Source organism: Poromitra crassiceps (assembly GCF_964638095.1).
Source record: "Poromitra crassiceps genome assembly, chromosome: 7".
Classification (NCBI taxonomy): Eukaryota; Metazoa; Chordata; class Actinopteri; order Beryciformes; family Melamphaidae; genus Poromitra; species Poromitra crassiceps.
The window spans coordinates 9781904-9853992 of NC_139628.1; the positions used below are offsets into that span (position 1 = coordinate 9781904).

The 72089-nt window shown below is 45.6% G+C and overlaps 1 protein-coding gene across 1 annotated transcript; it reads left to right on the forward strand.

The window, feature by feature from the left end:
- Positions 1-859: 859 nt before the first annotated feature.
- Positions 860-36815, forward strand: LOC310779400 (uncharacterized protein; the record flags this gene model as incomplete). The annotated part of the gene is made up of 7 exons (XM_083639935.1): positions 860-906; positions 1456-1466; positions 8436-8566; positions 29164-29252; positions 34777-34876; positions 36516-36559; positions 36734-36815. The coding sequence occupies 7 exons, from the start codon at positions 860-862 to the stop codon at positions 36813-36815; spliced, it is 504 nt and encodes a 167-aa protein (XP_083496061.1).
- Positions 36816-72089: the final 35274 nt, after the last annotated feature.

A 72089-nucleotide genomic window follows, 5' to 3' on the forward strand; every position in this document is an offset into this window, starting at 1 on the left:
TCGACTGGAAACTCAAGCCACCAGAACCAGAGGCTCCTCACTACCGCAGTAGCTGGGTAGACCCCCGGCTCCTGAGCGGCTCCCGCGCTGACCTCACGCCGCTGAGATTCCTCAACTGGAAACTCAAGCCCCCTGAGGCCACTACAGCTCACTACTGCAGTAGGATCCCACACACATCCTGGCCAACGAGGACAGCCACCAAATCTTGGCTCCTGTAATGTACGGGACTGGACAACGGCGTGCGGACCCGTGCCTACACCCGGCCGGTGGCCAGGCGGACCACAGCCCCCCTCGCTCCCAGAATAATCAACCAAGCCCTGCCTATACCAGGTGGGACTAGAGGGCCATTCCGGCCATTTCAGGAAGAATACAGATTCCCCACAGGAATCTGGGAGCGGCTGTAGAAAAGGGCCCATAATGGCCCACCGTCAGGCCTGTTCTTGGGGCAGTCGATGCCCACCAGCCGGCGCGCCACGACGCAATGATGATGACATCATCAATGATGTCATAGCATAGAGTTCACCTGTGAGGTCATCGGCGATGTCAGACATAACACAGATGATGTCATAGTTCCCTCGAACGTTGTGACATCACCAATGACGTGATGTCATACACCGGAACGCGACCATATAAACAAGTGTTCCGTGACGCTAGGCCTCATCCGAGAGATTCCTGCCTGGTTCCTTCGAGATTCCAGAGATTCCATACCTCTACACCCTAATAATGTCAACCATTAGCACAACCAATTGCGGACCCGAATTGAACCCCTGCTGTCTTACAACCAGCCAGGCCCTGCTGACCAACTGCCTTACACACAGACAGGTCAACAGTGCTAATTAAATCGCGTCCCAGGACCAACATGTCGGTCCCTATCTCCATCTCCGTGATTCTGATCGACCACAGCGCGTGAGCCTTCATACACGATCCAGCACACTTCACGGGGCAAGCCCCAGGGCTTTGCCCCCAGCAAGCCAACAAGCTTCGCTACAGCCCTAGTGTCGACCAACCAAGCAGAACCATTCAGCCCTAGTGAAAAACGTTTAATGCTCTCTTCTAGCCCTGTTCAAAACTGGTGCATATTACAGAAATAGTGGACTATAGTGTGTTTGCCATTTTTCTTTTACTCGTGTCCGAATTCTCAACTGTTAATTTGATTCACTATGTAGTCCACTATAAACTACCCACAATGCACTGCCATTTCTAGTGAACAGTGAATGTACCCTACGTTTTCTCCCATAAACCACAATGCAATGCTGTCGTATTTACCAAAGGAGAAGAAGAGTGAGGTAGTGTCCCACCCAAACTTTGTTTCATCGTTTCCCAAATAGTTCACTATATGATAAACAGCACATGGGGAATAGTGAGTGTGTGAATGAGTGAGTGAGTAAACCATTCCGAACAAGGCTTCGGTCTCTGGGGCGCAGCTTCAGCATCTGCTCTACTTCCTCGTACCAGTGACATCACTGGTACGAGGAAGACATCACTGGTACGAGGAAGTAGAGCAGATCGCATGGCTATTATTCGAGCTGCAGATTGTATTTACACATTTTTGTATCTGCACCACCAGTCAGTTGCATGGGGAGCTTTAAAGTCGAACTGAAGCCGTTCGTCAACTGAACCCGTTCGTCGTTCGCAGTCCGTTTCAGACTGAAAACATAATTTGTCTGAGATGACAAGTTGAGAGGCGGGTCATAGTATCATGTCGATGATTTGATTTGACAATTCTGTCGACTGGCTTTGGCATTGGTCAATCATGGCGTGTTCCACCCCCAAATCGAGTGGGATTCAGCGTGTTGTCGTGCTACGCGAGTGGGATCCGCGGAGTACCAGGCAGCCAGCTGCTTCGTGCGGAGCGAGCGGACAATCCGATGCATGGGTGCTGCCCGCCCGCCTGGAATCTCCGAGGGGAGACCCCTGACAACCAAGCCTTTTACGTTATTTCTGTAAATACGATATTCCTGGAATGCACGTTTTAACGAGCCAGTTACATTTCTTTGCATTCTTAGAGATTATTATTTTTGTTTTTTGTTCATGTTTCATACAATTGGCCAAGTTAGTGGTTAGTTTATGGGATAGGAATTCTGCCAGATGACAGGCACTAGGTGCCATGTTCTACTTCATTTGGAAGAGAAAATTATCCTGAAATGAAGATTTGATTGACAGCTGCCATGTCGTGATATGATTGGTTGAAATGGGGTAGAAATTTGATAGTACTAGGTGACGTCAGAAAACTGTAGATTTCTGTTATCAATGAAATCTTGAAAAATGAACTTTTGATGTGAAAAAGTGTGAAAAACTAAAGAAATTAGATTTTTGTGATTTTGTTTGCATACATTATTAAATAGGTGCACTGCATACCCAGGTATTTGAACTAAAATAAAAGAAAAGTCATTTTTGGGTTCAGCTTGACTTTAACGAGCCATACCAGCTGGCAGGCGGAGTTTGGGCTGGCAGATGAACAGGGAGCTCTGGGTGCTGAGGCAAAATAGAGGGACAGTATAGATTGTTCATCTGCATATATGTGGTACCACCCACATTATAATGATACAAAGCTGAGGGGGCGGGGCGGGGGGAGGAGCACCTCCAGGTGTAAAGTAGAGAGGGGGCGGAGCGGGGGGAGGAGCACCTCCGGGTGTAAAGTAGAGAGGGGGCGGGGCGGGGGGAGGAGCACCTCCGGGTGTAAAGTAGAGAGGGGGCGGGGCGGGGGGAGGAGCAGCTCCGGGTGTAAAGTAGAGAGGGGGCGGGGCGGGGGGAGGAGCAGCTCCGGGTGTAAAGTAGAGAGGGGGCGGGGGTGGGGGGAGGAGCACCTCCGGGTGTAAAGTAGAGACAGGGCGGGGGGAATTGTGGCATGACGACTGACCACACAGCTGCACTTCATGCATGAAGACAGCAGTCTAGGCTGCAGCCTTAATAGTCCATGGGCCAAGGCAAAAATCGGTACCACCTGAGGTGACCGCACGATTTTGTTATTTTTGTCTTCCTACATGTCTCTAGTTTATATTTTGGTATGATAACCCTGCCGATTTGGTAGCTTAAGGTCAGTTATCACTCTGTAAACAAACCTACCCCCATATAAATGACAAAACCCTGATTTCTGTGTATTAGTCCAGATGATATGTGAAAATGATGTTCCCTTTTTCGTAAAAGCATGAAACTTGGTACGCTTATAGTTTGGGGCCCTGTACAGTTTCAGAAATTGAGCCATCGCAAAAATGCCTTGTGGCGGCCATTTTAACTCTGCCATAAGCAAATTATGTAGTTTGCATCATATCTCCTGAACCACACATGCTAACACTGAAAAGGAGATGTCTATCCCAATGTTTTCATGGTCAAGGATTACAATGATACCATATAGAACATCATAAACTGTTAAGGTGACTAATCAATGGTGAATTTGATGACGTTGTGAGAAGGAAATGACAGTATCTGATAACCGATGCTATAACTTCAAAGCCATGACCATTCTCTGGCTAAGATGTTTTGATGTGTGATTTGACTTATATAGACCTTTTGTTAAAATAGCGCCCAGGTCCCTTCTAAAGATCCTGGGATTTTCCTTGCCAGATTGCCAAATCCAAGATGGCCACTGGCGCCATGTCAAAAAATTTACTTTTGACCCAGAGCACATAGAATAATTTATGAAGACACTTTTCGGTGTAAGTCAACCACGAGGAATCCGATTCTGACATCAGTTTGACATTATGGCATAGTTTTGACCCATAATTCCAAGATGGCTGCCATCCAGTATTGTGGAAATGTAACTTTTGAATGGGAAGGTATATTGTGCGTTTGGGGTTTACCACAAGGAAGGAGATTAACAATGGTGGTTGTTTTGGGAGTCATTTCAGAATTACGTTCACTGAAAAGATGTTAATGTCAACACCCATTTTACCTTGGTACTGCTGTACCAACTACCCCCATGATTTCTTGCATTAAAATATTTAATGAATGTATGACAAGATAACTAAAATAAGCTCTTTTTATTAGCTGTAGCTATAGATTCTGAATCATCAGATTCCGCTCATCATCTTTAGCCAAGTATGCTGTGTCATACCGGTCGATCACACAGATGATATGTCAACATCACCATGGCGGGCAAGGATGATGGATGACACCTTGTGAGTCCGACCACTTGTATGGGGTACCATCTTGTGTCTGCCGATCCAATTGCTGATGGAGTTGCCATCCTCTAGATCATGCCCATGTCAACGAGAGTGATGTAGGGTTCTTGCAGCCCTACAGATTGGAGATATAGAGCTTCTAGATGCGCTTGCTCTTCTGCGTCTTCCTGTATGTGATGTTGGAGTTGAATAAGGCCACACATTCATCAAAAACACAATGTTCCAGCAACTCGTGGAGGTTTACAAGTTGACCACAACCAGGTCAATCACTGCCTTGGAGCGCTCCACTCCATCTCAGCAGCTCCTACCTTGAGTTCCTCCCCGGGTAGTCTCGCTTGCCAGACTCCCTCCCTACAACGGCAGAGTCTGGCTGCTAATACCTCCACCCTGGTACAGGGGAAAAAGGCTCCGTTCTTTACAACTATCCACCAAAAGTATCAAGCAGGCCTGCTTTATTGCACAATCCATATCCAAGTTCCAACTTTACCGAACTCCAGATCCAACCGTTTTCAGCATGTAGCAATGAGCTAGCATTGTTGATGTTGTTGTTTCACAGTGGCACAGGCATTTGAGATAGACAGATTCGACACGGAGTGAGTGGAAACGAAATCCATAAATGGTCGCCACCAGTCAGTCAGAGCGGGTTGGAGCATGCATGCAGGGAGGAGGGTGGAAGATGATTGTGATGCTGCAGACGCAAAGTGCCGCTGTGTGTAAATTCAGCTCGAGCAGGACCCTGGCCATTCACACCAGACGCACTGCTTTGCTCCGCGCCAGTGACAATTGTACTGACTTCCTATCTGGCTTCACACAATCACTCGCGGGTCTCACACAAAAATAGATCAGACGCCGAAACAATCTGCATGGGGCGAGCCGGCCGCATCACGGCTGGTCTGACTGAACGGTCTAATGTGCTAACAAGTGCGCCAAAATGAAACTGGCTGAATTCTTGCAATCCTGGGGGCCCTATCTTCGCAAAAGCGGTACGCCGCACGCAATGCAAATTGGGGGCGTGCACAAGCGCATGCCTGTTATAATTTTACTGGACATAGGCGTGCCACAATCAGGCGTTTCTGCACAGAATACGGGGCAGCACCTCTTACGCGCAAAACAAAAAGCACCTCTTACGCGCTAAATACTCCGCTGCGCTTGAGCGCACCATAATCTCTATGCTGTGCAGCGCAGCGCAGAGTAAAATTCCTTTTGGATATGTCATTACACACGGACGTGCCATGCCAGGACATCAAATTCTGCTGCTAAAATTGGATATTAGCAGATAATTCAGCGAGGCAATCAACTATAACTCACTGAGAAACTTTTATCACATCGTAAAGAGGGAAATTAATTGAGAAAACTTGTTGGACAATGGACATAGGCTATTCACCTTCACCTATCCCATAGTCTCGCTGGCCAGCCTCCCCTCCCACGCAGGTCTCCATAGTGGGATTGCGATGGGCGGCGCTTAGCGGCAGTGCCCTTGGAAAATAGTTTCCAACAATCCAACTTGCCCTTTTCAGCGTGTAGCAACGAGCTAGCGTGTAGGTTTCTGCCGTTAGCTTGCTAGCTAGTTAGCGTTGTTGTTTTCAATGAGGCGGCAGGGCACTATTTACAGCGACACACAGGGAGGAGGGAGCGGAAGCCGCTCTGATTGACATGGTCAGAGCCAATGACAGAGTTTGTAATAAGCCGGGAGCAGACATCCAGCAGCCACTGAAACAGTCGCTCCAATGGGGAGCAGCTGTAGAGCAGGGGAGGGCTTATCCCAGTTGCCTGTTTCCGTGGCGCCAGACTCCTCTCCCGGTAGGGAGGGGAGGCTGGCCAGCGAGACTAACATAATTATGAAATTACCCTCAAAACACAATAATTGTCATTACTAAACCATGTTTGGTAGGCATGGATTTGCAATTAAAATAGCTATAATTCATCATTGTTAATCTCCGTCCTTACCCACATACGTATATGTTGCCATTCAAAAGTTAAGTTTTCACGCTACTGGATGGCAGCCATCTTGGAATTCTGGGTCAAAATTATGTCAGAATGTTAAACTGATGTCAGAATCAGATTATTTGTGGTTGACTTACACCGAAAAGTGTCTTCATACATTAGTCTAGGTGCTCTGGTTCAAAAGTAAATTTTTCAAGATTGTACCAGTGGCCATCTTGGATTTGGCCGTCTGGCAGAAAGTCGCAGGATGTTTGGGAGGGGCCTGGGGGCTATTTTAACAAAAGGCCCATAGAAGTCAAATTACTCATCAAAGAATGTTAGCCAGAGAGTGGTCATGGAATTGAAGTTATAGCATCAGTTATCAGAAATGTGATTTCCTTCTCACGTCATTAAATTCACCATTGATTAGTTACTTTAACAGTTTATGATGTTCTATATGGTATCATTGTAATCCTTGACCATGAAAACATTGGGATAGACATCACCTTTTCTGTGTTATCATGTGCAGTTCAGGAGATATGATGCAAACTACATAATTCACTTATGGCGGAATTAAAATGGCCACCACGAAGCATTTTTGTGATGGCTTAATTTCTGAAGATTTATGGGGCCCCAAACTATATGCGTACCAAGTTTCATGCTTTTATGAAAAAGTGAACATGATTTTCACATACCATCTGGACTAATACACAGAAATCAGGGTTTTGTCATTAATATGGGAGAAGGATTTTTATAGTGATAACTATCAATAAGCTACCAGATTGGCAGGGTTATCATACCAAAATATAAACTAGAGACATGTAGGAAGACAAAAATACAAAAATTGCGCGGTCCCCTTAGGTGGTACCGATTTCACCATTGGTCCATGGACTAATTGCATTGTATCCTTCTCAAAACACCACTGAATTCACCAAAACACCACTGAATTCACCATTAACTATTCATGTGAACAGTTTATGATGTTGTATAGGGTGTCATTGTAATCCCTGACCATGAAAACATAGGGGTAAACATCACATTTTCTGCGTTATCATGTGTGGTTCAGGAGATATGATGAAATCAGGGTTTTGTCATTTTTTGGGGGTAGGTTTGTTTACAGAGTGATAACTATCCTTAAGCTACCAAATCGGAAGGGTTATCATACCAAAATATAAACTAGAGACATGTAGGAAGACAAAAATAACAAAATCGTGCGGTCACCTCAGGTGGTACCGATATGTCAAAATTTCAGCCTTGGCCCATGGACTATAATGGCACAAAGTGAATCACATTCAACAAACTAGCACGACATGCAGAGTCTGATAACAAGTTGTTAAAAATAGCCTACATAATGGGCGATAATTGCCAACTAACGTTCGCGCATATAATCGTTTGCGCATAACGCTAATGAATTAAACAAACCTACAACTCACGCCCAGATGCATCGATTTCCTCAAGTCTGATGTGGCGAGAGTTCAGTCCTAAAATGCATCAATACTGCTAGAAATATACAGAATACAGGAAGCTAGACGTTTTTACCTTCAAAAATAAAAGCAATTATTTGTCGATGTCCAATACTGGGAAGCAGGATGACCCTCGCGTCCAAAAATGCTATATTTCGAAGGTGGCGTGCTGCGTGAAGCTTTGCAGAAATAGATCAAACCCAGCGTTTCAATCAAGCAACACGTAGCCTGTTGGCTGACACGTGGAGCAGCTCCAGCTTCATTTGGAAAAACTGAAACTGCATGATGTTTGCGCACTTGCTCATTCACATCGACTATTTATTTAATAATAATCTGTCACGCTGTCTTGTCTCTGTCTCCGCTGCCTCCCTCGCCTCCTCCCACTCGCTTAGCTCAGGGACTTTACAGCGTTCTGGAGGGGGAGGGGGAACAATCCGCCCGTGTGACTAGGTACGAGCCTAGTGTCACAGCCGCAGAGTAGGAGGGTCGCGGGGGTGCGCATAGCTCACAACAATGTGTTCATACATACACCGCCATCCGGATGCCCTCTGGCCTCTAGATAACTCCCGAGTTCCATGGCATGTCTGAAAGCGGCTATTGACGGGTATCTGTTGCTTCAACAAGCTCAAATGTTGAATAATGTTATATTACCTTATTTTCACGTATCTAATTATATACATATTATCTTTTATATATAGTACATAGTATGTATTATATCTATATATGTATATATCTAAACTGCTGCTCGTGTAATGAACTGCTGCCACATTCTTTGCACCTTGCCGCCATTTATCCAAATATCGGCAATCAGCCGAAATATCGGCAATCAGCCGATCGCATATTTGAGGTCAAAATCGGCCGATACAGATTGCTTGCCAATCGATCGGTGCACCCCTAATCTAAACGCACTCTCTGTCTCTTCTTCCAGGTATCCGTGTGGTCAGTAACGCGGACGGCGTGAACCCTCTGGCCTGTGCCGCGGCCATACAGGAAGTCATCAAGAAGGCGGGCCTCGACCTCAAGGTTGCCGTGGTGACAGGCGATGACCTCATGCCCCACGTAAGGCCCCCGCCATCTAAATCACTGTTGTCGTCCGCTGCTTTTGCATGGCTAGTGCAGGGCCCGTTCTCTCTATACTTACAATCTGAGCCTGTACTTTGCAAAAACAAGCTCATTTAGTGAACCCACATGCATGCACGGTGCACGTATGCCCCCTGTTGCAATCTTGCTCAACACTGGATCAAAAACAAACAGAAAACCATACAGAAATTTCAGATTAGTCATTTAGACACAAAAAGTTATGAAAATAAGTAGGGATGTTCGATATTGGCTTTTTTACCGATATCCGATATCCGATAATGTCCAACTCTTAATTTCCGATACCGATATCAACCGATATCAACCGATACCGATATAAGCGGGCTTTTTTTCCACCAAAATTTCACGTAGCAAGTTACATAATGTAGCTTAATGTAGCTGAAGAGTTTAATATATAATATGCATGTTGTGTTAAAGTTGTAAGTGTTAGAGAAGCGAGCTTGTGACCAGAAGGTCGTCGGTTCAATCCCCGGGACAGGCAGGATAAATCTGGGTGGGGAAAGTGAAAAGGCAGCGCTTGCCCCTCCCTCATTACCACCACTGAGGTGCCCTTGAGCAAGGCCCTTAACCCCAACCGCTCCAGTGGAGCTGCTCAGTGGCCAACAGATCAGACTGTGGTTGTACTGGTCAGCTTCCAGGTATGAATGTGTGTGTGAATGTGAACAGGGCACTCCTGAAAAAGAGAGCATTGCTCTCAGTGAGACTCCCCCTGTAAAAAAAATATATATCGGCATGAAAACCGATACCGATATTTTCCGATATCGATTTTTTTATGCTAATATCGGCCGATAATATTGGTAGGCCGATAATATCGGACATCCCTAAAAATAAGGTCCAGGTTGAAAAACACTGAAATGCTCCTTTAATATTGCACGTCCATATTGCACCAAATCCGACACTGCACTTCCTTGGGTCCCCGGCAACAAACCTGGCAAGTGTGAAGTCAATCGGAGGAATGCTTCTCAAGATAGGTGAAGGACACACACAGACAGACGCACGCACGCACGCACACACACACACACACACACACACATACACACACACACACACACACACACACACACACACACACACACACACACACACACACACACACACACAGACACACACACACACACACACACACACACACACACACACACACAGATTCCTGGAATTAGTAGATCGATAGTCTCTCCCCACACTCAAATATGACGTTGAATCGCTGCGCTCCTGCTTCATACTACATGAATGAGTCTGTGCCACTTCACAGCCACTGCTGGGGTTTGAGGGCACATCTAGGGGGGTGAAATTGAATGAGTGACAGGTCGTAGCACCAATGAGAGAGCGGTTGGAAAAATGGGCTGGGGAGGCCCTGTTGTCTCATCGCAAAGTCGTTACTCATTGGGGAAGACTGAATCCACCACTGGCCAATCACTGGCTAACTGAACGGTTCACTTCTGACCCCAGCTGGCTGAGGGAAAGTGTTCCAGACCCAGAGAGAGCTCTGCAGCATGCAGTAAATGGTAAATGGTAAATGGCCTGCATTTATATAGCGCTTTTATCCAAAGCGCTTTACAATCAGTGGGTAGTCTACATTCACCCATTCATACACCAATGGCGGCAGGCTGCCACGCAGGGTGCCTACACACCATCGGGAGCAATTTGGGGTTAAGTGTCTTGCCCAAGGACACAACGACGGCAGCTGGGAGGGAGCGGGGATCGAGCCGCCAACCCTTGCGTCATTGGCCGACCCACTCTACCTCCTGAGCTAAAGCCGCCCCCAAGTAACCTAAGCCACTTCTTAACATGCAGTGGAATCCATATTATAACCTGCACCTAGCCGGTTGGCCTGCATGTTAAACAACAATTAGCCGGCCTATGCGCACTCCCGCGACTCCGTATCTTATCTACCTCGACCGCCGGTATAAGATCCGCTTCCACGCAATCGCAGCTCATGTTAAACAGCTGGCAGGTTATTATCCGCATATCCGTAGTGGGCAGGTGTGGCTCTTCGTGACTCACTTCAGTTCGCTAGTTTATTAATTAATGAATCGTTTGGGCAATCGCTTATATCAACGAGCAAACTCACGGTTTCCTCAAGTGTTGCAAAAACGGCTTGAATTGTTAAGTGGGGGCTAGAATGACCGTGCTTACCGAGGTGAGGGCTGGCTTGACTGCAGAGAGGCAGCGGGGAAGAAAAGTGGAGCAGAAACGCGCTCTCCTGAGAATACGAGGCAGCAGGATGACTGAAGCAAATGAAACAACTATCACAAAGAGCAGCCGAGATTCTGACACTTTTTGCGCAATGCGTGCCGCTCTATCTGCCTGTTTGTCTCTCTGCCAGTGCCCGCAGGTCTGTTTAGTGTGCGTGTGTGTGTGGCATGTCATTTTTAACGCTGTTCATAACGAGCAGAGCGTGTTTAGGCTATCGTACGGCTCCGTCCCCAAATTAATTTTCATCGTCCCTGACGCTACTGTGCGCCCACACTGCGGATTGACACACAGTGATTGACGACAGTCCGACCACTATTTTGACTGCGCGGCTTTATGTAGCTTAACAAAGGCATTTTTGGCACATTGCCACCCCTCGTTGTCAATGGACTCCGTTAAAACATGTTTTTTGAAGTCTCCAGATTTGTCAAGCAGGCAGTGTTGTGTGACTGTGCATCCACACTGTGGAGAGGATAGGAGCTGACTGACTGATAGGCTATCAAACTTTTGTGGGGAGAAATAAATTTAAAACTAGTCAGATATGACTTGATTTGTTTGGTTACAAATTCGCTAAAGCTGTTTCCTATCACATTTCTTGTTTTTGATAGATGCTACCGCGCCCCCCCCCGCCGCCCACTGGCAGAAAAAACGGCTCATATCCAGTTGTTTCTTAACAAAGACCCCTCATGTTTAGAGAGGGAAAACCTGAAAATATCCTGTTCTCTCTAGCAGGACATGATCCAGATAACATGTTTAAAAGGCACTCTAGTGTATCAGCGTAAGAACTCTCATGGGTCTGGTGTTGAGACTAGTAGATAGATGATCAGCGGTTCTCAACCTTTTGTAGCGGAAAAACAAACAAACATGGAACACCTTCCCAAATAAGAGAGAGAGCGAGTTACATGACAAAAATAATTTAAAATATAGCCGCAAGCGGCGATGCGGGGTCCAAGCTTCTGGTGACTTGGGGGGTGTATGTCAGATAATATAGACACTGAATTGCACATTTAATCAGAGTTGGTATGTGCACAAGTGCACAAAGTTTGGTTGAGATTTGGTGACCTGACCGGGTTCAAGCAGTAGCAGCAGTAGTAATAGTAGTGTTAGTGTATATGTGTGTAAGTGTGTATATGTGTGTGTGTGTATATATGTGTGTGTATATGTGTGAGTACATGTGTGTGTGTGTGTGTGTATATATAGGTGTATATGTGTGTGGCAATGTGCACTGGAGCTAGCGGCTGAATTACACCAACTAAGGTACAACCTTGCTACAGTGAACATTTAAGCTAGAATCAGGGTGTAAATGACATTTTCAAGTCAACTTGGCATCTCAGGGCTTGTGGAGAGTTTGATTACACCAGCTGAGCAGTATGGAAGCATTCTATGTATTTGTTTTTTCTATGTTTTTGCTCATGGTCAACTTCACTCAGCAGACAGCTCTGTGCCTGTTGTGGTTAGAGTACAGTTCTATCTCTGTGTGTGATGCGTCCAGAGTGCTTTACCCAGTACACCGACTGCATGCAAGTACCGCATAGTACCCCACTTCAAATAAACCAAACTATACCTTTCACAAATCAACTCAATAAGTGTCAAACTAAATGAATGCCTGCTAAACTGTTTTCGGATGTGCGAGATGTGCAAAATAAATAAGCATTGTTTCGGTGGAGTGTCCCTTTAAGGCCAAAACTAACATCTCAGTTGGCTTTAATTAAAACACAAGATAGGAATACATTTCAAATCACAACACATTGCCGTCACTTCAAATTACCTTCATACCTCCCTTTACATAACATTGAAAATATATTTCAGATTGTGTAAACCTCCCTTTAAACTCACGGATTTGGCTTTTGGAGGTTTCATTCAGCAGGTTTCAAAGATAAGTTGAATTGGATGTTAAAAAACGTTCCCTCTATACTGCCAACTGTCTTGCACCATCTCCATTCATCAGTGATTCAGTGCACCTGGTACAGAGCCTGACCACAGCCCAACTCTGATTGGCTCAGATTGATGTCAGTCACACTGCAGGATTACAAGCCCGCCAACTTCTGTTTCATGTAAAATACATTGGTGATACATTTTGCAGTGTAAACATTGGTGAACTGGGTTTACAATTATCAAATTATGTGTTCTTAAGTTAAAGCAACTCTGCTCAACATGTGGTAAAATATCAGCCAGGATGAGCGGTTAATGCGTGTCACACCTATGAACAGGTGAGGGCAATGTGACCCCTCAGCACTGGACCCAGATAAAACCACAAGGAAAGATGGCAGGCACACAGCAGGACAAGGTGCAGGGTGATTTTATTTTCCCAACATCAAAAGTGACAGTAAGGCAATCAGCATGTTGTCTGTGGATAAGAACACAAACAGAATTATTTACCCAAATACACAATGTTAACAAGCAATCCAAATGACATCAAATTAGCAATAAACAAACAATGTAACAATCAATTAAAGCAACAATAAACAATATATTTTAACCATGCTAAAGAAAAAAACATATGCAATTCACCTTTAAGGTCAGCATGAGTTGGACTGGCTCACAGCACCTCTGTAGCAGCAGACTGGGGTTTGGGGCAAGTTTTGCACTTCTTTTATAGCCATAGCTCCACCCATCTCCCCACCCACATGGCACAATCCACAAGTGAGTGAGTGAAGCACTCTGGGAGATGAAGTACACCAGTGGTGGCCATTTTAGTGTGCGTGTGTGTGTGCGCGTGTGCGTGTGCGTGTGCGTGTGCAAACAGACAAAATAGTCATAGGAAGTAGTATGTTTAGCAATAAAAAACAATATAACAATCAAACAAACAATAAACAATATATTTTAACCATGGCTAAAGAGAAAAACATATGCAATTCACCTTTAAGATCAGGATGGCTTGGAATGGCAACAATGGCTAACAAAACTACAACTTACTTAATGCATCTGAAGGGAGGATAAACACCAACTGAAACACCAACACAGCCTCTACTGCAGTAACGGACACACACTGAGTGTAGAGGCTGATTAGCGTCTTAAGTGCAGGTGTGTGGTGATCAGTCCAGAATTAGGTGCAGGTGTGGTGTATATGTGTGTGTGTGTGTACGTGTGTGTGTGTGCGCGTGTAACAGAATTATTTACCCAAATACACAATGTTAACAAGCAATCCAAATGACATCAAATTAGCAATAAACAAACAATGTAACAATCAATTAAAGCAACAATAAACAATATATTTTAACCATGCTAAAGAAAAAAACATATGCAATTCACCTTTAAGGTCAGCATGAGTTGGACTGGCTCACAGCACCTCTGTAGCAGCAGACTGGGGTTTGGGGCAAGTTTTGCACTTCTTTTATAGCCATAGCTCCACCCATCTCCCCACCCACATGGCACAATCCACAAGTGAGTGAGTGAAGCACTCTGGGAGATGAAGTACACCAGTGGTGGCCATTTTAGTGTGCGTGTGCGTGTGCGTGTGTGTGTGCGCGTGTGTGCGTGTGCGTGTGCAAACAGACAAAATAGTCATAGGAAGTAGTATGTTTAGCAATAAAAAACAATATAACAATCAAACAAACAATAAACAATATATTTTAACCATGGCTAAAGAGAAAAACATATGCAATTCACCTTTAAGATCAGGATGGCTTGGAATGGCAATTCAACAATGGCTAACAAAACTACAACTTACTTAATAATGCATCTGAAGGGAGGATAAACACCAACTGAAACACCAACACAGCCTCTACTGCAGTAACGGACACACACTGAGTGTAGAGGCTGATTAGCGTCTTAAGTGCAGGTGTGTGGTGATCAGTCCAGAATTAGGTGCAGGTGTGGTGTATATGTGTGTGCGTGTGTGTACGTGTGTGTGTGTGTGCGCGTGTGTGTGTGTGTGCGCGTGTGCGTGTGTGTGTGTGTGTGTGTGTGTGTGTGTGTGTGTGTGTGTAGATCCGGTGACCTGACGGTTTCCAAGCAGTACTAGTAGTAGTAGTAGTAGCAGTAGTAGTAATAGTAGTAGTAGTAGTGTTGGTACTAGTGGGAGTGGTAGCAATAGTAGCAGCAGAAGTACTAAGAATAGTAGTAGTAGTAGTAGCAGCAGCGGCAGTAGTAGTGGTGGTTGGCTGTTATAGCGCCACCATCTGGTGGATTGGTGTAATTTTTTTACTCTGAGTAGTGGGTGATGTCGTGAACCTGTGTGGAAAGTTTGGGTGATGGGGGGTGTATGGTTTCTGAGATCCACACACTTTTAGGGCAGGAAAAGAACAAAAGTAAATACACAAAAGTTTAAACATTTATCATTTCAAGACGGTTTCACGTATCCAAATTCTTTCTAAGATTTTGAATCAGCGAAGTCCAGAGATGACACACAAAAAGTTTGCGCTCATTCGGGCAAATGGCCTAGGACGAGTTCGTTTTTTTTTTTTTTTAGAAAGTCCAAGATGGCGGAAAATCTAGCAGACTTAAATGGCCGTGGTCTATATGGATAGATGCGTATTGATCCAGGGAATCCAGCAGATGTGGAATTTTGATTCTACGCCTCACGGTTCAGCAGTTATGGGTCAATACGCAAAAGGGTCTGTTATAGCGCCACCATCTGGCCAATATGGCTAATTTTTTGTCTCTGAGTAGTGGGGCACATTTCCAACCTATGTGCAAAGTCTGGCTACTGGCGGCCTTATGGTTTCTGACGTGCATACTGTTTTAGCGGAGAATAAAAATAATAATAAACGGAACAGATACAATAGGGATCCACGCACTTCGTGCTTGGACCCCTAATTATGCATTTTAACACATTCACTGCCAGCCGTTTTTTTTTTACTGTAGGTAGCTTCTGCCAGAGTTTTTTTTTTGAGGATTCTGGCTCATTTTACAAGAGCCGAGGATTATTTTCTGCTTGGACTTTGTGAACACAAAGTTCACAAAAGTACTAATAGAATGTGTGCTTTCTCTGTCTAAAAGAGTTAGTTTGTAGAGTTAGTAGTTATGTAGATATTAGCAGTTGAATACAGCATGGTTTCAGAGATTTTCAGAGAGTTTTGAGATCAATGGATTTTTAGAACCACCTCACGTGCCTGTGATTATGGGTGCCCTTGGGCAAGTGTGTATACTGTATTGTGTTTGTGTGTGTGTGTGTGTGTGTGTGTGTGTGTGTGTGTGTGTGTGTGTGTGTGTGTGTGTGTGTCTCCTTCAAACTCCTCCCTCCGTAGGTGTGTCTCTGGTGGCTTTGCAGTGTTTGTCACAGGCGAGTTTCTGTTGCCTCACGGATCCCAAAAAAAGCTAGGGGAATCGCAGGAGCGGGGAAGAGGAGAGGAGAGGCGAGGGGGGGGGGGGGGGGTACTCCACTCTCGGTGTGCTGCTGCTGCTGCTGCTGCTTGTCTGTGCTGCTGCTGCTGGCGTGGCCGCTCTCGGGCGAGTCTGGATGACTGTAAAATCGGGCTCGTTCGTTTCTTGGGGTTTCGGTTGAGAGCTTTGATGAAGCTTTTGCGATTCTGGTCTTATTTATGCTCCGTGTTTCAAAGTGTGTTGCACCCATAGGGCCCTATTCTCCCACAGGCCTTCGGCGCTAAAACGGGCCTTAAACGCAAAAAAACGTGCCTTGCGCCTGTTTCGGGAAGATGTCAATATGGCTTAATGCTGCCAAATGCGCTTTAGGCCGAATGGGCGTGGCGCAGTCCCAGAATGGGCCAATATGGGCGTGTCGGCGCTAAATACCGGCCTACTGATATCTTCCGACCTGGCGTACATTTAGCGCTTTGCGCTTTTGAAAACCAGGCCTATTCAGTGCCTTCACTGCCTCTTCTCTGTCACCCTTCTCTCTCTCTCTCTGAGTTCCCAGCATGCATTGTGCTTCTCCATTTCGCTACTAAATAGCAACCAAATGAGCCGAAATAGATATAAAAGGTAGTTCTAAATTAATGTGTAATGGTAACACAGCCTGCCATTGTAGAACATTTCAATATTGGACCAAAACATCGAAATGAAAACACCACCCTATGTGAAACATATATGTCCTCCTGGGCCTATATATACCCCTTGTCGATTTAACATGATTTAGATAAGTGACAGCGGAACGCGCTTCTACTGGCATCTGCTATACTGTGATGTCCGCTCCAATAACTTGGCCCTATTTCACATTTAGTTTTACAATAAAAACACATTTATGCAATGACTTGACATAATGTAGGGTATATTTATGTGCATCATCCTTCCTGCAGCAGGCTAGAGAAAATTATATCTTTCTGGACAAACTTTCACCAATCTAATAGGCTATATTTTTCTAGCTGATGCATTTAGAACATTCTTTTCACTTTGATCTTGCTATAGTGTAGGGTATTTACATGCTTGTGTAGCACCTGTAAGAATTGTCGAAGAAGCATTTGTTTTGATACATGCAGATCCCTTTGATTTAATATGTTGTGCACTGACTGACATTAGTTTTCTGTTGATTTCTGTTAGATACACTTATTTTCACTCACCAGTAGGTGGCAGTGTAATGTGTCTGTGACATAGCACTACAAGCCTCTGTAGAAGAAGACGAGTAAGAGAGATTTGAGAAGCGTGTGTTCGATGCGGTTGTATCTTGAGACATCAGAAGTTTTTGCCAGCCTTGCCGACCGTGTGAAGTAATAAATTAATATTTTCCTACACCTTTACTGCTGTCGCTGTGTAAGTGGTGTAACAATTTGGAGGTTCCACCGAGATAAAAGCAGTACTTCACGGCGGAAGAGTGAGTTTTCCAACCGGAGAAAAACACGAGGTGTGTCAGTGCATGACAACAGGTTAGCAAGCTAGCAGCTAGAGAGCTAAGCTAAGCTAGGCTATCATTGCTAACAGTTGCGTCTAGCTCAAGACACCGAGCCGTTTTTGTTGTTTTTCCGAGTGATAACGAGTGCAAAACATTGAAGCAAGATGTCGGAGCACCGAGAAGAGTTTCTCATGGACATTGAAAAAAAGTTGCTTGAACTGAATGTACAGCAACTACACCGAGTTTGTGAACAGTGCGATATTGCCGGCAGAGACAACGAGGCAATTTAGGACAAAACTCGTCGTGCACTGGTGAAGCACGTTATAAAGTTTTGCGAGCGTGACGAGTTGTTGCAGAAGGAAGACGAGGGCATGTCTGCGCTTTTGCAACTGAGCGATGTACTGGACGCTCTGCTGCGAGAGAACCCAGCGGAGACGGACGGCGCGGGAGCACCAGCAGTTTCCTCTTCACCTGTGACCACCGAGGAGGGGGAGGAGACAGCTCGCCTGCAGCAGCCTGCGTCGGGAGGACAACGAGAGGACAGCAGCACACCGCTTCAGCCATCACAGGAGACAGCAGCAGCGCGGGATGATGGAGCTCAACACAGAGGCAGAACTTCCATTAACACCGGCTACTATGCTTCTTCCAGTGGTTTCAGAAAGGACTTCAGGATAAACGGACATGTTGGTGAGTCAACCTCAAGAGACAATTTAAGCTTTAGTAGCCTGGAGCACCAGATTGAAAGTGGCATAAGAAAGGGCTATCCCAACATGGAAATCGTGGAGGCAGTGATACGTGCTGTAAGCCCTGGGTTGAAGCTGAGGAGTTATTTAGAGGGAAAAACAGATCTCACCCTTGCTACTCTCAGACAGATATTAAGAGCCCACTATGCAGAGAAGGATGCAACAGTATTGTACCAACAACTGACAAAAGCTGTACAGGGACCTGGAGAAACAGCACTTGACTTTCTGGTCCGAGTACTTGACCTGCGTCAAAAAATGTTATTTGCTTCTGAGCGTGCCCAGTCTGGCCTGAAATACAACAGGGAGTTAGTTCAGAGCCAATGCTCTCAGTCCATTATGACAGGCTTGTCAAATGATAACATAAGAGCAGAAATGAGGATGTATCTGCAGGATGAGAAAAGTAGTGACGAGCTGTTGCTACAGAAAATGCAGACTGCTCAATATAATGAAAATGAGCGGGCCCAAAAGATTAAAGGCGCTGTCAAAGCCACACATAGGGCAAGTCTGAACTCAGTAGAGAAGAACGGGGATGAAACTGACACTTTGTCAACCACTGTTTCAGCTAAACCTAGCAAACAGACCAAAGAAAACCCCCTGTTTACAAAAATAGAGGAGAGCAATACAGCAATTAGGGAGCTCACAGGCCAAGTAGCATCTCTTGTGCAAACTGTCCAGCGTGGCAGACAGACAGGTGATAATATCCCACCCAAAACATCTGCTAATGCTTTCAGGAGGCCAAAGAGACGATGTGTAGCATGTGAACAGGACAACAGTGACTGTAATCATTGTTTCAAGTGCGGGAGTGACACACATTGGGCAAAAGGGTGCAGAGTAGGCGGGAGACAGAATCAGTCGGGAAACGGGAGGAGGTTGTGTCAGGGGGATGCGTCATAGCCTCAAAATCTAAGTCCCAAAATGACCCAAACCCAAAACTGAATTCACCCACAGAGCCTGTACATCTGTATGCGAGTACAGGGGAAAGGAAAAAACTGCCCACTAAGCCTTCAGCACCTTTGAAATCAAAAGTAAAAAATAAAGACCCATCATCTCACCTAGAAAACACTGGTACAAAACCTAAGCGAGTTGCACAACTAGTAGGCAAAAAGTGTCTTGTATGGTGCAAAATGAATAGCGTTAAGACTCAAGCCCTATGGGATACAGGAGCACAAGTATCCATCATGAGTGAAGCATGGAAGTCTCAAAATTTACCAGAGGCAAAAACCAATCCCATCAGTGATTTGTTAAGTGATGACGAACTTCTAGACTTGAGAGCTGCCAATCGTTCAGCAATACCATTTCAGGGTTGGGTTGAGGTTAGTCTCAGTCTGTGTGACCCAAAAGCTAAAACAACCACAAAACCGGAAGAGGTAATAGTCCCAGTACTTGTGAGCAGGGAAATAGTACAAAAGCCCATAATAGGCTTTAATGCCATCGAGGAAATGATGAGAGAGAGAGAGGACCAGGTTCAGCCCAGTGAAAGAGTAGCTTTGCTCAGACAGTCACTGAGACTAGGATCAGGAAAGACAGAAGCGCTGCTAAACCTCATTCAGGGAGCTACAAATGAGAATGGTAGTTACTATGTTAAAACAGGACGCACCTCCATTGTAGTTCCAGGGGGACAAACAAAATGTATTAGCTGCCCTGTCAGAACAGATCTTAAAATAAAAACTGAAATGCTCTTTGAACCTGTAGGAAACCTTTCTTTAGAGGAGGGACTTGAAATTACATGTCAACTAGTAAACGTTTCTCGCTCCTCACGTAAAGTGAACATCATTGTGAGAAATGCCATGCATCATGATCTCACAATGCCAGGAAAAGTGGTGATAGGGAGCATACAGAGGATAACAGACTGTTACCCAGTGTACTCTGAGGAAAACCAGGTTAATTCAGTAGGAGTTTTGAAAATCCTCAAATTCCACCTAACTCCACCACAGAAAAATCACAGAGTGATTCCCAAGACAAACTGTGGGATCCACCTGTCAATGTGGACCGCTTGACCACTGAACAGCAGGTGATAGCAAAACAAATGCTCAGGGAGGAATCAAGTGCATTTGCTAGGCACAAAGATGATGTAGGCCACATAAAAAATCTAAAAATGGACATTACACTGACTGATGATATTCCAGTAGCCAAAACATATAATGCCATACCGCGAGCATTGTATGACGAGGTAAAGACCCACATCCAGGACTTGTTAAACAAAGGATTCATCCGCAAATCCACTTCGCCATATGCATCTGCAGTGGTTTGCGTGAGAAAAAGAGACGGAAGCCTAAGACTGTGCATAGACTACAGGGGGCTTAATAAAAAGACAATTCCAGACAGGCACCCCATACCGCGAATACAGGAGATACTTGATGGTCTTGGTGGAAATGCTTGGTTCAGTGTGCTGGACCAAGGCAAAGCTTACCATCAGGGTAACATTAGTGAGGACTCCAAGAAAGTCACAGCCTTTACAACCCCATGGGGGCTGTACGCATGGAACAGAATTCCATTTGGCCTCACAAACGCACCCGCAGCTTTCCAGCGCAGTATGGAAGAGAGCCTAGAAGGTCTCAGGGACAAAATATGTATTCCATACCTAGATGATGTATTGGTCTACAGCAAAACGTTCACACAGCATGTTGAGGATGTGAGGTCTGTCCTAAAACGTCAGCAAGCCTGGGGAATTAAGTTAAGACCAGATAAATGTGATCTGTTCAAAAACGAAGTGCGTTATCTGGGAAAAGTGATCTCAGCTGAGGGTTACAAGATGGATAATAAGGAAGTTGCTGCAGTGCAGGCGCTCAAAACAAAACCCCCTACAAACATCAAAGAGCTGCAGAAACTTCTTGGCTTCCTAGGTTATTACAGAAGCTATGTGCAAGATTTCTCTCGCCATGCAAAAAGCCTGTACGACTTACTTGCAGCTGATGGAACTCTACGTTCAAAGTCAAAGTCCAACTGTCGGCCAGCTAGGACGGGACAACCTCCCCCATATCAGAAAATAGTGTGGACTGATACTCACCAGAAAGCCTTAGACGTAACAAATTTAACACTCGAGGTCGGGGGTTGTGGGCACATTTACCACTGGAACAGGGTTGTTTTCTACAACGGCTACCAAATAATATAAAAAATACACAATTGTAACATCCAATTCATTTATTTATAATCATTACTGGTTTCAGAATACATTTATCCTTCCGCCACAGAATATAGTTCCATACACAAGATCAATGATTGCACTAAACATTTAGTTGCCTTTGAGCCAAAAAACAACTAACCTATTCCTTAACGGGATTCACAGTTATTGATACATTGCCTGTAAAAGTACAGTTATTTAAACAGTTTTCTAAAGCAGCCCGTTTTGGTGGTGGTGTGTTGATATCTGGTGACGGCAGAGGGCGTTTGTTTGTTTGACAGTCCCAGGTTCGGGGTCCGGGCGCTAGTCGGACCTCCCGCTAGTCCGACCTCCCGCTAGTCCGAACTCGTGACAACTCAAGCTCAGCCAGTTCTCTCTCCCCAATTTCACCATGTCGTTCTTTGTTCACTTCACCTTCATCTTCATCTAACCACTGCTCAAAACTCAGTCCACCCAGTAAATCAAACGTTACTACGAAATCGGACATTTCCTTGTGTTAGAGATGGCCATTTCCTTGTTGAAGATTTGCAGACTGCAGGCTAACAGTGGGCGGAGTCAGCACAGGGAACGGAGTCAGAGGGAGCGGAGTGATACTGCGGTTGGAGCCGAACTGTAGATTGTTGGCGTATTTACCACTGTTGCTAGCCAATCAGAATCCAGTATTCACTCATGCCGTTGTAGAATATCTAATAGATGTCTTGACTAATCCACCTGTAATGGCTTATCCCAGGTTCGAGGATCCATTCATTCTCCACATTGACGCTTCAGAAGAGGGACTTGGAGCGGTCCTATATCAAAGACAGGACGGCAAACTCAGAGTTATAGGGTACGGCTCACGGACATTCACACCAGCAGAAAAAAACTACCACTTACATTCAGGGAAGCTGGAGTTTTTAGCACTAAAATGGGCTGTTACGGACAGGTTTAGGGACTATTTGTTTTATGCGCCCTCGGTAACAGTATACAGTGATAATAACCCTGTCACGTATGTGCTAAGCACAGCTAAGCTGAACGCGACTGGACATCGCTGGGTGTCCGAGCTAGCCGATTTCAATATCACGCTGAAGTACCGTCCAGGACGGACAAATATAGATGCAGACTTCTTGTCCCGCGCACCAGTGAGTATGGACTCTTACATAGAGGAGTGCACAGAGCAGTGTTTTCCTGATGTGTTAGGTGCAATATTCAGTGCAGTTGAAACACAAAAAGATCATGACGTGGATTGGATCTCAGCCATTACCTGCAGCCCACATGTGCAGGAGATAGCTGCAGAGATCCAACCAGACATAAAAGTAACACAGCAGGAGTTACTGCAGGCACAGTTGCAAGACACTGACATTTCCTATGTACTCCAGCTGAAACAGTCTGGAGGAGAACCAGACAGGAGTAAAAGTAAGCAACTCTTACATGAGTGGAGGAGACTGTATGTTTCTCCAGAAGGTCTTTTAACACGCAAAACAGCAACATGTACTCAAATCGTGCTTCCGGGGAAATACAAAGAACTGGTATACAAGTACCTTCACTGTGAAATGGGTCACCTGGGGGTAGAACGGGTTTTACATCTTGCTAGACAGAGGTTTTATTGGCCGGGGATGCAGAAAGACATTGAGTTTTTTATAACCCGAGTTTGTAGATGCAACATCCAGAAAAAAACCTACTGTCCAAAGCAGAGCTCCCATGTGCCATGTACCTGCAACGGCACCATTTGAGATGGTTTCTATAGATTATCTTCATCTTGAAAAAAGCAGGGGAGGGTATGAGTATATTTTAGTGATTATTGACAACTTCACTAAGTTTGCCCAAGCTTATCCAACCCGTAACAAATCTGGCAAAACAGCAGCAGAGAAAATCTTTAACGATTTTTCTTTGAAATTTGGTTTTCCTGCCAAAATACACCACGATCAAGGCAGAGAGTTTGAGAATCAGTTATTCAAACGACTGCAAAAATATACTGGTATTGCAAACTCAAAAACAACTCCCTACCATCCACAAGGGAACCCAGCTGAACGATTTAATAGATCGCTTTTATGCATGTTACGTACCTTAGACGAGGAGCAAAAGCCAAATTGGAGTGATTATGTGAGCAAAGTTGTACACGCTTACAACTGTACAACTAGTGAAGCAACGGGTTACTCACCTTTTTATTTGCTTTTTGGGAGACAGCCTCGTTTACCAATTGACTTGATCTTTGGAATAGGTGATGAGGAAGGATGTCAATCACATCAGGAATATGCTCAAAGATGGCAACAGCAAATGAAAGAAGCATATGACATTGCATCCAAAACGATCAAAAAGACTACAGCAAGAGGGAAAGCATACTATGACAAAAAAAGACAAAGTTCAGTGCTTTCTCCAGGAGACCGAGTCCTTGTGAGGAACATGTCAGAGCGGGGAGGACCTGGAAAGTTGCGCTCATATTGGGAAAATCAAATACACATTGTGGTCTCTCAAAAGGGAACAGACAGTCCAGTGTACGAGGTTAAACCTGAACGTGGCACAGGCAGAGGCAGAATCCTCCATCGTAACATGTTGATGCCATGTGATGCTTTGCCACTTGAGGAACCAGCAAAAACAACTGGGGTACGACAAAATCCTCACACTCAAAGACAGAGACACAAGGAGAAGAAAACGATTGAAACGTCAGAGAACTCAGAGAGCTCAGATGAGGAGGAATATCTCTGGGCTAATAGGCTGAGACACCACCGCCACCAGCAGCATCAGCCTGGAGAACAAGATGTTGCAGCTCCAGCTCCTACTGAAATAGGAGATGAGCCTGGACTGGAGTTCAGAATGGAGATTCCAGTGCAAATGCTCGTGGACAATGACACTCAAGAGGTGACACAAACAGTGACACAAACAGGTCAGGCTGTAGACTTGCCCAGCAGGCAGGAGCCAGGACTTTCTGAGGCACCGCCACGCAGGTCACAGAGACAAAGGCGACCTAAAGAGACACTGACTTATGAGTCACTAGGCCAACCCACACATCGTGTGGTGGGGCTTCACACAAACCCATTGTATGTAAATACACTGGCACCAGCATATGGACAATACAGTGTGCCCTGGCCACCTCCACAGATGTTTTCAACACACATGGCTTATCCTAAACTTGTTCCAGTGGGATACTACTGATGGACTGTTGCAGATAATTCTGTAAGAGATACACACACTAACAGGGACTGTTCGTGAAATATGGACACAGTAACATGGACTCTTTGCGAACTGAGTAGTTACTGTCCAGTATGTGTGTCAAGGAACAATAAGAACTGAGATCAGCGAAGAAGAAAAAAAAAGAAAAAGCTGTGAAAAAAAGAGAAAATCCTTGAATGTAAAGTCATCCACTGTGATTATTTGTTGTTTATACTTACTTGGTTTGAACGAAATGTTGATGTTGAGTTGGTTGATATTTCTAAAAATGATACTTCTATATGGTTAAAATAACTGAAAAGAAGTCCTAGTCATAAAATGGTTTGGAATTAACACATTCAGTGCCAAGGACGTCTGTGGACGTCCTAAAAAAAAGTAACGAGGAGTGCCAAGGACGTCTGTGGACGTCCTAAAATCATAATTCATATTATTCCATAATTCTGCTGTTTAAGGTCGTACCTAGCCAGTGAGCATGAATCCCTTCAAGGGATCACACGGCGCCACCTTAAACATCGTCACAGGAGCTGCTCCACCCACCTCAGATCCTTTACTTTGTACAGGAGACAGCGGAGAAAGTGGAAACCGATGCATGCTTTCTGCCAGAGCCGTATATATTGCTCTGTCTACAGCGGACAGTGGGCTCGGCTGCATCCGCGCTCACAACTGAGCTCTTATGCTTCTATCTATCTCCACACGATTTCCTAGAAAGCCAGCATCCGAAGCCGAACGGCCAAGCCTTTTCATTCAGTCGCGTTTGCCAGCGCGCATCATTTCCTTCTTGATGGGCGCTGGGATCTGTCCGGGGCAAAAACGAGAAAACAAACTCTGTGCGTGTGGGAGGAGCCCGCAGCTCAGAGGTGGAGAGGGGAGAGGGGGGAGGGGGGGGGGGGGGAGAGGGGTGTGTGGCACACAGGCTTCACAGAAACCACACCACACGCCACCACATCAGAAAACACCAGCCAGAGTCAGTGAATGTGCTCGAAATTAGAGTGCAAAAGGTATTCATAAAAGGGCCTATATCTTGGAAAGTAAAAAAAAACGACAGAAAACCCTTGAAAGTGCACTTTTTTGAGAGGCTGTAATTTCATAATGGAACTGTCTAGAAACAAAATTTCTTCTTTGGAAGAAGCAGGAGTGTTCAATGTTTCATTAAAGTCCAGCCCCGTTAATATAGCCATAATAGAAAAAATTCTATAGCTGTTTTCAACTGAATGGAAGTGAATCTGGCACAGGCTCCAGACAATTTTACTGAAGCGCTGTGGCACTGAATGTGTTAAGCTATGGCATTGAAACAGTAAAATGAAAAAAAATCAAAATAAGTCAATGGTCAGAAGTCTCCGGAGAAGATAGTGAATTTACTAAGATGTTTTGTTTCAGATTGAATTAATACTACACTATTTCTTACAATTGCTTAATTTTAGCTATGCTGATGTGTGAACACTATAGCGTTAGTTAAAGAGTGGAGTGTGATGAGATCACATGGTATACAATAGTAAAGTATTATGATGGTAAAACCAGTGAAATGCACTTTAACCATTTACTTGTTTCTAACTTTCAAAGAAAGCCATTGCCAGTGAGTAAAATCCATTGCTATATCTGTAATACAGTATTACAGTTGATTGTTTTGATATACTATATTTCATGTTGTACAGAAAAATAATGCTAATGTTGAGGACAACATTTATTTTGCAGGGGAGGAATGTAGCACCTGTAAGAATGGTCGAAGAAGCATTTGTTTTGATACATGCAGATCCCTTTGATTTAATATGTTGTGCACTGACTGACATTAGTTTTCTGTTGATTTCTGTTAGATACACTTATTTTCACTCACCAGTAGGTGGCAGTGTAATGTGTCTGTGACATAGCACTACAAGCCTCTGTAGAAGAAGACGAGTAAGAGAGACTTGAGAAGCGTGTGTTCGATGCGGTTGTATCTTGAGACATCAGAAGTTTTTGCCAGCCTTGCCGACCGTGTGAAGTAATAAATTAATATTTTCCTACACCTTTACTGCTGTCGCTGTGTAAGTGGTGTAACACTTGCAGTATTTAAACTGCAGTTAGATTGGTTTGAGAAGCATAATAATATGGAATAATAGCCTATAATGGAGACAGACAGTCTGGATGAAGGGAGGGGGGGGGGGGGGGGGGGTGAGCCCTTGGCTTTCGTCAGCTTTTCGTTGGAGCTAAAAAGGCAAGCGTGCGATTCGTTTATTGCACTTATCCAATGAGCATGACGGTGCATAATTTTACGCTTAAAAGGCGTGGTTCTAATGCTTTAGGCTGCGTGTAGCGCCAGCACGACGATATCAAGTGCGCTGGTCCACGCCCATTGATTTGCGCTGCGCCAGGCGCTAGGCCTAGAAACTACGCCGATGCAACGATAGGGGCCCATAATCTATTATGCAAATTTACAATCCCCCACCGCCCGCTCCCAGCGCGAAATCGAAAGCGTTTTCGCCAAGCCATTTCCTTGAGAATGGCTTCCTCCCGCGGCTGTTTTTTCTTTGCTTTCTCTCGTCTGGAGAGCACTGTCGCCACTTAGTGGGTCGGTAAAATAGATTATACACATTCAATACCTCCAATATTTGTATAGGACATGTAAAAGGGTTTGATCGATGTCCCACCGTCAAATTTTTATTTTTTATTTTTAAGACGAGATATCTCGTCAATGGCAGTCAACCGTTGGATTTTTTAAGACGAGATATCTCGTCAATGGCAGTGAACGTGTCAATTAGCCTTTTTTTATATGTGAATTCTTGAGCACATTTAGATATAAAAAAAAAAAATAGATTTGTAAATTACACCCAAAAAAGAAGAAGAAAAGAGATCATTTTAATCTAACCATTTGGGAGTACCACTGCCATTGCAATCCACTAGATGGCACTCTGAGGTCTACCAGTGGTTGAGAATGGCTGGTGTAAATTAATTTACTTCAATGTTTAAATTTACTTCAATTTATTTCAATGTTTAATTTTGGTTGCTGCTCTTTTGTTATCTTTTTTTGTTCTTTTCTCCTTTTTTTATTTACTGTTTGTCTTTTTCTTGTTTCTTGTTTGCGTGTTCTTTTCTCTTGTTTTTGTTTAGACTGTATGCTTTGTTCGGATTATTATTACTATTGGTCTAATTTCTTAAGAATAAGCCCAGAATAAGGCCAATAGGGTTTCCTGTCTCTACTGGCACAATCCTTCTTTTTTCCCCTTCACCTTTTGTCTGTTTTTGATTTTAATATGTGCAAATCAATCAATCAAAAAGTAAATAAAACAAAAAAGAAATACATATGTTCCTCTCCTCTCCTCTCCTCCTCTCTCCTCTCCTCTCCTCTCCTCTCCTCTCCTCTCCTCTCCTCTCCTCTCCTCTCCTCTCCTCTCCTCTCCTCTCCTCTCCTCTCCTCCTCTCTCCTCTCCTCCCCTCTCCTCCTCTCTCAGGGTGTATTCACACCTATCTCGTTTGGAGCAGTTGTTCCGAAACAGAGAGCATTTTCCCCCTTGGTGCGGTTCGTTTGGGGGAGTGTGAACACAGCAATCGCACTCGGATGCGGGACAAAACAAGCGGACCGAGATCGCCAAGAAAGGGTGGTCTCGGTCCGCTTTAAACAAACTCTGGTGCGGTTCGTTTGTGGTGAGAACGTGATCCGACCTCGATCCGCCACAACTGCAGTAAACGGTGCGCATTTTTGGATAAACCAGCTGCCGTAGTCAGCTGCGCTGTGCGTAATGGCCTGAAGAACGAGTATTTTTATCGTTTAAAAACAACATCTTTCAGATCCTGTTTTGGCGACTTGTGACTTGCATCGATAAACTTTGGGGGATTTTTGGATCATCACATCAGCAGTTTGAACTCAATCAACTTACCTCGGACCATGGGAAGCAACGTTAATGTGTTGAATCTCTATGGATTTTAAATTGTGTGCGGTGTGCTGCTGCGCAGCAGGTGCTGCTGGCTCCCTCTCTCCCTCCCTCTCTCTCCCTCTCTCTCGCTCTCTCTGGTCTCCATTCAATAAATGAAAACAAATCGTGGTAATCAGAGCCAGCCTTCTTTGTGATAAGATTGTCTGATTCAATCAGACAATCAGAGAAGATTGTCTGATTCAATCAGACAATCAGACTGATTGCATGTCTTCCTCGAAATGTCCGGCTAATCCTCATCTCCGTGATAGCAGCCTAATAGCAGAATTTGCGAGGGTCTTTGATCTTCTATCTCCAAATTCCCGATAGCCTAAATAGGCTAAATAAATACATAGGCTAAAATAGGCTACATAGCATACATTAATAAATAAATAAAGAACTTTCTCCCTCTCTCTCTCCCGATCCCTCCCTCTTTCTTTCTCTCTCTCTCTCTCTCTCTCCTCGCACGGCGCACGCCCGACGTAGCCTACAATGTAGGTCTAACAAAACACATTTTTATAATCATATAGGAAAATCTCTGGGAATTATTTTGTCCATCCCGAGAGGCTATTAGCCTATCAGAGTGTCTGCTGGCCAATCCAGGAAGTTTGACAATACTATTTGGACCGTTTCATTTGTGGCTGTGTGAACACAAACGAACCAAGGCACAAATGCAACAATTGTATCAATTAAGTACCTGAATCGGAAACAAAGCAAACGACCTACAGGTGTGAATACACCCTCAGAAACACAGTCTCTCTGATGTCAAGATGGCTGATGGGAGCAGTAGGCAGCAGCTACCCAAAACACTCCACAGTATGAATGCTTACCTGGGGTAAGTAAGGACACACATACAGTATGTACACTTGAAATCTATGCTTCCTGTGGTTGGATGGATGGATTGAATTGATCATACTGGTTATTAAAACACATAAAATATTATATTATATATAATAATATAATATAATATAATATAATATAATTAAGCAATATATCACGAGAGCAAGTGTGTTGTGATGAATATATCACACTGATAAGCTGTTATCCCACGAGGCCGCAGGCCGAGTGGGATAACAGCTTATCAGTGTGATATATTTCACAACACACGCTGCTCGAGTGCTATATTGCTTTTATAAAAGGGTTCCAAGTATAATAATATAATAATAATAACACTATAAGTCCGACTGGCATTTTATTCTGATAGTCAGTTGAAACACTACTGAAGGCGGGACCTCTAGCAAGAAGATAGACGTTGATTGATTTGATTGGATCGTTCTGGAGACTGAAGTCGACATTGGCCAATCCTGGCGCTTGCTGAGAGCAAAGCCCGACCAGGGGCCGGTTGCACCAATGGCGGCGATTGAGCCAGAAAGACAGTCTGAATGAAATTGAATGTAACGTTCCCAATTCTATGTATTAACTTCTAAAAAACTAACGGCAACATTTTGGAAGGCTAAGCCACACAACTAGTTAGTTATAATCTAACGTCGTGCTTTCAAAGACAGCGAACTGGCGATGTTACGACGAACACGGCTCAGTTGACCGCAGTTACGACGATGACGGTCAAAAAGGTCTCCGCGGAGATCTCTGTTACAGGCAGTTAAGACCAGTGTAAGACCAGTTGGTGCAACCGGCCCCAGAGCCGTATGCCGACACCAAGTAACGTACTTTTAGTAAGAGAGTTGCGCCATCATGCGTCCATAATGACTCATTGTACAAAGACTTGAAGGACTAGTGACCCTCCATACAGCAGATCAGGAGAAAGCTGTTTGGCTCGAGCGCAGTAAGAGAGTTGCCATGGTAACCAATAACCCATGGCCATGGGTTATTGAACTCGGTTACTGGAATTATACAATGGCTGTGAACCAATCAGATTGCTTGATTTGAGGTACCCATTTTATAATATATAATAATATAATGAATATAATACTTATATATATATAATATTTTATATTATAAAATATTGCTAAATCTGCTCTTTGGATCAAACTATCCCAGAGTAATGCTTATTGTTAACAACCAATGACCTAGCTCAAGTCTAGGATAGCTGTATCGGTGGTAGCTGTTAACAATATTTAATGTCGTGTACGCACACAATGAGGCAGTTTATTGTTTATTGTTTATTAAAAGGATCCCCATTAGCTGGACGCCTTGGCGTCGAGCTAGTCTTCCTGGGGTCCATGACAGACAAACATAGAACATTAAAACATTCAAATCATTAGTAAAATCATATCAATACATTAGAAACATTAGAAACATACATTAGAAACATAGCCTACATTAGAAACATCAATACTTTCATAACATTAAAATTACATTAAAATATAGCAGTCCTACGGTCATGTCAAAACATTCATAATCAAAACACTGGAAACAATTGCTACCACATATTTGGTTGGTCCTGCAGGTGTGATCGTAGGCTTCTCTTAAAGCAAGCCAGTCCACTGATTAAAGAAATGTTTCCTGGAAGATTATTCCACATCTTCACAGCCCTATAATTTAAAGCTCTTTTTAAGCTGTTTGACCTTGGAAGGGGAAGGGTCATCTGCCCCCTGCTGGCCGCTCTAGTAGCGTGCAGGTGAGTCTCAGCACTGTAGACAATTGTTCTAGAAATAAATCCAGGTATCTGAGTGTTGATGACTTTGTGAAAAAACACAAGTGTGTTGGATGTCAGTCTTTTCTCCACACAAAACCATCTTAGCTTTCTATGCATTTCGGCAACATTGCAAACATTTGCAACATTGCAAAGCCAAAAGTTATTATGCAGAGATTTTTGAGCTTTAACAACTCAAGGATCACTGCTGCACTAGGTGAGAGTCCAGTAGGTTGTGTCAGCAACACACCATGCGATAGACAGTGGTGGTGACCTTTGACCTTTGTGTTGTTGGTGGTTGCCTTTGTAGGGCAGCAGAAAGAGTGAGGTGGTTCATGTGAAGATGAATGGCTGCAGAACAACAGTGTGTGCAACACCACTGTCACACTGATAATAGAAAGTACACACACACACACACACACACACACACACACACACACACACACACACACAGTGAAACGCGCATAACTAGGGCTGGGTATCGCCACTGACTTCCCGATACGATACGATTCCGATACACAAGGTCCCAAGTCCATACGATTTCCGATACGATTCGATATCGATATTTTAGTTACAATACCAGTTTTGCTTTGATAATGGAAGAGATTCTCAAAGAACTAATGCTGTAAATTGTACAAGGAACCCTCTAACCTGGTGCAGTATTAAAAAATATTCATATTTACATTAAAAATTGACCATAAAGCAGGCAGTTACATCATGTCATTCTTTTTTATTTAAACATCACCAACATAGTCATTCAACATCTTATCTTTCTTTACAGTCTTCTGTCTCTCTTTCTTTACAGTCTCCTGTGAGAAGCCAAACACATTTAGATTTCCACTATACAACAGAATCATTGAACAGCAGCATGTTGTAAACCGTGTTCAACCTGGTTTTAACACGTATTACCAGCGTGCTCAGTGTGTAAACAACAACTCAAAGAGAGTGGGACAGGATCTACTTCTCTGTCATCCTGTGCCTTCTCAGCTGCACTTCCTGCTGGTACCGCTGCTTTGGGCTTGTAGGCTGCTGGACCCAGGAGAGACATCAGTGCACAAGAAGGCTCCTTCCATCTCTTTGGTGGAGGAGGATCAGCAGCAGCATCCACTTCAACAGGACCAAGGGAGTCGTCTTCCTGCTGTACACGCAAAGCAGCTCCATCACCATCAGCTTGTTGCTGTTGAAAGATCAAATAAATATTCATGATCAGGATCATAAATAAGCCACCATATACAAATACTGTAGTGGAGAGGAACACTCGGTTATTTCTATAACTTACATTAGATGCCTCCACTTGCTCCAGGCGAGCAGCTTCTCCAAGGTGTCATCAGGGACAAGATCGGACAAGAAGGGCAGAGCTTTGAAGCGAGGATCTAAAGCTGATGCTTCATACAGCGACTCTTTCAGTGCCACATATCTTTAAAAAGAGATTTCATATAATTAAATCACTTATACATCATTGATTCATTACATTGGCTATACATTAGGGGTGTCACGATACACTAATTTCACGATACGATACAATACACGATATTGGGTTCACGATTACGATACAATACGATATTTAAACTTTTTTTTTTTAACAAAAGTAAATAATTTTTATGTATTTATTTATCATTTATTTAACCATGTGAGTCCCGTTGAAATCGAAACCTCTTTTCAAGGGAGCCCTGGGAAAATACTGGAAAAATAGTCTTTCATTTGAAATACACAAAATACAAAACAAATGCTGTTTTTGGAAATTGTTATTATAATAACTAGAAAACAACATGGAAGATAATGCTTCTCTTGCAATAGAATGTGTCACACTGTCACAAACTAAATGTTTGTTGCATGGTGAAAGAAAAATAAAGTATACAATCTATTTCTTAAATAACTCATGCTCAATGGTCCCTAAACTTATGTAATTACCCCTTGAGCTGTTTTGCCATGCCAGTAGTAGTCTACCCCCTCACCCTCACTCATGCGTGTTGATTCTGCTAAATTTGTTCTATTATTATTCAGGAGCAATTTTTTTTTTTTTTTTTTTTACGATATAATTTTTTTCTGACGATACGCATATCGTGACGTTTCGATATCGTGATATATCGTGCGACAAAATATCGTGACACCCCTACTATACATACATCAGTGTTTCCCACAGGATTTTGAGTGTTTGCGGTGGGGGACCGCAGACCCCCTAGGGGGGTGCGGTAGCATGCACCCCCGCAAGATTTTTTTTTAACATTTTAAACTAAAATGCATGAATTTGGTGTACTTTGAGAAAGCTTAAGAGCAAAATGAAAAGGCTAGATCTATGAAGAACATGTCATCATTACTGTGCTGTGGGTTTACAATGACAAACTAAATTTCTCCCTATAGGTCAGGGATACTCAACTTGCTTTGCCACTTTCGTGAAATGATAGAAGGCGAGGGGCCAGTTAATAAACAAACAATATACATTTTTCTGTAGCAGATTGTAGGTTTTTGGGGTGTCAGCCGGAGTTTAGGCTGACAATGTTGTGCACACCGGATAGTTAGTTAGGTTAAGTACATACATAAGTGCCTGGGTAGCGAGCAGACGGCAGTATTTGACAATTTAGCAGCTAAATCATAGATTATTGAAAGATATTCCATATTCCAGACTGAAATGCTATAACAGAAGTATTGGCCAGAATGACATGAACATTTGGACACTTATTCAGCGGGTATCTTGCATGTTGCGTTCAGTTTTTTTTTTTTTTGGTCAACATCTTTTTGTGGCGGTCAAAATCCTTTTCACTGATACATACAGCTATACAGTGTGTATACAGTACACACACATGCACAGACACCCCAGTGTATTAACTATTTTAACATTTTATAATACAAAATAGTAACCGAGCACAGGGGTTACAAATTAGTCTTTGCTGGAAACCCATTAGAATCTAATGGGTTTCCAGCAAAGAATAATTTGTAACAGACAATCAGACAATCTAATGATTAGATTGTCTGATGTCTGTATAAACAAAGCTCAATGTATTCGTCTACTACTCTACCCGTCAAAGCTGCTTTGAGATGTGGCGGCGACTTCAGTAGAGCAGCCTCCGCCATGTTTGTTTTTTCAGTCCGAAGCCACAACGAGATCTCGCGAGATCTGGCTGTGATCACGTTGCGCTAAGAACTAAACCACGCGAGACTAACGGGTAAAAAAAAAATACAAAATGAAATAACGTGGTAAAATGCATTTTAAAATATCGATACTGGGATTTATGTATCGATACTTGTTCCTTCACATGAATATTGATTCAATATCGATAGATCGATTTTTTTAACCCAGCCCTACGCATAACTCATTTAACTGTATTTAGCTGAATAATTTCATTTCATATCCTCTGGTTGAAGGTATGCTATCTATGTCACTGCCCCCCACCCCTCCTCTCCCTCTCTATCTCCCATCCTTGTGTGTCTCTGTTCTGTTTGTCTGCTGTCTGTCTCACTGACATCACCCCCCTTAATGTTAACTGTGGAATGTTATCTTTGTCCACTATCTGTGCAACGGCGCCCCCACCCCCCCAGTGTATAAAGCGTTTTTGACTTCTTGAAAAGCACTATATAAGTTTAATTTATTATTATTGTTACTTTCTATCTATGTATCTATCTATCTATCTATCTATCTATCTATCTATCTATCTATCTATCTATCTATCTATCTATCTATCTATCTATCCATCTATCTATCTATCTACCCGCCCTCTCTCTGTGTAAAGTACTGTACTAAACAGTTTAAATGTACCTCTGTGTGTAGTGCTGTTCCTATCCAGTGGTGTCTGGACCTGGGTGCTGACATCGTGGTGACGGGCCGCTGTGTGGACAGTGCCGTAGCTCTGGGACCACTCATGCACACGGTACATCTGATATAGATCTGTGTGTGTGTGTGTGTGTGTGTGTGTGTGTGTGTGTGTGTCAGACGTTTCCCCTCCTCTCGGAACCCGTGCAGCACATGGATTGCAAATTGCAATAGCGTTGTTATCATCTGAAACTGTGAAAAACAGCCACACTGGTGGCAGCCATGTTTTGCCCAAGTGCCCCTGGCACCAGGCGCAGCTGTGACATCATGAGCAGCTGTGACATCATGAGCAGCTGTGACGTCATGAGCAGCTGTGACGTCATGAGCAGCTGTGACATCATGAGCACGCAACAACAAGATGCTCCGCTTCCGCTTCCAAGGCAAAACAAAGCCAAGTTGGCCTCTTCTTATCCGCTGTTATTTATCGGCTAAAATGTCATTATCGGAATAATAAATAATAACCACTTGGGTTTTCCTATGAAGACGTGGAAGTAATCCTGAAAGCTGTAGTTCCTCGAATGGCCACTTAGGCAGGGCCCGGAAGTGACGTCATTCCCGTTCACCCCCATGTTAAAATGCCTCACTTTAACAGTGATGAAGCATCTTTACAGCCTGGACTGGTCTATATAGCTAATTTCACCTTTTCATAACAACTGTAGGGGGGTATTTTTTTTATATAACTTGCCTGTTTAGAGTAAAATAGATGATAGAAAGTGGGGTGATTGACAGGTCGCCTGTCCAGTGATCGCGTAGCTTGCCGTCACGGACCAATAGCAAGCAGAGCTGCAGCTCTGGGAAACCTGCCATCTCACGTGAGCTGTGTAAGGACCCCAAGATGGCAACAGACAACAATTTGCTGCAAACGCGAGTCCAAAAAATAGTGGATGGCTCTCATGGAGCGACGACTCTATCCATGAATATTATTATCCGGGGCGTACGAGCAGGCGAGAAGAAAGAGGGGAGCAGACAGAGGGGCAAGCAGCAAGACAGCGAAGCTCGCGCTGTGTCACCCCCATGGATAATTTCCCCTCTCTCATCAACAGCGCTGTGCTGGAGACTCTTCCATGTCCCAAAAGTGAAAGGAAGAAGTGGCCAAAACTATCCATCAATCAGCTAAATATATAGAGTCATTTCCATGTTGCCAGACACTATTGACAGTTTGAGCCTCCCAGCCGGCAAAACAAGCAGTTTTATTAGCGAACGTGTATTGACGATGCGGTGCAGGATTGCCCTGTGTAGTACACTGTGTAGTTGTTTGAGCACATTGCTCCAGCTGTAAACAAAGCTATCTCGGTGAGTACTCGACCAAAAAAACAAAATTCTCCTTTAATCAATTACAGGTGGTGTCGTTCTCGACGGATACAAAAAAAAAATGCTAATAAACTTAAATAATAAAAAGCCAAACACACTTTGGGGGCAGTTATTATACCTGGGCCCATGTAAAGTCTACAGTATGTGTGGGAAACACACTAGTCAACTTTAATCAAATAAAATATAATCCCCCCCTCCCCCCCCACAACAAAATTGCGGCTAGTGAAAATGCTGAGTGGCTAGTAACTTAGCAAAAACACTAGCCACAGTGGCTGGTGAGGACAAAAGTTCATGTCAAGCCTGGTGCGTGTGCAAGCTGGTGGAGGAAGCGTCTGTGTTTAGGAACATGTGGATATAAGTCGTCTGGCTTTATTTCTCTGTTGCAGTTTGGATGGCAGAGGGATGACTATGACCTACTTGCAGCAGGGAGGTACGCGCACACACACACACACACACACACACACACACACACACCTTACATACTCCTTCCTACCACCTCACACACTCTCCCATTTATGCACCACGTTAAATATGTTTGTTAAAGTAGTTTTATTCTGATTTAACGTGTGTGTGCGTGTGTGTGTGTGTGTGTGTGTGGTCTCAGTCTTGCAGGCCACCTGATAGAGTGTGGAGCCCAGAGTACCGGTGGAATATTCACAGACTGGCATACAGTTCCTGACTGGTAATAATCCTGAAATACTACAATACACCATACACCGACTATTAGGGATGGGTACCGTTCACATTTGAACCGATACCGGTATGATACCGGTACCTGGAATTCGGTACGGTACCCAAAACGGTACCATTTTCGGTACTGTAGTTTAATTCAATGCTGAGTCCTGGAATGAAATGAATGAAGTCGGCAATACCAAGCTCTTGAACATAATCATTTATTCAAGCACAGCAAATGGCATTTAACACAAGAGCCTGCAGTGCTCTTGGAGAAGGACCAAGTCAAAATGTCGTTCTGCCCATTCGACAGAGGACCAGCAGTTTTATAGGCTGTCACAGTAGAATAGTGTTTGCCTGTAATATGACCATCCCCTTGCATTCCAATTCATCGGAGCTCCTTGAAACTTTGGGACTCTTAGGGTCGCCTTGAAACCTTCTTAACTAACTAACTTTACCAGCTGTCAATAAATGGTCTCCCTCCAATGTCTGGAGGGTGCTTCGACGCCAGCCTAGACAGCTTCTCCTCATCCATCAAAACATCTTCCTTCAAGATAACAAACCACCATCTGGAAATTGTCCTGACCGTGCAGTGGGCTCCCATCCTGGCTGACCTGCTCAGATTACTGAGAGCAGAGGTCACTGAGGTTAGCCCCCGCTCCTCCTGGTGAGAACATTCCTGCAGTGGTCAAGAGTGCTTTCTGGCCTTCCAGTCAAATGAGAATAGTAACTATATTTCACATATAGTCATACTTTAAGATATTACAATTAGTATGGAATTTACCGCAGTACTTTACATGCTCTAATAACAAAAAAATTACAGTCTAAAAAAAAAAGAAATCCAAACTTCTCAGAGAGAGCGGTCGGATCACTAAAGCCTTCATATCTCAGGCTCTGTAGCACATAGAAACATAAAATAAAAAGCATTTGAGAGCTTAACCCTTTGGCTTTTCGTATTATATTTGCTCTAATGTTCATTAAAAATAATTTTTTATCTTTAACGCCAAAAAATAAAAATAAAAATATTCTAATGCATTTTAAGAAATGTTAATAAAGATTACGGCAAATGTAACCCTTCCAAATAAAAAGCCCCAGGTTTAAACTCTCAAATGCTTTTTATTTCATGTTGATAGCTACTATACAGGCTGAGGAAATACGTTCTGTTGAACCCTTGACAATTACTGCAGCAAGAGTAACGTTAGCGATCTCTGTTTTGCAGTCGAAGACAGTGAAAAGCCCCGTTATCTAACAACCACAACGGTAGTGAAACAACTTATCCAGCTAACGCTAGCTAATTAAATAACGTTACCTGATGTTGTAGAAGTCGATGCCTCTCTCAACGTTACAGCTGAGGAGGTGCTGCTAATGTTAGCTGCGGTGCGGTATCTGCTTCATTCACCCTCAGCCTATCTAAGACGTTACAGCAAGCGCATCGATTTGGGTAGGGTTGCTTGGGACAAGTCACAACCAACATTTCAGGGTGTCCAATTGTCCCTACCAACTTTTAAGCAACCTTATTTGCATTATCTTTGGAGTGCAGTTATATAGGTCATTTAGATTGTCTTCCCATATTTTGCAAGGATAGAATTGACCCGACCATTATTGAGTGTAATTAGTTTGCAATATGTTCAAAGTTACATTTACCCCTGTTTTTCACAACTGAATGGGCCAGTCCAATTTTTTCCCCCAAAACTCACGTTTGATTGGCTCATTTGGCTGATGACCAAACAAACGCCCACCCACACACATGGCTCTGACACACTAACATGCCGACATGCCGCCGCCGCCTCCTCCTCCTCCTCCCGCTCGAAAAAGAGGGACATCAGAAGCTATTGCAGCCTGCAGCCTGCAGCAACTGTAAGTAACGTCGTTACGTTAGGTTAGCAAAACGAGACGTCATTGTTGTGGAGGTGGAGGAACACACCACTAATTGTATTACTGAAAGTCCGACGCGCATCACGCATCGCATTTGTGCCCCAAGCTGTCAAACTGTTGAATCAGGCTAGAGGCTGTAGATAGGGACTTAGAGTGGAGAGACGGAGCAGCAACCAAGAGAGAGAGAGAGTGAAGGGACACAGCAGAGAGAGAGTGGAGAGATGGAGCAGCAGCAACCAAGAGAGAGAGAGAGTGAAGGGACACGGCAGAGAGAGAGTGAAGAGAAAGAATACTATAGAACAGAAAGTTGTAATAGGCTCAATGTTGTGTATATTTTGTTGAAATATAATGATGGATATGAAAATGCACTTTCTGTTTCACTGTAATATTACTGGTAAGTGAAAGTTAGTATAAGTCAGTGCACATTCTTTTATGCATGGTGTGTGGGTTTCAGTGGCAATGTTTTCTTTCCAAACCGGCTGTTTGTGAAAGAACATGATTAGATGGCTAAACCTACAGTTTGTGTTTGTTAGTTACAATTATGCTGACAGGACACATAAATATGGCTAAAAAAGGTTAAAAGAAACCTAATTTTTTTTATTTAAAATTAGATATTCCTCTAAATATGGCTAAAAAAGGTTAAAAAAAAAAGCTCAATTTTTTTCCGGCGGCGCCCGTCCTCGACCCTACCAACTTTGAGACCAAAACGACGCCCTTGCGTTACAGTCTTCAGCATTTAGCTAAATACATGTGTTTGACCATGCTTCCTCAAGTTTGAGGTTTTTCCCTGGCCAGCTTTGCAATTCACATCACAAATGTTACAACCAGTGTTGTCTGAGTCTATAAAGTGTAGCCACATTTTCGGCTGACCTGTTTGTTGATGTTTCAGGTAGAGTGACGTACTGACGTAACGCGCTCTCGCGTGTTGCCTTAAGGTTCCGTCGGAATTTCTAGTTTACCCACTCTCTTCTATTACTCAGATGCGTTCAAGTACCGAAATTAGGTACCGTCTGATTTCATGTGAACTGATACTCGGTAGTACCGCCCCCTTTCGGTCGGTGCCTGTAAAAGTACCGAGTTCGGTACCCATCCCTACCGACTATACACACCCAGTCAATAGTCTGCACCCACTACAATACAGCATGCACTGGGTATACACGCCCAGGCGATAGTCTTCTCCCCACTACAATACACCGGCTATACACACCCAGTCAATAGTCTGCACCCACTACAATACACCATACACTGGCTATTCACACCCAGTCAATAGTCTGCACTCACTACAATACACCATACATTGGCTATTCACACCCGGTCAATAGTCTGCTCCTACTACAATACAGCATGCACTGGTTATTCACACCCAGTTAATAGTCTGCACCCACCCTGCTTAAATGCTTGAAATGTGTTTCTTAGACAAATATAAACTGTGAAGTAGATCCGGTGTGAATTTATTTTCAAAGCCTTTGACTTTCCATCAAGGCAAAGGGTGGTTACTTTAAAGAATCTAGGGTGTGTTCACACTCAGTCCCTTCCAGCCCTCCAAGTTAACTCAGACCTCTTGTCAGCATTTTGTGTGCATTATGTGAACACTCCAACAGTTCACTTCCAAGTCCCCGTTGTGGTTTCACTTCACCTGTGCAGTGTGAACACAAAGCACTCCAGGTTCACTTATCTCCTTTTTGGTTCTCTCCTAGTAACAACTTCAGTGTAACGCCTGAGTTCTACCTCTTATGCCTATGTGGTATTTGCTGTTTACTGTTACCAACTCTGTTTTGGTAACTGAACTTAAAGGCCCATTATGTAAGATTTTGCCCACTAGATGTCACACTGGAGCTGTAACATCAGAACGTGAACACAGTCTATAAAACACTGGCATGGGAGATACGGCGTCCCATGCCACCGTAAACACTTGCATTGCTCTGATATAGCGTCTGCCATCTACACTATGCAACTCAAAACACTCGTCTGCCATCTACACTATGCAACTCAAAACACTCGTCTGCCATCTACACTATGCAACCCAAAACACTCATCTGTCATCTACACTATGCAACCCAAAACACTCATCTGTCATCTACACTATGCAACCCAAAACACTCATCTGTCATCTACACTATGCAACCCAAAACACTCGTCTGCCATCTACACTATGCAACCCAAAACACTCATCTGTCATCTACACTATGCAACCCAAAACACTCATCTGTCATCTACACTATGCAACCCAAAACACTCATCTGCCATCTACACTATGCAACCCAAAACACTCATCTGTCATCTACACTATGCAACCCAAAACACTCATCTGTCATCTACACTATGCAACCCAAAACACTCATCTGCCATCTACACTATGCAACCCAAAACACTCATCTGCCATCTACACTATGCAACCCAAAACACTCGTCTGTCATCTACACTATGCAACCCAAAACACTCATCTGTCATCTACACTATGCAACCCAAAACACTCATCTGCCATCTACACTATGCAACCCAAAACACTCGTGTGCCATCTACACTATGCAACCCAAAACACTCATCTGTCATCTACACTATGCAACCCAAAACACTCGTCTGTCATCTACACTATGCAACCCAAAACACTCATCTGCCATCTACACTATGCAACCCAAAACACTCGTCTGTCATCTACACAAAACACTCATCTGTCATCTACACTATGCAACCCAAAACACTCATCTGCCATCTACACTATGCAACCCAAATCACTCGTCTGCCATCTACACTATGCAACCCAAAACACTTGTCTGCCATCTACACTATGCAACCCAAAACACTTGTCTGTCATCTACACTATGCAACCCAAAACACTCGTCTGCCATCTACACTATGCAACCCAAAACACTCATCTGTCATCTACACTATGCAACCCAAAACACTCGTCTGTCATCTACACTATGCAACCCAAATCACTCGTCTGCCATCTACACTATGCAACCCAAATCACTCGTCTGCCATCTACACTATGCAACCCAAAACACTCATCTGCCATCTACACTATTCAACCCAAAACACTCGTCTGTCATCTACACTATGCAACCCAAAACACTCATCTGTCATCTACACTATGCAACCCAAAACACTCGTCTGCCATCTACACTATGCAACCCAAAACACTCGTCTGTCATCTACACTATGCAACCCAAAACACTCGTCTGTCATCTACACTATGCAACCCAAAACACTCGTCTGTCATCTACACTATGCATCCCAAAACACTCATCTGCCATCTACACTATGCAACCCAAAACACTCGTCTGCCATCTACACTATGCATCCCAAAACACTCATCTGTCATCTACACTATGCATCCCAAAACACTCATCTGTCATCTACACTATGCATCCCAAAACACTCATCTGCCATCTACACTATGCATCCCAAAACACTCATCTGTCATCTACACTATGCATCCCAAAACACTCATCTGCCATCTACACTATGCAACCCAAAACACTCGTCTGTCATCTACACTATGCAACCCAAAACACTCGTCTGTCATCTACACTATGCAACCCAAAACACTCATCTGTCATCTACACTATGCAACCCAAAACACTCATCTGTCATCTACACTATGCAACCCAAAACACTCATCTGTCATCTACACTATGCAACCCAAAACACTCGTCTGTCATCTACACTATGCAACCCAAAACACTCGTCTGCCATCTACACTATGCAACCCAAATCACTCGTCTGCCATCTACACTATGCAACCCAAAACACTCGTCTGCCATCTACACTATGCAACCCAAATCACTCGTCTGCCATCTACACTATGCAACCCAAAACACTCGTCTGTCATCTACACTATGCAACCCAAAACACTTGTCTGCCATCTACACTATGCAACCCAAAACACTTGTCTGTCATCTACACTATGCAACCCAAAACACTCGTCTGCCATCTACACTATGCAACCCAAAACACTCATCTGTCATCTACACTATGCAACCCAAAACACTCGTCTGTCATCTACACTATGCAACCCAAATCACTCGTCTGCCATCTACACTATGCAACCCAAATCACTCGTCTGCCATCTACACTATGCAACCCAAAACACTCATCTGCCATCTACACTATTCAACCCAAAACACTCGTCTGTCATCTACACTATGCAACCCAAAACACTCATCTGTCATCTACACTATGCAACCCAAAACACTCGTCTGCCATCTACACTATGCAACCCAAAACACTCGTCTGTCATCTACACTATGCAACCCAAAACACTCGTCTGTCATCTACACTATGCAACCCAAAACACTCGTCTGTCATCTACACTATGCATCCCAAAACACTCATCTGCCATCTACACTATGCAACCCAAAACACTCGTCTGCCATCTACACTATGCATCCCAAAACACTCATCTGTCATCTACACTATGCATCCCAAAACACTCATCTGTCATCTACACTATGCATCCCAAAACACTCATCTGCCATCTACACTATGCATCCCAAAACACTCATCTGTCATCTACACTATGCATCCCAAAACACTCATCTGCCATCTACACTATGCAACCCAAAACACTCGTCTGTCATCTACACTATGCAACCCAAAACACTCGTCTGTCATCTACACTATGCAACCCAAAACACTCATCTGTCATCTACACTATGCAACCCAAAACACTCATCTGTCATCTACACTATGCAACCCAAAACACTCATCTGTCATCTACACTATGCAACCCAAAACACTCGTCTGTCATCTACACTATGCAACCCAAAACACTTGTCTGCCATCTACACTATGCAACCCAAATCACTCGTCTGCCATCTACACTATGCAACCCAAAACACTCGTCTGCCATCTACACTATGCAACCCAAATCACTCGTCTGCCATCTACACTATGCAACCCAAAACACTCGTCTGTCATCTACACTATGCAACCCAAAACACTCGTCTGTCATCTACACTATGCAACCCAAAACACTCGTCTGTCATCTACACTATGCAACCCAAAACACTCATCTGCCATCTACACTATGCAACCCAAAACACTCGTCTGTCATCTACACTATGCAACCCAAAACACTCGTCTGTCATCTACACTATGCAACCCAAAACACTCATCTGCCATCTACACTATACAACCCAAAACACTCGTCTGTCATCTACACTATGCAACCCAAAACACTCGTCTGTCATCTACACTATGCAACCCAAAACACTCGTCTGTCATCTACACTATGCAACCCAAAACACTCGTCTGTCATCTACACTATGCAACCCAAAACACTCGTCTGTCATCTACACTATGCAACCCAAAACACTCATCTGCCATCTACACTATGCAACCCAAAACACTTGTCTGCCATCTACACTATGCATCCCAAAACACTCGTCTGTCATCTACACTATGCAACCCGAAACACTCATCTGCCATCTACACTATGATGGAGGTAGTAGTACATTAGGTGGCAAGTGGGTATGTATGATAAAATCTACATGTGAGAGAGAAATTGTATTGAGAGTTTGTGTGAGCGCAACCATACAGACAGTGGCATTGGGTAAGTTCTTGTGGCAGTTATTGTAAAATAACAAGATGAATCAAGGAGGAATGTCAATGTGTGAATATTGTGTAAGAATAACACTGACATGAGCCTACACAAACTACCAGTAACAGAGTCACAGATCAGCCATCCTTGGGGAATGAGGAGAGCAATGGTGAGACTGAAGGGCTCAGATGGTATATATCAGCTGCAGCAGCCAATCAGGTGGTGTATAGCAGCTGCAGCAGCCAATCAGCAGCCAGCCCTCCTGACATCCCAGGTAGCACACACCTGTAGCTCATCACCCACTCAACACACTCTGCCACACACAATGTGCGCGTCCTATTCACATAGGCTAGAAGCGCCTGTACGGGGCAAAGCGCCTGGAGTCTCCTCTCCTCCAACGGATCCGAGGAAGGAGGGTTAAACGCCACCAGGTCTATGGTCATAGACCTGAACCCGGCCCTAATGTTCTTGGGCTGGTAAGTGGGGTTGGGGCGAAGCGTGACCGTGCGCTCATCATCAGAGAACACCATGCATGACTGTTGCACCGACAGGGCAATCAAGTCACCAACTCTCTTGCCGGAAGACAAAGCTAGCAGCAATGCCGTCTTCAGCGAAAGGTGTTTCAGACTGATTGTGTCAACTGGTTCGAAGGGAGGTCCCGAGAGACCCTCCAACACCGTAACCTAATCCAATTTAGGGAAGACGCTCCTCGTATGGGGGCGAAGCTTGCGGACGCCCTTCATAAAGCGGGAAACCAAAGACAGGCTTCCCACTGTCTTGCCCTCAATTTCCATGTGGCAGGCAGAGCTTGCGGCCACGTATACTTTGAGGGACTGTGACGACTGGCCCACTTCATACAGGCCTTAGAGGAAGCAGAGAATGGGTTGGATGCCACAATACACTGGATCCAGGTCCCTTTCCACACACCAGCGTGCGAAGGACTGCCACTTGTGAGCATACTGCACGTGAGTGGAGCTAGCTCTAGCGCTCTGTATGGTCTGTACCACGTTTGCCGGTAGGCCCTGGGCTAACAGCCGTTCCCGTTCAGGAAGCAGGCTGCCAACTTCCACTTGTGTGGGAAAGGGTGGAGAATCTCCCCGCCCGCCTGCGACAGTAGGTCCACTCGACGTGGCAACAGCCACGGAGCCTCCCGCGCCAGAGCAATCAGGTCCGCGAACCAAATCTGCGACGGCCAATGTGGGGCTACCAGAATGAGCTGCAGGCCCTGCTGCCTCACCCTGGCCAACACCTGTGGGATCAGGGGGATTGGGGGGAACGCGTAGAGGGCCTCCCTTGGCCCAGCGGTGGGTTGTCCCCGAGGACAGAGAACCACTGGGGGCAATGGTGTGCGAGCCGCGATGCGAAGAGATCGACACCGGCTCGACCAAACTTGGCCCAAATTTGTTCCACCACCTGTGGGTGGAAAACCCATTCCGAGTTGTGCAGGTTGCCCCCAACAAGTCTGCGCCCAGGTTGAGGTGGCCCCGAATGTGGGCCACCGACAGGGAGAGCAGGTGAACACGAGCCCACTCGTGGATGTCCCTCGCTAGTCCGTTCAAGGCCTGCGACCGGACACCGCCCTGGCGATTGATATATGCCACCGTGGCCGTGTTGTCCGAGCGTATCAGTATATGGTGACCCAATATCTGATGCTGGAAGTGGTGGAGGGCTAGGCGAACCGCCTCCAATTCTAACACGTTTATGTGGCGAAGCTCGTGGGCTTGCCACTGCCCGTTTGTTGCCTGACCTTCGAACACTGCACCCCAACCCCATAGGGAGGCGTCCGTTCGAATGACATGCCTGAGCGGGACCGGTCCCATCCGTGCCCCCTCTGAGAGCCAATGGCGGTCCGTCCATATGGCCAAGGCTTGACGAGCACGATCCGACAGCGTAAGAATGCGGGATCGATGTTTCGCAGGGTCCAGGCGATGACTCAGGAACCACCTCTGGAAGGACTGCATGTGTAGCAGCCCGAGGGGAATGGCGGCGGATGCCGCAGCCATAAGTCCCAGGATCACTGAGCACTGGTGGACAGAGATCACGTGAGCGCGATGCCAAATCCGGGCAGTCCTCAAAAGGTGATTCAGTCTCTCTGTGGAAAGACGAGCCCGCATGGAAAGAGAGTCCAGCTCCAGACTCAAGAAGATCGTGCCATGTTTCGGGACGAGCGAGCTCTTGCGCCAGTTTATGAGAAACCCCATCGTCGAGATAGACATAGATGCAGATCCCCTTCTCGCGAAGGGGGGCCAGCGCTGTGTTCACGCAGACGGTGAAGGTCCTTGGACTCAAGGACAGAGCGAAGGGGAGGACGCAGTACTCGTAAGCCACTCCCAGGAAGGAAAACCGAAGGTATTTCCTGTCTTTCCACGATAGGAACGTGGAAGAAGGCGTCTTTTAAGTCGACGGATGTAAAGAAATCCCCAGGCCTGATCGATTTGAACAGCCTGGGAAGCGTCAACATGCGGAAGGGCACCTTCCTCAGCGTCAAGTTGAGGAGCAGGAGGTCCAGAATGGGCCGCATGGATCCGTCCTTCTTGGGTACTATGAAGTACCTGTGGTACAACCCCGAGTGCTTGTCCGGGCCTGACACGGGGCGTATCGCGCCCTTTGCCAGGAGCGAGGAGACTTCCCTGCTGAGGACAGCCATGGAACCCTCATCCGCCGGTCCCGAAATGGGGATACCGTTGAAGGGAGAAGGGGGGCGAGCGAACTACAGCGAGTAGCCCTTTGCCAGAGTTCGAAGCACCCAAGGTGTGGGAGAACAGAGCCTCTTCCAAGTGGGGAGATTGCTCGACAGGGCAGGCTTGGCGCCTTGGAGCAGGGGTACCGTGTTAGACCCTGCCGCCCCGTTCCGCGGTGGACCCGGAAGGGCGGCTGTTGAGGCCGAGGCCTCCTGAGAAAGGCCGAGCCCGGGAGTTAATGTGTTAATAAAGATTACGGCAAATGTAACCCTTCCAAATAAAAAGCCCCAGGTTTAAACTCTCAAATGCTTTTTATTTCATGTTGATAGCTACTATACAGGCTGAGGAAATACGTTCTGTTGAACCCTTGACAATTACTGCAGCAATAGTAACGTTAGCGATCTCTGTTTTGCAGTCGAAGACAGTGAAAAGCCCCGTTATCTAACAACCACAACGGTAGTGAAACAACTTATCCAGCTAACGCTAGCTAATTAAATAACGTTACCTGATGTTGTAGAAGTCGATGCCTCTCTCAACGTTACAGCTGAGGAGGTGCTGCTAATGTTAGCTGCGGTGCGGTATCTGCTTCATTCACCCTCAGCCTATCTAAGACGTTACAGCAAGCGCGTCGATTTGGGTAGGGTTGCTTGGGACAAGTCACAACCAACATTTCAGGGTGTCCAATTGTCCCTACCAACTTTTAAGCAACCTTATTTGCATTATCTTTGGAGTGCAGTTATATAGGTCATTTAGATTGTCTTCCCATATTTTGCAAGGATAGAATTGACCCGACCATTATTGAGTGAAATTAGTTTGCAATATGTTCAAAGTTACATTTACCCCTGTTTTTCACAACTGAATGGGCCAGTCCAATTTTTTCCCCCAAAACTCACGTTTGATTGGCTCATTTGGCTGATGACCAAACAAACGCCCACCCACACACATGGCTCTGACACACTAACATGCCGACATGCCGCCGCCGCCTCCTCCTCCTCCTCCCGCTCGAAAAAGAGGGACATCAGAAGCTATTGCAGCCTGCAGCCTGCAGCAACTGTAAGTAACGTCGTTACGTTAGGTTAGCAAAACGAGACGTCATTGTTGTGGAGGTGGAGGAACACACCACTAATTGTATTACTGAAAGTCCGACGCGCATCACGCATCGCATTTGTGCCCCAAGCTGTCAAACTGTTGAATCAGGCTAGAGGCTGTAGATAGGGACTTAGAGTGGAGAGACGGAGCAGCAACCAAGAGAGAGAGAGAGTGAAGGGACACAGCAGAGAGAGAGTGGAGAGATGGAGCAGCAGCAACCAAGAGAGAGAGAGAGTGAAGGGACACGGCAGAGAGAGAGTGAAGAGAAAGAATACTATAGAACAGAAAGTTGTAATAGGCTCAATGTTGTGTATATTTTGTTGAAATATAATGATGGATATGAAAATGCACTTTCTGTTTCACTGTAATATTACTGGTAAGTGAAAGTTAGTATAAGTCAGTGTGTAACCCAGGTTACCAGAACCGTTTAATGTGTCTTAATATAATAAATTATACTGTGAATATAACATAATATAAACAGTGAATATAATGGGAGGACTCTTATTTTGAATGCACATCAGAAGGTGAAAAGATGAATTTGGTTGGAGGACTCTTATTTTGAAAGTACATCAGACACTACGCAGCATCCGCCAGTCTAGCTGAAGTGACGGTGAAAATACCTAGCGCTTCCCTTTTCCTACCTGAACGAATATCAAACAAGACGTGTGTTGACACCGGAGAACAGAAATACGTGTTGAGACATAGAACACAGAGACACGTGTAAGTAAAATATATGTGTGCTTACCGATAATTAACTGTTATCTCTCTGAAACCGTCAGTAAAGAAAATTATTGTCCCCGACCAGATTCACTGATGCTAAATAGCGACCTGTGGTAGTGACCATCACGCTGCCATTTGCCGAAAGCCGATTCTTGGTGAGTTTCTCCCGACATGAAAAAGTGCTATGACAGCTTGCTGTAATGATAATATGAAGCTAGCAGACTGAAAACATGCTGACTCGATGCAATAGTGCTACAAACATTAGCAACACGGATTAGCATCCACCACGCTACCGTGGCTAGCACATTAACGTGCTGAACGTGCAAACCCTCAGCTAACATGGGTGAGAGTCACCCGGTGGTTTTAATGGATGCGTAGAGCAGCCATGACGCATCGCGTGTAGCGTTATTCTTTTGATTACCTCAATCAGTGTTTATTTCTGCAGTGTAAAGCCTGCTAGTGTTAAGCTTATCATTAGCTGTTGCAGTGTGTTTAATGCACACCAGTGGTGATACAGTATACTGTAGCTTTTAGGTCAAGGAAATTGAGTTACTGAAATGAATGCACTTGAACTGATGTCACTTTGTATATTCTGTTAGCCATACTGTAATACTATGTTTCATGTAATTGCTATCTAAAATGTATTTTGATGCTGAATGGAAAAGAAAAGAGAAAATGACATGACAGATGGTTAAAGGAGTGATGACAATTTTATTTGTTATTTGATGTAACGTTTTATTTGGCTTAATGGTTACACATTGCACATTAGAGTCCACACAGGAGAGAAAACATTTATTTTGATCCGTTAAGTGACACTTTTCTTGGTTTTGTGGGTACAAGGCCAGGTCCTTCTTGTTCCCGTTTCCTGTCCGTCCTTGTTGTCAGCGTCTGAATCCACCAGACCCCGGATTCCCCAGCCCGGCTTGCTTCCCGTGGAGAGAGGTGCAGCTGGTTCTTGGGGTGGCGAGCCTAAGCCCTGAACCGGATCGAGAGAAAGGAGAGATGCTCGAATTATCCCTTGTCAACTAAGTGGTAGGACAATCGTATCTATTGCCCCACGGATTTCATGGAGTTTCTAACACAGTGGTAGGACAATCGTATCCATTGCCCCACACATTCAAACCCACGGAGCTTCCATCATAGTGGGAAGACAATATCCCCCTTGCACTTTTCCATTCAAAGGATAACTGTCCGAGTCGAACTGATCTCGTGGATCCGAACTAGAGAACAGAGCACATGTAGAATGTTTTTGTTTTTGTTCTGAATCTAGATAATTGTTTATAATAATTGTGATTTATTTCAATTGTCCATTGTGAGTATTGCTCTGTGTGCATTTGATAGTGCTCACCTGATTTGAACGTGAGTTATTGATTTGTTTTCTAAGTACTTTAATAGAACCTGAACCTTAGCAGTGTTAAACTATATTTTCTATTTTTATATACAGCTGTGTCTTGCTGAAATACACAGTAATGCAACCAGAGCAATACTATGGAATTCCTGAAGGGAACTTGTTCTATTGTCTTTGTTTTCTGGGTAATTGAGTTCTATTGAAGGAACGGTTGTTTTTTGAGGTTGAAGGTCGAATCCAATCGAAATAATAATAACCGGCGACTGTATCTCTGTTGAGTCAGAAGCACTTTAACAGAGGATTTATATGGAATTATAATAAATCAACATAGGAATTAACAAAAATTAATGAGTGCCTGATTAATAACAAAATAGTTTCTTATAAAATAAGAAATAAAAGAGACAGTTACTTACCTGATGTGTGAACATCTGTCGTCGACCCACCGTCGTTGAATGCAAAACCTGAAAGGAAGAGAAATAGTTTAGTGGAAAAAAGAATTGTGTTTGATTATTATTGTTGAACTGATATACTTGAAGGAAGAAAGAATAAGAAGTAACTGAAATACAAGTAAATAAATGTTGTGTTATCTTTAAAACGTACCTGCTGAGTCTGTGTCGTGTTCTGTGTGCTGCCTGGTACCCATTTCTCCCAGAGCGACCTAGAGCTTCTGTGACCCCGGTCCATAGATAAAGGTGATCTACTCTCTCTAACTGAATTAGAGAGGTGTGCTCATTCTGAACCGACACTAGTGTTACATAATTGGCGAGTACAGCCAGGAGAAATTGGGTTTATCGAGCAGCACTGGTGACGACACAGAAATACGCAAACCAAAATGGATTTTATCAAGTCCGCTAATATTACAGTCCAAAACTCTATTATTATTAGTGGGTCTCCTGATGCAGAATCTGACAAGGAATTAGTTAAGCATCTGGAACAATATGGCTCTATCGCTAGGTTCATTAGCATAGATGCACCTAATACAAAGTTTCACGAACACGTAGTAGTTGAATACACTGACGACACAGCAATGCATTCGCTCAAGCCTTTGTTGCCAGGCACATTCCGGCACCAGTGTGAAGGAGGAGCCTGCTACAACCTGAGAGCGCTGGTGGATGTATATGCCCCTGAAGTAAGTGACATCACGACAAAGACCTACATTGAACAGCTGGAGGCAGTTGCACAAGCAACCGGTAAGACGCTGGAAGAAGTCCTTGCAGCAGAACTCTCAAAGCTCAACGCAGCCATCCGTACTGTCACCACCAGTCGGACAGCTCCTGAACCTGAAACAGAACCCACTCAAAGTGTGATAAAGCCAGCACATGTCCCAGCTGACAGTGGTACAATTCCTTCTGAGCCTCAGTCTACGCTAACCTCTCCGAACATCGACCATGACCCAGCAGTCCATTCCTTTCCTCACACAGCTGCTCCACCTCCTAACTGGACTCAAGCACCACCCTCTGTCGCTGCAAATTTGGCCTTTGCTCCAAGGGCTGAAGAAAACTCAAATTCACACTTCTTCACGGGAGTACAGAGCTCTCCCAGTCCCAACTTCAGGCTCACTGATGTCAACCCCCCTGAAATACAAAGAGTCGTGGTCGAACATATTGTAAGAAATGCAGATGTTTCTTCATCAGTTCACTCATCTAACAGACTTCGATCTTTCTCTGGGAAGAGCCCACACCCCAACAGCGAAGTGGATTACGACACTTGGAGAGCAAATGTTGAGCTCATTCTCAAAGATCCAGCCATATCAGATCTACACAGAGTAAGGAAAATACTGGAAAGCCTCCTATCACCAGCAGCTGATGTAGTGAAACAGTTAGGCCCCCACGCTTCTCCCACAGACTACTTGCAGCTGTTGGATTCTGCTTTTGGCACTGTTGATGATGGCGAAGAGCTTTTCGCCAAATTCATGAACACACTTCAGGATGCTGGGGAAAAGCCCTCCCACTACCTGAATCGTCTGCAAGTGATTCTCAGCCAGGCTGTGAAAAGAGGGGGTGTGGCCTCCGCCGAACAGGATGACAACCTCCGGAGGCAGTTTTGTAGAGGTTGCTGGGACAGCACCATGCTTACTGATCTCCATTTGGAACAGAGAAAACACAACCCTCCATCCTTTCCAGAATTGCTCTTACTTCTGCGCACAGAAGAAGACAGACAGGCTGCAAAGGCTGTTCGCATGAGGCAACACCTTGGGGTCCCCAAGCAACGAGCTGCAACACACCTTCAGTGTGCCTGCGTCCAGGAGAAAGAAAAGAGCACAGCCTCACAGCAAAATAACCAGACAGTGGATACACTGTGCGACACCCAGAACCTAAAAAGAGAAGTGGCTGGGCTCCAAAGTCAAATGGCCAACCTGAAAACACAGAACCGCCAGACATCCAGATCCCAGATTAGCCCCTCCCAGTGTGACCCTCTCGTCCAAGACCTACAGAGACAACTAGCCGACCTACAGAGTCAGATAACCGCTCTAAAGTCCCAGACCCCTCCCCCTTCTGCTCCTGCCCAAACAGATTGGCGTGGGGGGCGAAGTGGCTTTTCAGTCTCCACTACAGCCAGAATGCAGAATGGAAGGCCAAGACCCTGGTATTGCTTCCGGTGCGGCCAGGATGGGCACATCGCGCCAAATTGCAGTGAGCCCCCTAATCAAGCCATGGTTGCAGAGAAGAAGCAGCAGTTAATGGAGAAACAACTTCTGTGGGAAGCCCAGAGCCGCTCTTCAAGCACACAGCCTTTAAACTCGAATCAGCTCCAGTCATGGGACTGACGGGAGCTGGAGAACATGAAAGACGTCCCAGTGGCAAGCAAAGGGCTAGCCTGAAGCAAGCCTCTCCTACTGGTTGGGGCCACCTCCCAAAAGGATTGGTAGGGACGAGATGTACTGCTAACATTCTCATAGCAGGGGAAGAATGCAATTCTCTATTGGACACAGGATCTCAAGTGACCACTGTCTCTCAGTCGTTCTACGAACAGAAGTTGAGCTCCCAGACCATCCACTCCTTAGACAACCTGCTCGAAATTGAAGGCGCTAATGGTCAAACCGTCCCCTATCTCGGCTACATTGAGACCAGTATAACCTTCCCAAAGAGTTTCCTGGGCACTGACATTGAGGTACCTACCTTAGCTCTTGTAGTTCCAGACTGCCGTGCAACAGCCCTGTCCCCAGTGCTAATAGGCACGAACACATTGGATGTAATGTACAAGCAATACAGTGAAGCGGACAACACTCGCCATCAGCCTTCTCCATACGGCTACCGGGCAGTGCTGAAAATACTTGTCCTCAGACAAAAACAAGAAACAAATGGCTACCTTGGATCAGTGAGACTACAGGGGAAAGCGTCTGAAATCATCCCAGCAGGACAGAAGGTTGTGATGGAGGGAGTGGCCAATGTTCGGGGTGTGCACACAGAGAAGTGGGCAATGATAGAACCACCATCATCATACTCCCTCCCTGGAGGCATACTAGTCACTTGTAGTCTGCTCACCCTCCCGACCAGAGCTCCCTATCGAGTGCCTGTGGTTCTAACCAATGAAACCGAGCACGACATACGGATACCACCAAGAAGTGTCTTAGCCGAGCTCAGTGCTACGCAGCAAGTACTCTCTGGAGCAGGAGAGACCAAGAGTAAAGATCCATCAACTGACCAGCCAGAACCACCACAAGTCCCTCCAACTGTGTTCAACTTGGCAGACTCCCCGATACCTGCAGAATGGAAAGAGAGGATAGAGCGGAAGTTACAAGCTATGCCAGATGTATTCTCACAACACGACTTGGACTATGGAAGGACTGACAAGGTGAAACACCACATCAACCTTCACGATGAGACCCCCTTCAAGCAGAGAGCTCGGCCCATCCACCCCCAAGATATCCAGGCTGTCCGCAAACATCTCAGAGAGCTGCTGGACGCGGGTATCATCAGGGAATCCGAGTCTTCTTTCTCCTCGCCTATTGTGGTGGTCCGAAAGAAAAATGGTGAAGTACGACTCTGCATCGATTATCGGAGGCTAAACGCTCAGACGGTGAAAGATGCATACGCCCTACCAAACCTTGAAGAGACCTTCACGGCAATGCACGGATCTCAATGGTTCTCCGTCCTGGATCTCAAATCTGGATACTACCAAATAGAGATGGAGGAAGAGGACAAGGCCAAGACTGCCTTTGTGTGCCCATTGGGTTTCTGGGAATTCCAGCGGATGCCTCAAGGAATCACGAATGCCCCCAGCACCTTTCAGAGGCTTATGGAGAAGTGTATGAGCGACATGAACCTGAAAGAGGCCATCGTCTTCTTAGATGACATCATCGTATTCTCAGATACCCTAGAGGAGCACGAAAGGAGATTGCTGCGAGTCCTCGACCGTCTAAGGGAGTACGGCTTGAAGTTGTCTGTGAGCAAGTGCAAGTTCTTTCAGACTTCCGTAAAATACCTGGGACACATTGTGTCGAGAGATGGTGTCAAAACAGATCCTGACAAGATCCGTGCTCTAAAGACCTGGCCTAGCCCGAAGAACTTGAAAGAACTGAGGTCCTTCTTGGGGTTCTCCGGATACTACCGGCGGTTTATCCAGGGGTACTCCGGGGTTGTCAAGCCGCTAACCGACTTAACTGTTGGTTACCCGCCTCTGAGAAAGACCAAGAGACCAAAGAAGAAAACTGGGAACGATCAGCCCCTGCAGTATCATCACCCAAAAGATCTCTTCAATGACCGCTGGACTCCGGCATGCCAGTGTGCCTTCGACACAGTAATCGACAGGCTCACCACTGCCCCAGTACTCGGTTTTGCTAACCCTGCGCTGCCTTACATCTTGCACACAGATGCGAGCACCACTGGCTTAGGAGCTGCACTCTACCAGGACCAGGAAGGACAGATGCGACCCATCGCATTCGCCAGCAGAGGGCTGTCTCACAGCGAAGCCCGCTATCCGGCACACAAGCTGGAGTTTTTAGCCCTGAAGTGGAGTGTGACAGAAAAATTCAGTGACTACCTGTATGGAAATCAGTTCATAGTCATCACCGACAGCAATCCACTGACCTACATACTCACCACAGCCAAGTTGGATGCTACGAGCTATCGGTGGTTGTCTGCGCTGTCTACGTTCACCTTCACACTGCAGTACCGTGCAGGGAGACAAAACCATGATGCTGATGGTCTGTCAAGACGTCCTCATGGTGACCTGATGGATGACCTTGCATCGCAGAAGGAACGTGAACGGATCCACCAATTCACCTCACGTCATGCCGGTGATAGTGAGAATCTCATCCAGGTGGAACCTGAAGTGGTCCAAGCAGTCTGCGGCCGCCATCTACTACGACATGATCCAGACAATGAATCCAGTGACCCCTTCTTTGCATTAGTCGAGTCCCTGGCTATGCATGCAGATGCTGTTCCTGTCATCTTTGGAGAAGAGGAAGGAGCTGAGGGAACGGCCACCATTCAGCACCTGTCCAAGGAGGAGTTGAGAGAAAAGCAGACGGCTGACCCTAGCATCAGAGAGGTCATATTACAACTGGAGACTGGACAGAAACCCCCACCAACTCTGCGACAAGAACTCCCAGAGCTTCCGCTGCTGTTGAGAGAGTTACCTCGTCTGGAGATGAAAGAGAATGTTCTGTATAGGAAGAGGAAAGAGGAAGGACACACAACCTTCCAGCTGGTTCTACCCAAAGAACTGAGACAAACAGCCATGAAAAGCTTACATGATGACATGGGTCACTTAGGGATAGAGAGGACGACTGATCTCCTGCGATCCAGGTTCTACTGGCCAAAGATGGCTGCTGAAGTGGAAGCGAGGGTGAAGACATGCGACCGCTGCATCCGGAGGAAGGCTCCACCTCAGAAGGCCGCACCGCTTGTCAACATCCAAGTCACTCGCCCATTAGAATTGGTCTGTATGGACTTCCTCTCAATTGAACCTGACAGAAGCAACACGACCAATGTCCTGGTGATTACAGACCACTACACTAAATATGCAGTGGCTGTACCCACACCCAACCAGAAAGCTCGTACCGTGGCCAAGTGTCTTTGGGAAAACTTCATCATCCACTACGGTATCCCAGAGCGCTTACACAGTGATCAAGGGCCCGACTTTGAATCAAAGACAATAAAAGAGCTGTGCGAAGTGGCAGGGATTCGGAAGGTCAGGACAACACCTTACCATCCCAGGGGAAACCCTGTCGAAAGATTCAACCGAACACTCCTGAGTATGTTGGGCACTTTAAAAGAGCAAGACAAAGCGCATTGGCGTGATTTTGTACGGCCATTGGTGCATGCCTACAATTGTACCAAAAGTGAAGTCACCGGATTCAGCCCCTACGAGCTAATGTTTGGGAGGCAACCGAGATTGCCCATCGACCTGGCGTTTGGTGTCCCACTCAGAGAGCATTCCCAAACATCCCACTCGGAGTACGTACGCAATTTGAGAGCACACTTGGAGGAGAGCTATAAGCTAGCAACCAGCAATGCCGCCAAAAATGCTGCAAGAAACAAAGTCAGATTTGATCGGCACGTCACAGAGTCCGCACTCGAAGTTGGTGACCGTGTGTTGGTGAGGAGTGTTCGTCTCCGCGGGAAACACAAACTCGCTGATAAGTGGGAGGCTGAGATTCATGTGGTGACCAAACGTGCTGGTGATCTTCCAGTGTACACGGTGAAACCCGAGAACCAAAGTGGACCTCTGAGAACATTACACAGAGACCTCTTGCTCCCTTGCGGATTCCTCCCTTCAATGAATGACTGCTCTCTCCCACCCGAGCCAGTCTCACGCAGAAGGACGCGTCAGAACACGCGCTTGGAATCTGCTGCACGAGATGCAGAGGGAGATGTGGACCACTGTGAGTCAGATGAAGATGTCACTGTGTCCTGGAATGTAGACCCTACGAGGGTGGAAAGTGACTGGCCATCATGCCCAAATGAGCTAAATGGGAATACTCACCTCACAAGGGATCAAGGATTGAACAGAAACTCTCCTGAGTCTCATCCATTCGCATCTCCAGCTGAGCAAATCCCTCAAAGAACAGAAGCAGACCCTCTGGCAGAGTGCTCTGTAGGCGCAGGCGTGACTGAAAAAGAAAACTCACCTGAAGAGGAACCTGAAAAAGAAAACTCACCTGAAGAGGAACCTGAAAAAGAAAACTCACCTGAAGAGGAACCTGAGAAAGAAAACTCACCTGAAATGGGACCTGAAGAAGAGGCTTTATCTGAAGCGGAAGTGGAAGAGGAGGATATGTCTGGAACAAGGTCAGAACAAAGACACGCCACAGGGAGACTTCCCGACCTCCCAGATAATGTGCCCAGTATCATGGAGGAGGCCCTTCCAGTATTCTCTGACATCTCTGACAGCGATGAAGATTCACGGACGGCAGTGAACGAAGCTTCCAAGCCTGGAGTTGCCGAAGACCAAAATGGGGAAGATACTTCTCGCAGACATTCCAGTAGACAAATTGTCCCCCCAGAAAGATTGCACTACACCCAATTAGGGAACCCCCTTGTGTCTATTGTGCAGTCACTCCTTCAAGGTTTAAGTGTGGCTTTCACAGAATCACTACAAGGTCAAACTTACACTGAACACAACTCTGAAAGTACTCCTTCAGTCGTGGTTAAACAGCCGACTAGGTGTAACGAGACGTACACACCTTTGAGAAGGGAGTGTGTAACCCAGGTTACCAGAACCGTTTAATGTGTCTTAATATAATAAATTATACTGTGAATATAACATAATATAAACAGTGAATATAATGGGAGGACTCTTATTTTGAATGCACATCAGAAGGTGAAAAGATGAATTTGGTTGGAGGACTCTTATTTTGAAAGTACATCAGACACTACGCAGCATCCGCCAGTCTAGCTGAAGTGACGGTGAAAATACCTAGCGCTTCCCTTTTCCTACCTGAACGAATATCAAACAAGACGTGTGTTGACACCGGAGAACAGAAATACGTGTTGAGACATAGAACACAGAGACACGTGTAAGTAAAATATATGTGTGCTTACCGATAATTAACTGTTATCTCTCTGAAACCGTCAGTAAAGAAAATTATTGTCCCCGACCAGATTCACTGATGCTAAATAGCGACCTGTGGTAGTGACCATCACGCTGCCATTTGCCGAAAGCCGATTCTTGGTGAGTTTCTCCCGACATGAAAAAGTGCTATGACAGCTTGCTGTAATGATAATATGAAGCTAGCAGACTGAAAACATGCTGACTCGATGCAATAGTGCTACAAACATTAGCAACACGGATTAGCATCCACCACGCTACCGTGGCTAGCACATTAACGTGCTGAACGTGCAAACCCTCAGCTAACATGGGTGAGAGTCACCCGGTGGTTTTAATGGATGCGTAGAGCAGCCATGACGCATCGCGTGTAGCGTTATTCTTTTGATTACCTCAATCAGTGTTTATTTCTGCAGTGTAAAGCCTGCTAGTGTTAAGCTTATCATTAGCTGTTGCAGTGTGTTTAATGCACACCAGTGGTGATACAGTATACTGTAGCTTTTAGGTCAAGGAAATTGAGTTACTGAAATGAATGCACTTGAACTGATGTCACTTTGTATATTCTGTTAGCCATACTGTAATACTATGTTTCATGTAATTGCTATCTAAAATGTATTTTGATGCTGAATGGAAAAGAAAAGAGAAAATGACATGACAGATGGTTAAAGGAGTGATGACAATTTTATTTGTTATTTGATGTAACGTTTTATTTGGCTTAATGGTTACACATTGCACATTAGAGTCCACACAGGAGAGAAAACATTTATTTTGATCCGTTAAGTGACACTTTTCTTGGTTTTGTGGGTACAAGGCCAGGTCCTTCTTGTTCCCGTTTCCTGTCCGTCCTTGTTGTCAGCGTCTGAATCCACCAGACCCCGGATTCCCCAGCCCGGCTTGCTTCCCGTGGAGAGAGGTGCAGCTGGTTCTTGGGGTGGCGAGCCTAAGCCCTGAACCGGATCGAGAGAAAGGAGAGATGCTCGAATTATCCCTTGTCAACTAAGTGGTAGGACAATCGTATCTATTGCCCCACGGATTTCATGGAGTTTCTAACACAGTGGTAGGACAATCGTATCCATTGCCCCACACATTCAAACCCACGGAGCTTCCATCATAGTGGGAAGACAATATCCCCCTTGCACTTTTCCATTCAAAGGATAACTGTCCGAGTCGAACTGATCTCGTGGATCCGAACTAGAGAACAGAGCACATGTAGAATGTTTTTGTTTTTGTTCTGAATCTAGATAATTGTTTATAATAATTGTGATTTATTTCAATTGTCCATTGTGAGTATTGCTCTGTGTGCATTTGATAGTGCTCACCTGATTTGAACGTGAGTTATTGATTTGTTTTCTAAGTACTTTAATAGAACCTGAACCTTAGCAGTGTTAAACTATATTTTCTATTTTTATATACAGCTGTGTCTTGCTGAAATACACAGTAATGCAACCAGAGCAATACTATGGAATTCCTGAAGGGAACTTGTTCTATTGTCTTTGTTTTCTGGGTAATTGAGTTCTATTGAAGGAACGGTTGTTTTTTGAGGTTGAAGGTCGAATCCAATCGAAATAATAATAACCGGCGACTGTATCTCTGTTGAGTCAGAAGCACTTTAACAGAGGATTTATATGGAATTATAATAAATCAACATAGGAATTAACAAAAATTAATGAGTGCCTGATTAATAACAAAATAGTTTCTTATAAAATAAGAAATAAAAGAGACAGTTACTTACCTGATGTGTGAACATCTGTCGTCGACCCACCGTCGTTGAATGCAAAACCTGAAAGGAAGAGAAATAGTTTAGTGGAAAAAAGAATTGTGTTTGATTATTATTGTTGAACTGATATACTTGAAGGAAGAAAGAATAAGAAGTAACTGAAATACAAGTAAATAAATGTTGTGTTATCTTTAAAACGTACCTGCTGAGTCTGTGTCGTGTTCTGTGTGCTGCCTGGTACCCATTTCTCCCAGAGCGACCTAGAGCTTCTGTGACCCCGGTCCATAGATAAAGGTGATCTACTCTCTCTAACTGAATTAGAGAGGTGTGCTCATTCTGAACCGACACTAGTGTTACAAGTGCACATTCTTTTATGCATGGTGTGTGGGTTTCAGTGGCAATGTTTTCTTTCCAAACCGGCTGTTTGTGAAAGAACATGATTAGATGGCTAAACCTACAGTTTGTGTTTGTTAGTTACAATTATGCTGACAGGACACATAAATATGGCTAAAAAAGGTTAAAAGAAACCTAATTTTTTTTATTTAAAATTAGATATTCCTCTAAATATGGCTAAAAAAGGTTAAAAAAAAAAGCTCTAATTTTTTCCGGCGGCGCCCGTCCTCGACCCTACCAACTTTGAGACCAAAACGACGCCCTTGCGTTACAGTCTTCAGCATTTAGCTAAATACATGTGTTTGACCATGCTTCCTCAAGTTTGAGGTTTTTCCCTGGCCAGCTTTGCAATTCACATCACAAATGTTACAACCAGTGTTGTCTGAGTCTATAAAGTGTAGCCACATTTTCGGCTGACCTGTTTGTTGATGTTTCAGGTAGAGTGACGTACTGACGTAACGCGCTCTCGCGTGTTGTCTTAAGGTTCCGTCGGAATTTCTAGTTTACCCACTCTCTTCTATTACTCAGATGCGTTCAAGTACCGAAATTAGGTACCATCTGATTTCATGTGAACTGATACTCGGTAGTACCGCCCCCTTTCGGTCGGTGCCTGTAAAAGTACCGAGTTCGGTACCCATCCCTACCGACTATACACACCCAGTCAATAGTCTGCACCCACTACAATACAGCATGCACTGGGTATACACGCCCAGGCGATAGTCTTCTCCCCACTACAATACACCGGCTATACACACCCAGTCAATAGTCTGCACCCACTACAATACACCATACACTGGCTATTCACACCCAGTCAATAGTCTGCACTCACTACAATACACCATACATTGGCTATTCACACCCGGTCAATAGTCTGCTCCTACTACAATACAGCATGCACTGGTTATTCACACCCAGTTAATAGTCTGCACCCACCCTGCTTAAATGCTTGAAATGTGTTTCTTAGACAAATATAAACTGTGAAGTAGATCCGGTGTGAATTTATTTTCAAAGCCTTTGACTTTCCATCAAGGCAAAGGGTGGTTACTTTAAAGAATCTAGGGTGTGTTCACACTCAGTCCCTTCCAGCCCTCCAAGTTAACTCAGACCTCTTGTCAGCATTTTGTGTGCATTATGTGAACACTCCAACAGTTCACTTCCAAGTCCCCGTTGTGGTTTCACTTCACCTGTGCAGTGTGAACACAAAGCACTCCAGGTTCACTTATCTCCTTTTTGGTTCTCTCCTAGTAACAACTTCAGTGTAACGCCTGAGTTCTACCTCTTATGCCTATGTGGTATTTGCTGTTTACTGTTACCAACTCTGTTTTGGTAACTGAACTTAAAGGCCCATTATGTAAGATTTTGCCCACTAGATGTCACACTGGAGCTGTAACATCAGAACGTGAACACAGTCTATAAAACACTGGCATGGGAGATACGGCGTCCCATGCCACCGTAAACACTTGCATTGCTCTGATATAGCGTCTGCCATCTACACTATGCAACTCAAAACACTCGTCTGCCATCTACACTATGCAACTCAAAACACTCGTCTGCCATCTACACTATGCAACCCAAAACACTCATCTGTCATCTACACTATGCAACCCAAAACACTCATCTGCCATCTACACTATGCAACCCAAAACACTCATCTGCCATCTACACTATGCAACCCAAAACACTCATCTGCCATCTACACTATGCAACCCAAAACACTTGTCTGTCATCTACACTATGCAACCCAAAACACTCATCTGTCATCTACACTATGCAACCCAAAACACTCATCTGCCATCTACACTATGCAACCCAAAACACTCGTCTGCCATCTACACTATGCAACCCAAAACACTCATCTGTCATCTACACTATGCAACCCAAAACACTCATCTGTCATCTACACTATGCAACCCAAAAAACTTGTCTGTCATCTACACTATGCAACCCAAAACACTCATCTGCCATCTACACTATGCAACCCAAAACACTTGTCTGTCATCTACACTATGCAACCCAAAACACTCATCTGTCATCTACACTATGCAACCCAAAACACTCATCTGCCATCTACACTATGCAACCCAAATCACTCGTCTGCCATCTACACTATGCAACCCAAAACACTTGTCTGCCATCTACACTATGCAACCCAAAACACTCGTCTGTCATCTACACTATGCAACCCAAAACACTCGTCTGCCATCTACACTATGCAACCCAAAACACTCATCTGTCATCTACACTATGCAACCCAAAACACTCGTCTGTCATCTACACTATGCAACCCAAATCACTCGTCTGCCATCTACACTATGCAACCCAAAACACTCGTCTGCCATCTACACTATGCAACCCAAAACACTTGTCTGTCATCTACACTATGCAACCCAAAACACTCGTCTGTCATCTACACTATGCAACCCAAAACACTCGTCTGTCATCTACACTATGCAACCCAAAACACTCGTCTGTCATCTACACTATGCAACCCAAAACACTCATCTGTCATCTACACTATGCAACCCAAAACACTCGTCTGTCATCTACACTATGCATCCCAAAACACTCATCTGCCATCTACACTATGCAACCCAAAACACTCATCTGTCATCTACACTATGCAACCCAAAACACTCGTCTGTCATCTACACTATGCAACCCAAAACACTCGTCTGCCATCTACACTATGCAACCCAAAACACTCATCTGCCATCTACACTATGCAACCCAAAACACTCATCTGTCATCTACACTATGCAACCCAAAACACTCGTCTGTCATCTACACTATGCAACCCAAAACACTCGTCTGCCATCTACACTATGCAACCCAAATCACTCGTCTGCCATCTACACTATGCAACCCAAAACACTCGTCTGCCATCTACACTATGCAACCCAAATCACTCGTCTGCCATCTACACTATGCAACCCAAAACACTCGTCTGTCATCTACACTATGCAACCCAAAACACTCGTCTGTCATCTACACTATGCAACCCAAAACACTCGTCTGTCATCTACACTATGCAACCCAAAACACTCGTCTGTCATCTACACTATTCAACCCAAAACCCTCGTCTGTCATCTACACTATGCAACCCAAAACACTCGTCTGTCATCTACACTATGCAACCCAAAACACTCGTCTGCCATCTACACTATGCAACCCAAAACACTCGTCTGTCATCTACACTATGCAACCCAAAACACTTGTCTGCCATCTACACTATGCATCCCAAAACACTCGTCTGTCATCTACACTATGCAACCCGAAACACTCATCTGCCATCTACACTATGCTATCGATGTTTCGCAGGGTCCAGGCGATGACTCAGGAACCACCTCTGGAAGGGCCGCATGTGTAGCAGCCCGAGGGGAATGGCGGCGGATGCCGCAGCCATAAGTCCCAGGATCACTGAGCACTGGTGGACAGAGATCACGTGAGCGCGATGCCAAATCCGGGCCGTCCTCAAAAGGTGATTCAGTCTCTCTGTGGAAAGACGAGCCCGCATGGAAAGAGAGTCCAGCTCCAGACTCAAGAAGATCGTGCCATGTTTCGGGACGAGCGAGCTCTTGCGCCAGTTTATGAGAAACCCCATCGTCGAGATAGACATAGATGCAGATCCCCTTCTCGCGAAGGGGGGCCAGCGCTGTGTTCACGCAGACGGTGAAGGTCCTTGGACTCAAGGACAGAGCGAAGGGGAGGACGCAGTACTCGTAAGCCACTCCCAGGAAGGAAAACCGAAGGTATTTCCTGTCTTTCCACGATAGGAACGTGGAAGAAGGCGTCTTTTAAGTCGACGGATGTAAAGAAATCCCCAGGCCTGATCAATTTAAACAGCCTGGGAAGCATCAATATGCGGAAGGGCACCTTCCTCAGCGTCAAGTTGAGGAGCAGCAGGTCCAGAATGGGCCGCATGGATCCGTCCTTCTTGGGTACTATGAAGTACCTGTGGTACAACCCCGAGTGCTTGTCCGGGCCTGACACGGGGCGTATCGCGCCCTTTGCCAGGAGCGAGGAGACTTCCCTGCTGAGGACAGCCATGGAACCCTCATCCGCCGGGCCCGAAATGGGGATACCGTTGAAGGGAGAAGGGGGGCGAGCGAACTACAGCGAGTAGCCCTTTTCCAGAGTTCGAAGCACCCAAGGTGTGGGAGAACAGAGCCTCTTCCAAGTGGGGAGATTGCTCGACAGGGCAGGCTTGGCGCCTTGGAGCAGGGGTACCGTGTTAGACCCTGCCGCCCCGTTCCGCGGTGGACCCGGAAGGGCGGCTGTTGAGGCCGAGGCCTCCTGAGAAAGGCCGAGCCCGGGAGGGCTGCAGTATGCTACGCTGCCCGTGAGCTTCTGGCATCGTTCGTGAGACGGGCCGGGCCTGAGAGGGCTGCAGCGCGCTCCAACGTGCGTGATCTCCTGGCAACTTTTGTAAGGCGGGCCGGGCCCGAGAGGGCTGCAGCCTGCTGCGACGTGCGTGCTCGGCAGGGCGGGCCCCAGAGGGCTGCGTCCCGTCAGCAACGAGGTCTCATCGGCCATGCGGCACGACGGCATTCGTGGGGAGGGAATGTTGTGGTGGAGCGATGCTTACGCATTGTGGAACCCGTAGGGCCGGGCCGTCATGCGGCACAATAGCGCTGTGCCCCTCACGGCTTTCGCTGGCAAGGGGCACGTCATTGGCAAAGCTCTTTTGGGTGCTCGACAGCGGTGCGGGACACCGGGTCCTGGCAGCATGTAGCACTCCCCCGAGGGGGGTCGCTAGGACCGCACCGGGCCCTGGGGCCTGGTCGCGGATGCTGACCTGTTGCGGCGTCGGCCGAAACTGCGACCCGGCTGCTGGTTATGTTGCATACGAACCGCGCAGGGCTCCCAAGATGGCTCAGGAGGCGTGGCGTTACTGCCTGGCCCACCTGGTCTGCTCACACCTGCATTGGGAGGAGCTGGGCCCCAGTGGGCGGACCTTCCGCGTGGGGAACTGCATCGTTGGCCGTGTCCGACGGGACGGAAGTGGCGCGCGCTGAAAAGAGACTTCTCAGGGGCCGGGGGTGCGGACCATTCAATGCCGAGCTCGGCGACGGCCCTGGATAATACTTCCCTGAACTCCTTCTGGTACGACTCGGCCAAGATGTTGTCAGGGGGAGTAACCCCCGAGGGGTGAATCCCCAACCGATCCGGGCCTTCCATTAGAGAGGATGCGTCATCCTGCGGATGGATGTCGAGGACGTCGTCCTCATCGTAGACAGACCCAGACCCCCTGGAGATGCCCTCCATCGACTCGCTCCATAGTCGGATGTGAAAGTCAACCAAGCTATGAGCCTCCTCCGACCTAGTGGAGGGAGGGGGGGAGAATGGTGGGACTCGTGCTGAGATACCTCCCGAGAATCCTGCCGGGGACCCTGCTGGGCGCCCCCTAGGCCAAGAGGCAGCGGGTCGGAGTCAGAGGTAGGCAGATCACCAGATGCCGCCTGTTGCAGCACGGCCTCACCCTGTGGGGCGGTAGCGTTTTTGGGCTGCTTGGGTCTGAAGAGAGAGGCCCTATATAGCCGTGCCTGCGGGGTCATCAAGGCACATGGGGAACAAAAGTCCGGGTCCCCCAGGCAGCGCTCAGCGTGAGACTGGCCCAAACAAGTCACACACACAGTGTGTGTATCATTAGGGGACAGCCAAGCGTCGCAGCGAGGGCAGCGCACCTCTGCATCGAGCTTCGATGCCATGGCCAAGAAGAAGCTAGCGACTGACTGGCAGCGGAGCTAAGAAGCGAGCGTGTGGCCGAGAAGCGAGCGTGTGGCCGAGAAGCACACATGCCGCTAGTAAGCGAACAAGTCGCAGCCTCGTGAGCTATCTTGGTAGGAAGCACTGATAGACTAACGGCTAACAGCACGTTAAATCGGCCGGGAAGCGTGCGCGAGGTGCAGCTATTCTCAACCTAGCAGCCGGTCAATCTCAAGGCAAGCTATTTAAGTGCTATAAGTAACACATAGTGAGTTAGTTAGCAACGAAGCTTTTACTAAGCTACGGAACACGTTTTAAGCCTAAGCACGAAGCTGTCAGAACAGCTAACTGTGCTAATGAGGGGAGCCTCCGACTCACGTGAGGATAGCTTAGCTAGCGGACCAACACGTTAACGCTATCTAACGTAGCATACAATTAGCCGGCCACTTCTTATTGACCGGTCTAACACGTGCAAAATACTACTTAGCTGTCACAGCCAAAGTTCGTCGTCCGGGCGAAGGAAGCCGTCAGGCAGGAGGAACTCGACAGCCGAGGACTCCCCGTCCGCTACTCCGTGACACGGGGGACAGTTTAGACGAACGTTGGTTTAGGCGAGGAAGCTAATTAGCAAGGTATCGAGAGCAAAATAATATACGTCTGGCTTCAATGTTGAATGCGGCAGAAGTGGAGTTCCCTGTCTGGCGGGACCGCTACAAAATGGCTGATGGTCGCGTCCAATCACAGACAGGGATTGGCCAGGTGCCTTCAGGTGCGGCTGCGGTGTTCCACGTCACCGTCACGTCACCTGGGTGGTTTGAAAGGTTCACTTTTATGGAATAAAAGGTAAAGAGCATTCAAGTCTGTGCACTATGCGTGCTAAAGCACTAGTGAGAGCTCAAGCTGAAGCGAAGTAAAACCTTTCTCTTACGATGCCAGAGGAAGAGAGGTCCACTTTCACAATAGCATCCCCATCTGTAACAATTATAATGAAAATGTGTGCATGTTCACTAAATGTTTTTTTTTTCTCATGTCTGTAGCCTCTGCAAGGACCCCCACCCCAAATCTGTGTGCCCTCGCTGCATGCGCCCAGCTGGCAGAGGGGCCCAGCAGAGGAAATTCCCTCGGCTTTCCAAGCCTTTTTGAGGAAACATCCCTCCACCCCTATTCACATCCCTGCCCTTGCTGAAGCCCTCTCTGACCATCCCGACCCAGTCTTCGTAGATTATCTTCTAAACGGCTTGTCACAGGGTTTCCGGTTGGGCGTCTTTTCTGAGCTCACTGGCTCTTACGTAGCTGCTAATCTTCAATCTGCATTGAAAGAGCCTTCTTCTCAAAGGCTTCAAAAATGCTCACCCACTCTCCCTGATAGCCGTGCACCCATCACTATAGATATCCTGCACCTCTTGGTCTCATCACTCCCGCAGGGTCTCTTTTCTCCCTATTTAGATGCCCTCCTCGAGGCAGTCCTCTTCCTCGCCTTCTATGGGTTTCTTCGTTGTGGGGAGTTTGCCACCTGCTCGTCAATCTTCAATCCATCCCGCGACGTCTGCTTCTCAGACCTGTGCTTCTTCCCAGATCACTATAGCCTTTTCCTGAAGCACTCCAAAACTGACCAGGCTGGCATAGGCTGTCAGATTATGAATTCTCGTTTGCACGGGCTTTTCTGCCCTCACTCGGCTATGGTTAAGTATCTCCTCAGGCGTAAAAATTCCACTAACCATGCACCTCTTTTCCTACTCCCAGGTGGTTTCCCTCTATCCAAGTCCTGGTTCTCCTCTCACTTGCACTCCCTGCTGAAACACTGTGGCCTTCCTCCCCACCGTTTCTCCCCTCACTCACTAAGAATAGGAGCGGCAAACCACAGCCGCCAAGCAGGGGGTTCCTCCCGCTACCCTCAAAATCCTGGGAAGGTGGTCCTCGGCCGCCTATGCCTCCTACGTAAGGCCCGATCCTTCCTCTGTGCTCGAGGCCCAGAGATCTATGGCTCTGTAAAAGGTTAAATCTTCAGTTATACTTCATTGCAATTACTGGTGGTCTGGGGTGGCCTTTCAGGCCTTGCCTTTTATCTCAATCTCTAATTCTGTATTCCCGTGTCCACTTAACTATCAGGCTCCCTTTCAGCACAGCCCTGGTAAGCCCATAATTACATTTATTTAAGTCTTGTTAAATTACATTTTTCAAAGACAATCTTAAATTCAATAAACATTGTTAAATCTGGTTTGGTGTTGTGTGTAGTCTCTTAAGGTAGAAATGGGAGTTTACGGAAGTTCTACCAAAAGACGGAACTAGTTATGTCATCATGTTTAATTATCCAATAACAGCCTGCCATTTTTCCAAGCGGTCTGTTTAACACATTGACTGCCAGCCTTTTTTCAATGCTGTAGGTAAGTTCTGCCAGGGGGGTTTTTGAGGATTCTAGGCTCATTTTACAAGTGCCGAGGATTCTTTTCTGTTAGGACTTCGTGAACACCAATCATCTAAAAATAACTAATAGAATGTGTGCTTTCTCTGTCTAAAAGAGTTAGTTTGTAGAGTTAGTAGTTATGTAAGCATTAGCAATTGAATACAGCATGGTTTCAGCGTCAGAAAAAATATTCAGAGATAAACGGCTTTTTGTGAAATTCGATAGAACAGTCACTTTAACCATTCATTTTTGGCATCAGTAAGACCTAAACAATAGTTTTGAACAGTAATTTCCTCCATAACAGCAGGAAACTCCCCTCTGCTCAACTCCTCCCTCCGTGGGCGTTCTTTTTGGCTGCAGCGCCGTGTCACAAGCACTTTCCTACTTGTGCAAATGCACTTTCTCATACTCTCGACCTCTCAAATAAATTTCTGAATAGAAATTAAATTACTCTAAATTAGAGCGAAAAAGAAACAAAAAAGAATGGGTTGAAAATCCCATTCTAAAAGCCTTTTATGGCTGTTTCCAATTTGGTGCTATTTTCCAAGGCAAAATGACCTGCTGCTTGTCACGAGTCTCACTGCCCCGCTGCCGCTGTGCCTGCCTATGCCTGGCTCCCCGAGGAAGCCCGGCTGGACTCGCCCGCCTCCCGGAGCCCTGGCCGAGAGCTCCGATGAAGCCCCTGCGACTCTGGTCATATTTACGCTGCGTGCCTCAAAGTGTGCTCCAGCCTCCATCCGCAATCCACCATGCAAGTTTGCAATTCCGCACCGCCAGCAATCAGCGCGAAAACGAAAGTGTTTTCGCCCCATCCATTTTCATGATAATGACTTCCATGCTGCTGTCTTGGCTTGCTTGGCTCAATAGTCTGAGCACCGTCTCCACTCAGTGGGTCGGCGGAATGGATTGCACACGCCCGGCGGCTCTAACACTATAATAGGAGATGCAAAAGGGCCAGATCAACGATCCACCGTCAAAAAAATAAAATCGAGGGTTAGGGTTGAAAACGTGTTAACACGTCGTTGGCAGTCAACGTGTTAAAAGAAGTTCCCCTCCTACCTGTCTATTGCTCTTGTCTCCTCTGCACTGCAGCGTCAACCCACCAGCTCCCCGGCTTCCACCCCAGTACCACCTGGTGAAGCTCCTCTCCTAAAGGCGGAGGGTTCCGACGCCCCTGCCAATCCATGGCAGGTCCGCCGTCACATGGCTGATCCACCGTCACGTGGCCGATTCCCGCTCACGTGGCTGATCCCCCTTTTGGCCAAGGAGCTCTCTGCCAAAGACAATGTTAAATTCAATAAATATTGTTAAATCTGGTTTGGTGTTGTGTGTAGTCTCTTATGGTAGAAATAAGGTTGTGTAGAAGTTACAACAGTGTAGCGAGTAGGACAGACTTTGAGAGAGAGACAGAGACAGACAGACAGACAGACAGAGACAAACAAACATACATTAAACTACATACATACATACATACATACATACATTTAAAACAATGGACCCAGCCTATATAAAGGAGATTATGGACTTTAAAGTCCATAATCTCCTCCCAGAGGGCCTGACTAAGCACCAGCGGCTTCTATCAAGAGAAGAGCTGAAAACGATGTGATCAAGGGCAAGTAGCCTAATCAATCATCAATCACAAAAGTAAATTTGAGCTGTTTTATATTAAGAATAAATTGAGCTTCCCTTTGACCAGATGGAGTGCTGCACTACATCTGCAGGAGGAGGCAGGACCGCAGTGAGCACCTTGCGAAAGTTGTGCTCTCGGCCGCTGAGGCAGATGCAGTGTTCCAGGAGTTCCACTGCAGCAGTATTGGGGCCCACTGTGGGGTTGAAAAAACCCAGCATGCCATTATAACCCGTTACTATTGGATTGGCATGGCAGCTGATATCCGCAAATGGGTAAGTTAGAAGGGTCACCCAGATGCTTTTAGCCAAGTTTTTCTACATGAAGGCCCACTTAACAACCTCAAGTCAAAGCAATAATTGCATGATTTCAATTGAAACTCTGTTAGGCTTATCTCATAGGTGAATATGTCCCCTTCACATAGCCTACTGTGTCTACTTTAGCAAAGGCCCATGATGTACAATAATGTGAATCCTATTTGACTTCAGGTTGCACAGTGTCCTGACTGTCAGGCAAGGCGGGTGAATCTTAAGCCGACCAGGCAGTATACCCCAATAGAGGTGGGCTTATTTGTGCAACTGAATGTCCTATATATGCAACTAGATGTGTGTATGTACGTACCAGCTACCACCTAGATATCTCATTCTCAATCAACCTTTCCAGGTAACCGAGCCATTTGAGCTGGTGGGGATGGACCTGATGCAGCTCACGGAAACAGAGGGTGGTAATCAATACGTTTGTGTAATGGTTGATTATTTCACTAAGTGGGCAGAGGCCTACCCTCTGAAGACTAAATCAGCAGAAGAGGTGACCAGGTGTATTCTAGATTTTGTATACAAATGTGGTGCACCTCAGAGACTGCTTACAGACCAGGGGACTGAGTTCAGAAACCAGGTACAATACATGTGTGAAACATTACCTCCATTATCTCTTAGTAAGCCATATTGTAAATGCTGACTTGTTTTCTGTAAACTGGAACTTAAGGTCAATGCCATATTATGCAAAGCTCTGAACATAGAGAGGAGCTTCTCTGCCCCCTACCACCTGCAAACCAATGGCTTGGTAGAGCGCCTCAACGCTCCCATGCAGAGGTACATAACACATTCTCTAATTGGTAGATATCATACACCTACACAATGTGAATGCTATGGACCAAATTGGTGATTATGTTGTCTAATGTGGGGATTTTCAGGTCTCTCGGCGCACTTGTGGGGAGGAAGCCCAAAACATGGGATCAGTATCTGCAGGCAACGATGTTTGATCAGGGAGGCCAGGTACCCATCACAGGTTCCCGCTGATCATGATGTGAGTGGTTTAATTTGTTTCGCGGTTTTGGGGTTGTGGACATACTTCATCGGAAACTAACACTTGTCATTTTTGTGCTTTTAGGTCTCCACAGAGAATGTGGAGGACTTAACGCCTCATGCACATCATGAAACGCTAGGCGGCATGCCTCCTGTGAAAGCCTCTTTGACGCTGCAGCTTGATAGGCTGTCTTGCTCTATTTCCGCGTCTGATTGGTCCATTTCAACATCGCGCCCCCTGCCGCCGCAGGAACCGCCCTGCGTTTCGCTGTCGCAGACTAGAAGCGGCTTAACGCTCGTGGGGCGGGACTAGGGCGGGACCTTTTGTTAAAGCTACCCATTGACAGCTCTTCCTACACATTTCGTCCCCCCACCCTTCTGTGTACCTCTACCTGAAAACTTTCAGTCACATACATTTGCCCCAGAGACAAAAAGCCGCGGCAATGGATAGCTTAGATGAGAGAATTATCTACGCCGTGTCTCAACACCCTATTCTCTACGATATCCAGAATGTAGAGTTTCGGGACAAACTACGGAAAGAGGCGGCTTGGCTGAGGGTTGCCGAGATTGGCAATCATCCCGGTAGGTTGAAAAAAGCAATATTTGATCAAAAAAGAGCTGTATGTTTTGTAGACGGTCAGTTATTTATTCGCCGTCAGTATAAAGAATGTTCTGATGTTGTGATCGAGCACAGCAAACAAAACCACCATTGTTACTGAAATCATGCTGATAATATGTTATTGTAACGTTATATTGGGTTAAAAAGTATCACCCCCTTCATGATTCTAAAAAGCACTCTGACTTCAGTAATCTTTCCAAAGCTATAGATACCCATTTCAAAGTAATCACTGAGATTTATCCATGTAACGCGTTTCAATGGACAAAGA